The sequence below is a fragment of the Leptodactylus fuscus genome, chromosome 9, assembly GCF_031893055.1.
Source record: "Leptodactylus fuscus isolate aLepFus1 chromosome 9, aLepFus1.hap2, whole genome shotgun sequence".
Classification (NCBI taxonomy): domain Eukaryota; kingdom Metazoa; phylum Chordata; class Amphibia; order Anura; family Leptodactylidae; genus Leptodactylus; species Leptodactylus fuscus.
The window spans coordinates 88,439,861-88,511,949 of NC_134273.1; positions in this window are offsets into that span (position 1 = coordinate 88,439,861).

Sequence of the window (72,089 nt, forward strand, 5' to 3'; positions counted from 1 at the left end):
TATCAGGCTCCACCCCCTGGTGTCAGGCTCCCCCCCTGGTGTCAGGCTCCCCCTTGTGTCTGGCTCCACCCCCTGGTGTCAGGCTCCACCTCCTGATATCAGACTTCACTCCCTCCTTGCACTTTGGTTATATTCACACCTAATATGCTGATGCTTTATTGCTGTGACATCCATAAAATCTCATCTTGTTGCCCTCTTCACTCTGCTACATCTGAATAAGCCCTAATACAATCAGCAGCGATTCCTTGAGCGATTCTCTACAATCTCTTATCTGCTCCTCTAGAAGGGATCCTGCTTCTTCCGATCACTCCCGGAGTTTTCTGCTCATGTTTTCCTGGTATTTTTTCACTCGCTGATTCCGTTTTCTACATTAAGCGATTGCTAATTAGTAATATCATTCTGTTCCTTGAGATTTCTGTTTACACCTAATGAGAAAATCCTTCAAATATTTATGTAACATCAATTCCACAAATGAGACGTCACCTCGCAGCCGTGTGAGCAGGACCAGGCCAGGACTAATCAGGGATAGAAAATGGCAAAGCGAGAGTCAGGAACTCTAGAAAACCATTGGTCAACCTGCAGGATCTCTCCAAGCCTCTGAAACGGAACCTTCCAGAATGATTTGTATCCAAAAATGTTCCTTCCATTTAAAGAGATACAAAATTTGAGGGACTCCAGTCAGTTACTTCCTAAATGTAAAATATGGCAACTTTCTAGACTGATATCATATAAAGCCATAATTCATATCACTACAAGCAGCATTCACATACTGTGAGTTCCTAAAAAACATCATAGGGTGGGAGCAATGGCCTCCATGTTGGCCGCACGTCTCCTGGAATATTCCTAGAATCGAAGTGACAAGAATGAGGCTAAGAGAATTAAATTGTTCACGGATTCTGACCAAGCAGATTGAAACGTGAGATCCCTTTGTGGCTGTCACAATGTAAGGGCTGGTTAACAAGGTAAGTGCTATGTATCAAGGACTCTGCCCCTCCCCCCTGTCATTTACCCTTATTGTCACCGTTTGCATTTGCAGACCTGAGGGACCTTCTCCACCAGCATCGCCAGAATGTCATTTCTTCAAAGGCCGTGCGATGCCTGGAATGAGATTATTTTATATAAGTGATTTGCCTTGACCCAGAGATGAGGCAGTCGGGGATTTAACATTAAACTGCTGTTTACATCTTATTGAGGGGGACGGATGATTTACTGAACACGTCCATATTTAACGAGATGTTAGATGGCGGCTTTTCCGTGCAGTTAAATTATATCTAAACCTGGAGAGGCGCTGGGGACTCGCTCTGTGAGATCCTGCCTGTCATCTGTAATATAACAATGTCACAGTTGGCACATCTGCCTCCTTTGCTAAGCGCGCGGTGAGAGAGGTTTAAAGGATTTGTACGCTGCCATCTTTTTTTGTACTGGCTACATCTAAACTATAAATATAAGAGACTCTCCTATCAGACTTGGCTAAAAAAATCTACCGTTTTGTGTATACAGCTATTATGTCAACCTGTGTGAACTGTGACTACTCTGATCCTTGCAGCCTTACATCACTACCTTACCTTTTACATGTCCTTTGAGCACTTTAGGGGCAACTGTATAAACAAGTCAGTTTTATTTCGTACAGCAAGCTGTATACTTTTTGGAGATCTCTGAGCTGCCCTATCGCTCTACAATCTTGCACAGTCATGTCAGTATTAGAGATGGAAAGGGGTAGGAGGCATGGGGGAGAAGACTGGAGAACTGAAAGAAGGGATATTGAAAAAGAGAGCAGGTTTACAGGGAATGTTCCCTGAGCTCTGAAACTGCAGCTGTGCAAGCAATAAACACCCACTGAGCTCCAAACCTGCAGGTGCACAAGCAGGAAACACCTACTGAGCTCTGAACCTGCAGGTGCACAAGCAGGAAACACCCACTGAGCTCGAAACCTGCACAAGCGGGAAACACCCACTGAGCTCTGAACTTGCAGATGCACAAGCAGGAAACACCCACTGAGCTCTGAATCTGCAGGTGCACAAGCAAGAAACACCCACTAAGCTCCAAACCTGCAACTGCACAAGTAGGAAACACCCACTGAGCTTTGAACCTGCACAAGCGGAAAACACCGACTGAGCTCTGAACTTGCAGATGCACAAGCAGGAAACACCCACTGAGCTCTGAACCTTGCAGCTGCACAAGCAGGAAACACCCACTGAGCTCTGAACTTGCAAATGCACAAGCAGGAAACACCCACTGAGCTTTGAACCTGCACTAGTGGGAAACACCCACTGAGCTCTGAACCTGCAGGTGCACAAACAGGAAACACCTACTGAGCTCTGAACCTGCAACGGCACAAGCAGGAAACACCCACAGAGCTCTGAACCTGCAGATGCACAAGGGGGAAAAGACTGGAGAACTGAGAGAAGGGATATTGAAAAAGAGAGCAGGTTTACAGGGAATGTCCCCTGAGCTCTGAACCTGCAGCTGCACAAGCAGGAAACACCCACTGATCTCTGAACTTGCAGTTGCACAAGCAGAATCTCAGAGGAAACAGATCGAGAAATTATGACAAGCCAACTAAAAGTACAACACAGTGGATTTAATCTCTCATCCCTGTTTGCAAGTTCTAAAAGCTATCACAGTAGGTAGTCATAGAACAGTGATGGCGAACCTATGGCACGCGTGCCAGAGAGGGCACGCAGAGCCCTCCATGCTGGCACGCGTGCGGTCGCCCGGATCGCTCACCAACAGGGAATCCGGTACAGGATTCCCCGTTGATGAGCGATCACTGCCTTCAGTTGTATGTGCAAATGCACATACAGCTGAAAGCTGTCAGGGTAGGCCGCGGATCGCGCGACCGCGGCCTACACTGGCTGCAGAGTTTGACCTCTGCCCCGACGCGGGCGCGATGACGTCATCAGTGCCGCCAGTGACAAGAAGGTGGATGCCGGCGGCTCTTCAGGGGTGAGTATGAGAGTGGCTCACTGTGTATATGATGTTGGGGGGAGCGCTTGTAATACTTGGTGGGGTGTATGATACTGGGGGGGAGTGTATAATACTGGGGGGGCTTATAATACTGGGTGGGGTGTATAATACTGGGGGGAGTGTATAATACTGGGGGGAGTGTATAATACTGAGGGGAGTGTATAATACTGGGGGGAGTGTATAATACTGGGTGGGGTGTATAATACTGGGTGGGGTGTATAATACTGGGGGGGAGTGTATAATACTGGGGGGGCTTATAATACTGGGTGGGGTGTATAATACTGGGGGGAGTGTATAATACTGGGGGGCTTATAATACTGGGTGGGGTGTATAATACTGGGGGGAGTGTATAATACTGGGGGGAGTGTATAATACTGAGGGGGAGTGTATAATACTGAGGGGAGTGTATAATACTGGGGGGAGTGTATAATACTGGGGGGAGTGTATAATACTGGGGGGAGTGTATAATACTGGGGGGAGTGTATAATACTGAGGGGAGTGTATAATACTGGGGGGAGTGTATAATACTGGGGGGAGTGTATAATACTGGGGGGAGTGTATAATACTGAGGGGAGTGTATAATACTGGGGGGAGTGTATAATACTGGGGGGAGTGTATAATACTGGGGGGAGTGTATAATACTGGGGGGGAGTGTATAATACTGGGGGGGCTTATAATACTGGGTGGGGTGTATAATACTGGGGGGAGTGTATAATACTGGGGGGGCTTATAATACTGGGTGGGGTGTATAATACTGGGGGGAGTGTATAATACTGGGGGGAGTGTATAATACTGAGGGGGCTTATAATACTGGGGGGAGTGTATAATACTGGGGGGCTTATAATACTGGGTGGGGTGTATAATACTGGGGGGAGTGTATAATACTGGGGGGAGTGTATAATACTGAGGGGGTTATAATACTGGGGGGAGTGTATAATGCTGGGGGGGCTTATAATACTGGGGTGGCTTATAATACTGGGGGGTGTACTAAAGAGCATATAATACTGGGGGGGGGGCTATTTATAAGCACACAATACTGTGTGTGGATGCCACTGTGGAGCATATAATCCTGTGGGGGGGGGGACACCTACTGCGGAGCATATAACACTGGGGGGCTACTGTGGTACTGTGGAGAATATAATATTGTGTGGTGGGCCCACTGCAGAGCATATAATACTGTCTGGGGTCCCCTCACTATTTATATCACACAGTATCTGTTTTATAGCAGACGTGATATTAGTACAGGATGTAAGAATATTACACGGTAACTATAAAACAGATCCTGTGCGATGTAAATAGTGAAAATTAATGCCGAGACCTTTACATTTCAGTACAACGTTGTTTGTATTATTGAAAGCTCTGTAAAGCCCCACATGACTTTAATTTTTGGTCAGTAACTGTCCGCAATTGTGGATCCGCATAGTATTAAGTCTATATTGTCGTGTTGGCACTCCGCGAAAATTTTGTGGGTTTTGGGTTGCAGTTTGGGCACTCGGTCTCTAAAAGGTTCGCCATCACTGTCATAGAACAATCTGCAGGATCTTGGCTAAGTTTTTGAGGTTTCTCAGTCACTCATCTCCTTCGTGTGTTCTTGTGTCTGTTTTGCGTCACATTTTCTGCAGATTTCCAGCAAGTGAAGCGATTCATCTGTCATCTCATCTGCGCAGACTGTAAATTCTGTTAATGAGAGGAGCCGGGTCGTGTTCGGCTGACACGTAGCGACATAAAACGCTGGCGTTATAGCAGCGGCACCTAAGCTAACGTGTAGTTATGTGTCTGCTGGAAGTAAAGTCTGTAATTAGTGTCTATTAATCAGACAGCGCCGCAGTCTTAAAGGGCCGCACGCTGGAGGGGAGGGGGGTATGTCAGTGCTTAAAGAGGGCAATAAACTGTGATGATGACACCGCCTGGTAATAGGGGGGTCTCCTGTGACCACCGCGCCGACTCTGGCAGACATGATGAGCCAGCCGCTAATTAGAGAACTGTCTATACAAACAAAGGCCGAGCGGTCGCCCCGCGCCTGGATCGCCTCTCACATGATACATCTCACACGCTGCTCCGTGATTCAACATTGTGAATTATCAAACAGTCGGATTTGGAGACGCTTGTATAATTCAGCGCCGTATTACAGCTCGGCTGCCAGAGTCCTGTTCACATGAGATGCAATTAAGCTTTTTGATATGATCTGAAGAAGATCCAGATGTGACTCAGCCGAGCGGAAACTCCGATACACGTGTTCTGTTCACTCCTTGTATGGCTTTGAAGAATTCAGGAAATGTATGCTTGTTAATGAAAGATCAATGGCGGTGGCCTGAGTAGTGCGCCCCAACCACGGCTCATTATGGTGAAGCCAATAGCAGCCATATAATACCGCCATACTGTGTGTGAATAAACCGCCATCATACAATATCTGACAACCACTATCATACGGCGCCTGATAATCGCCATACCTTATAATATTAGATTCGATTATTACCGTACCATATAATACCGCCATACTGTGTGTGAATAAACCGCCATCATACAATATCTGACAACCACTATCATACGGCGCCTGATAATCGCCATACCTTACAATATTAGATTAGATTACTACCACTATATAACATTAGATTACTACCGTACCATATAATATCTGATTACTACCACTACATAACATCTTAATACCGCCACCATATGATATCTGATCACCGCCACCATACATCCCCCCATCTGTACTACTGACAGTCTCCACATCCGTTGTATCAGTCTGGTCTTGGGATTTTGCCCCTTTAGGGCCGTGTTGCCCTCTCAGAAGTGTAAGGTGCCGCGGTATAACAATATTACCGCCTGACTTTGAAGCCGCTGAAGTACAGAATTTTCTCCATGTTGACAGAAGGGAGGAGAGCAGGATTTCTATTTACTGTTGATGTGGCGTGTGGGGGAGATGCTCTGCGGCACTGCGGGACAATGTTGTTTTCGGCTTCTTAAATAGAAAAATAATTCATTATGCTCATTAAATGCCATTCACATCCTGCCAAAACGTCTTACAGGAGGAAATTACCTATACGGGAGGGCATTATACCCGCCTTACAGGAATTTCCAGGCTCCGCACATACAATGTTCCCATATTATAGTGTGACAGCCGCCTCCTGCATGAATAGAGCCTTGTACTCAGTGACAAAGCCGCTCAGCAATGGCAGTGCCGCCCGCCCCACACCTGCAGCCTCTGCCTTCTATACTGCTCCCTATAGGGGGAGAAGCCCGAGGTTATACGGGGTCTGCGTGTATAAGAGGAACGCTAATATGGGACCTCAGGAGCAAAGGAAAGCCACTATTGTATATTATGTGGAAACTATATGGCGGTATTATATTACACTCATGACAAAAATAATCTGGCACCAAGAATGTGGTGAAGGCCGACTATAATGATGGTCTATGGAGGGAACATGGAACAAGTGGGCGCAGGCTCTAGGACCCTGCTGGTGCCTCCAGCTTGGATACGAGATGAGATACAGCAGGACATGGAGGAATACAGATCCTGGACACTTGTAGGTTGGTGACGGCTCAGCTGGTCCTATACATGGTGGATTGGTGATAAATCTGGTGACCGGGCAGGACCAGGCAGTGGTGTAATCTGGTGGAGACAATCCTGGGGGACCCTTGTGTATATGGGGGAGCATTATCCTGCTGGTACCAGTTGTCCGCCCTGCCATGAGACACAACATATGGCAGTGTCAGGGTGTCCTGTACATATCACTGAGCCGGTGGGGGGTATTTTGTGGGCACAACCCAATGCCCCCGCTGCTGGCGGTGCTCGGCACATTGAGGTAACACTATCCCCCTCCCCATACGGGGAGCCTGAAAAGACGAAATCTACATCATAGACTCGCAGGGTTTCAGGCGACTGTTCCCATCAGAAGAAAAATCGGGTCGGGCTGCAGGTCTGACTGGCAAAGAAAACCTGGCAAATGAATGAGTACATTAGGAGCCCCGTTCATGCGCCCACGGTGCTGGAGTGCCGGACTTCACCTCGGCGCCATATCTCTTCCCCGCTAATATCGCCAGTGATAAATAGATTGACTTTCTGCTCCGCAGATCTGTTACTAAGCTCGGCCGGGCAGCGGCTTCATTTTCTCATCCAGTCCATGATCGATCATTCTCCTGACACTGCCGCCATGGATGAGTGCGATTCAGCACCGCGGACAGATCCTCGCCTTCTGCTTCCTAAAAATGTCTGGTGGACAAGAGGAAAATGTTTGTTTTGCTACCTTGTTAGCCAGTGGTTATGAAATATGAAAAAAAAACAAACAAAAAAACTTTTAAAGTCTTCAGTAGGTGATACCTTTTTTAATGGCTAACTCATAATGATGACAGAATATGACGTTTCGAAGCTTCCTCTGAGCTTCTTCTTCAGATATCTGAAGAAGAAAAAGAAGTATGGTCCGCAACACTCCAATATTCAATAAAACTTCATATTTTAATTCATCTTCTTAAAAACGATAGACATGATACGGACAATGTGGCAGCAAGAAAACATATAGGTGCAATAAAAAACGCTAACGCGTTTCGAGGTAAACTGACCTCTTAGTCATAGCGTATTGACTGCGGTTGCAAAACCCAAATAAGTACATCACATGATATCCCATTAACTAGCATCACCTGTAGATAATTCCTAAAAGGGTTGCCACCCTTAATTTCAAGTAAGTATGTATGCCACTATTTTGTTCGGCACAGAGTTGATAAATAAAGTTGTTACAAAAACGCATCCAAATAAGCTCAGAGGAAGCTTCGAAACGTCATATTCTGTCATCATTATGAGTTAGCCATTAAAAAAGGTATCACCTACTGAAGACTTTAAAAGTTTTTTTGTTTTTTTTCATATTTGGTGGACAAGAGGCAGAAACATCAGCGGAGGGGCAGAAGTGATCAACCGTACACTGAGAGGGACAATATATCTGCAGGATACAGAATGTGAATAGGTCCTCGCAAAGCCGCCATCCAGGACTGCCCTGAGGGACTACAGAAATTGTGCAGAGCGCGGTGTACCCTGCGGATGTCACAGAATGTCCTACAAGAAGCCTACGGTAGATAATGTAAGGATATCCTCACCGACCAGCTCTGCAGTGGGTGGGGTTTGGCTAATGTAAGGCTATCCTCACCAATCTCTGCTCCTCATCGCAGTGGGTGGGGTTTGGCTTATGTAAGGCTATCCTCACCTATCTCTGCTCCTCCCTGCAGTGGGTGGGTTTGGCTCATGTAAGGCTATCCTCACCTATCTCTGCTCCTCCCTGCAGTGGGTGGGTTTGGCTCATGTAAGGCTATCCTCACCTATCTCTGCTCCTCATCGCAGTGGGTGGGGTTTGGCTTATGTAAGGCTATCCTCACCTATCTCTGCTCCTCCCTGCAGTGGGTGGGTTTGGCTCATGTAAGGCTATCCTCACCTATCTCTGCTCCTCCCTGCAGTGGGTGGGGTTTGGCTCATGTAAGGCTATCCTCACCTATCTCTGCTCCTCATCGCAGTGGGTGGGTTTGGCTCATGTAAGGCTATCCTCACCTATCTCTGCTCCTCATCGCAGTGGGTGGGGTTTGGCTTATGTAAGGCTATCCTCAGCTATCTCTGCTCCTCCCTGCAGTGGGTGGGTTTGGCTCATGTAAGGCTATCCTCACCTATCTCTGCTCCTCATCGCAGTGGGTGGGGTTTGGCTCATGTAAGGCTATCCTCACCAATCTCTGCTCCTCCCTGCAGTGGGTGGAGCTTGGCTCATGTAAGGCTATCCTCACCTATCTCTGCTCCTCATCGCAGTGGGTGGAGCTTGGCTCATGTAAGGCTATTCTCACCTGTCTCTGCTCCTCCCTGAAGTGGGTGGGGTTTGGATAATATAAGGCTATCCTCAGCTATCTTTGCTCCTCCCTCCAGTGGGTGGGGTTTGGCTCATGTAAGGCTATCCTCACCAAACCAGCTCAGCTCCCCCCTCCAGTGGGTGGGGTTTGGCTTATGTAAGGCTATCCTCACCTATCTCTGCTCCTCCCTGTAGTGGGTGGGGTTTGGCTCATGTAAGGCTATCCTCACCTATCTCTGCTCCTCCCTGCAGTGGGTGGAGTTTGGCTCATGTAAGGCTATCCTCACCTGTCTCTGCTCCTCCCTGAAGTGGGTGGGGTTTGGATAATATAAGGCTATCCTCAGCTATCTTTGCTCCTCCCTCCAGTGGGTGGGGTTTGGCTCATGTAAGGCTATCCTCACCAAACCAGCTCAGCTCCTCCCTCCAGTGGGTGGGGTTTGGCTTATGTAAGGCTATCCTCACCTATCTCTGCTCCTCCCTGTAGTGGGTGGGGTTTGGCTCATGTAAGGCTATCCTCACCTATCTCTGCTCCTCCCTGCAGTGGGTGGAGTTTGGCTCATGTAAGGCTATCCTCACCAATCTCTGCTCCTCCCTCCAGTGGGTGGGGTTTGGCTCATGTAAGGCTATCCTCACCTGTCTCTGCTCCTCCCTGCAGTGGGTGGAGTTTGGCTCATGTAAGGCTATCCTCACCAATCTCTGCTCCTCCCTCCAGTGGGTGGGGTTTGGCTCATGTAAGGCTATCTTTATCTCATCCACCCAATATATGAGATGAGGAGGATATAACACCTGTGTCCAGCGCAGGATCTATAACATATGAGGCGCTGCAGATCTCACTCCTATTTACTCTCTAATCCCCTTCCGTGCAGCATAGCCCCCCGCTCTGTTGTCGCACCCCTCCCCCGCTCATAATGACATCTCTATATGACCGGTATTCGGGGAGTATTTCGGCTGCCGGGGACAGGCTCTGTTTGTGCAGTGGTCAGGCCTGTGGGGATCGCAGAGTCTCTAATAATTACTTTCACTAATTGTTGAGCAGATTGAAATATTATGGACAATTAGGAAAAAAATATTAATGCAGAAGCAATTACTGGTGTGAATAATGAGCGAGAAAGTCATTACATACAAACAGCAGGAGAATAAACAAGAACTACCTGCCATACAGCGGAGGAGGGGGCTCTGACAACCAGAGGTGCTGATCATCTGACAACCCTTATCCCTGACAATGCTCACCACTGGGGAGTTAGTTATCTCCTCTGACAACCTTTACTACTGGTCTGATATCTACAGGTCTGTCTGACCCCTGCTCAATACATGTAGGGTGTATGGCTCTGCAGGAGACCCCCTTATACCCCCCTCGCTTGCACCCTCTGGCAGGTCTAGCACCGGCCCTGTCTTGCTCAGTATAGGGTGTATAGCACTGGAGGAGACCCCCATATATCCCCCTGACTTGCAACGTCTGGTCTCAGTACATGTAGGGTGTATGGCTCTGGAGGAGACCCCCTTATACCCCCCTCACTTGCACCCTCTGGTCTCCGTACATGTAGAGTGTATAGCTGGCTCTGCAGGAGACCCCCTTACACCCCCCTCACTTGCACCCTCTGGTCTCAGTACATGTAGGGTGTATGGCACTGCAGGAGACCCCCTTATATCCCCCTCGCTTGCACCCTCTGGCAGGTCTAGCACCGGCCCTGTCTTGCTCAATATTGGGTGTATGGCTCTGCAGAGACCCCCTTATACCCCCCTCACTTGCACCCTCTGGCATGTCTAGCACTGGCCCTGTCTTGCTCAGTATAGGGTGTATGGCTCTGCAGGAGACCCCCTTACACCCCCCTCACTTGCACCCTCTGGTCTCAGTACATGTAGGGTGTATGGCACTGCAGGAGACCCCCTTATACCCCCCTCACTTGCACCCTCTGGCAGGTCTAGCACCGGCCCTGTCTTGCTCAATATTGGGTGTATGTCTCTGCAGAGACCCCCTTATACCCCCCTCACTTGCACCCTCTGGTAGGTCTAGCACTGGCCCTGTCTTGCTCAATATTGGGTGTATGTCTCTGCAGAGACCCCCTTATACCCCCCTCACTTGCACCCTCTGGTAGGTCTAGCACTGGCCCTGTCTTGCTCAGTATAGGGTGTATGGCTCTGCAGGAGACCCCCTTATACCCCCCTCACTTGCACCCTCTGGTCTCCGTACATGTAGGGTGTATGGCACTGCAGGAGACCCCCTTATACCCCCCTCACTTGCACCCTCTGGTAGGTCTGGCACCGGCCCTGTCTTGCTCAATATTGGGTGTATGTCTCTGCAGAGACCCCCTTATACCCCCCTCACTTGCACCCTCTGGTCTCCGTACATGTATGGTGTATGGCTCTGGAGGAGACCCCCTTATACCCCCCTCGCTTGCACCCTCTGGCAGGTCTGGCACCGGCCCTGTCTTGCTCTTCCTCTGTACATGTAAGGTGTAATTTGCCTTTCATGTAACGCTCGCTGCCGTGTAGAAGAACACGTTCCACTCCGCAGCGAGTGACATGAAATCGCATGTGGCTATTATGGAGGATGGTGCGTTGTATTAGCATGTTTGTCATTCAGCTTTGTGTACAGCATGTAAGTGACTCACGTAGAATCTATCACTCGGAGACGTTGTCTTCTTTTCTTTCCAGTACAATGCTCACATCTTTACCAGTCTACAGCGCCCATTTCATGTCATAAAGCCTTTCATTCCAGTGCACCGATCAAGAGCGCCGCCGCCGCCGCCGTCAGAACCGCGCAGAGAACTCGCAGCAAGAACCGAGCGTCTTATTAATCTATCACACATTGTTACTATTATAGTGCTGACATACACTGCAGCGCTGTACACAGAATCTATTACTCTTCCCGCCCCCAGGGGAGCTCGCAACTTTCCTGGAAAGTGAATTCACTTATCAGAATATGTTGGGATGGCGGGAGAAAATGGGGGTCATGGGAGAAACCTATAGGAAATCATGTGGAGGGGATTATAAGATCTCGCCCCCCTGTGAAATCCCTGCGCCCCTGATTTATGGCGCAAATCTCCAGAGTGCAGATAATGCAGCCTTAAATATATTTGAGGAGTCTGGTGTGGGGTCCCTTTTGGGGTGTGTTGAAAGGGGTCCTGTGAACTATAACGTATAAGGCGCAGGCGCAGACTGGGGGGAATATCTCACATCATAGATCCCGTCTGGTCCAATTTCTCCAAGGCAATACCAAATATTCAGAAACAATCCCAACAAACGTGGGCATGGCCTGACCCAATAAAAAAGAGGGACTTACAAAAACCTCACCAAGATGGCGTCTTGGTTTGGGGTCAGCCGTGGAGTAAGTATGGCGGGTGAAACTTACAAGTCCGTATTCACCAAAACAAATGTTGATAAGTCAATGGGAAGGATATATGGAAACATCTCTGTGCACCTCCATATCCCCCTCCACCCAGACCCCTCCATCTCCCCTCCACCCAGACCCCTCCGTCTCCCCTCCACCCAGACCGCTCCGTCTCCCCCTCTGCTCAGACCCCTCCGTCTCCCCTCCACCCAGACCCCTCCGTCTCCCCCTCCACCCAGACCCCTCCATCTCCCCCTCCTCCCAGACCCCTCCGTCTCCCCTCCACCCAGACCCCTCCGTCTCCCCTCCACCCAGACCCCTCCATCTCCCCTCCACCCAGACCCCTCCATCTCCCCTCCACCCAGACCCCTCCGTCTCCCCTCCACCCAGACCCCTCCGTCTCCCTCTCCACCCAGACCCCTCCGTCTCCCTCTCCACCCAGACCCCTCCATCTCCCCTCCACCCAGACCCCTCCGCCTCTCCCTCCACCCAGACCCCTCCATCTCCCCTTCACCCAGACCCCTCCGTCTCCCCTCCACCCAGACCCCTCCATCTCTCCTCCACCCAGACCCTTCCGTCTCCCCTCCAGCCAGACCCCTCCGCCTCTCCCTCCACCCAGACCCCTCCATCTCCCCTTCACCCAGACCCCTCCGTCTCCCCTCCACCCAGACCCCTCCATCTCTCCTCCACCCAGACCCTTCCGTCTCCCCTCCAGCCAGACCCCTCCGCCTCTCCCTCCACCCAGACCCCTCTGTCTCCCCTCCACCCAGACCCCTCCATCTCCCCCTCCACCCAGACCCCTCCATCTGCCCCTCCACCCAGACCCCTCTGTCTCCCCTCCACCCAGACCCCTCCATCTGCCCCTCCACCCAGACCCCTCTGTCTCCCCTCCACCCAGACCCCTCCATCTGCCCCTCCACCCAGACCACTCTGTCTCCCCTCCACCCAGACCCCTCTGTCTCCCCTCCACCCAGACCCCTCCATCTCTCCTCCACCCAGACCCTTCCGTCTCCCCTCCAGCCAGACCCCTCCGCCTCTCCCTCTACCCAGACCCCTCCGTCTCCCCCTCCACCCAGACCCCTCTGTCTCCCCTCCACCCAGACCCCTCTGTCTCCCCTCCACCCAGACCCTTCCGTCTCCCCCTCCACCCAGACTATTCGATCCCCCTCCCATTTAATGTGATCTCTAAGCCCCCCGCCATTACAATATGAGCCTTATATTAGCACACTACCCCATTGTACTAGTTATAGGGATTATGGAGCGTCCTGTCGGCACTGAGTGATCCCGCTGAGCTCGGCGCCTGTGCACAGGTCGGAGGAGGCGGCAGAACACGGCTCTCACATATTAAGCATCCGTGTTGCGTTATTGAGTGCCATCTGGGAGTGAGATGACATGGAATGATGTGTGTGTATAATATCAGCTATGCAAATGCTCGCCTGTAATAGGTCTCATAACTTCTAATTTTGCCGCAGTGATTACAGATCAATAGTCAGACTCGGCTTCCTCGCCAGATTAATTTCAGCCATTAGTCTTCCTCATCGCTGATTTGTCTGTTCGCGGCGGCGTTTCCCCAGGACGCGGAGACTCCGACACACCTCTCCTCCAAAACAAACAGTTCCAGGAAGCCTCAAATTTCCCCTGAGTGTTTGCTCCCCTTGTTCCTTAAGGGAGGGTCTGTCATGAACCCTCCACCGCCTGGAGAGAATCCACCGAGGTAGGAGAAACTAATGCCAATGGTTCCTGGTCCTGTCCAGGCTGGGGAACAACCAACATGGATTCCATCGTAGCAGACAAGGAGGCGCCGCAATGGAGGGGTTAAAAGAAGGTTCTCCTTGGCCTGTTGGGGGTCCAGTAGGTGGCGCTACCTTGGCTCTGGTGTCCACGACCCTCTTGTGACTGTTAGTATTAGGCCCCACCGCCGGTGTCCACGTCAAACCAGGAAAGATAGGGTTAATCTTACGCTTGAACTGTATTAGTGTGACCAGGCTGCAACAAGGCGGAGGGTGTGTGAGCTATGGCGGACTGAAGGTTGAAGCTGAGACAGCGCCACCTACTGGATCCACGTCACACCCGGCAGAACCCACCGTTACCACTTGCCCACCAGCCCGCCATGGCTAACATACCCAAAGTGGAGGCAGCACCACCTACTGGATCCACGCCAGACAGAACCTACTTTTAACCCGCGATTCTACAATCGACTTTGCCACTCAGCATTCCTGGGCCCCTGAAAGACAAATGTGCTCATATATTTAATGATACTGACACTGTTATATTATTACCAAAACAGCTAGATCTGCCATTCAGGTGTTTGGAAAGCTGGATGACAAACTCTTGTGGACTGTAATGTACCTTGGTCTTCCTACGTACACCCCCTCCCCCTCTTTCATAACAATGGATAGCTAGCTAGATTATTCATCAGGCCTCTAGGAAAGTTGGGTGTGAGCTGAGAGATTTCCGAATGACGGCTTTATCATTTCCATAAATGTCATCTTTGCCGCTCATCACCTTCCTCGGACCACCGGACGTTGCGGGGTTTGTAGAGTATCAATCCTTCTTAGGGTTTTGCACAGCCCCTGGACCCCCAGTTATTATATTCTGGGGTCTCAGTGTAATGTTTAGCAGGAGCACAAAAATTTGGATTCTGGGACCAAACCCCACTGATACTAAAAATGAAGGGGTCACAGGGGGCTTATTCTGCTCTAGGGTCCCTTCATAGCAGCGTCCCATCACCCACTGGGGTCTGCAGGGTCCATGGCGTCATCCTGCAGGTCCTCACACACCCAGGGGACCGGGCTGCTGCTGTGCAGGAGAACAGGGAAGGGGTCACAGGACGAAACCCGCGCGGGGTCATCACCCAACTTAGTCTGAAACTGATAGGACTAATAAGCTGTTACTCAGAGCTGAAAGGCCTCTCGGGGTTAATGGCGAGGATACGACTTTTAGCGGATGTTTTGTTTCTGCACATCCATTTGTGACCCAGGCGCCGAGGTACAGTACAGTATGTATGCGGCTCTAGGAGGGAGGGTCCTTGACAACACAATCGGCGGCTGCGTGTGAATGGCGATGCGGCTGTTTTATGTTTGCTGAAGGATGTTGAAAAAAATCTCCGACAAAAATCTCCAGCGAGCGCACGGAAAACAAAGCGCCATCGGTGTCAACAGGAGCCTCCGCATTGTGAGCGCTCCCATCGTCCTTCACCTTCCTGGTTTATTGCAGCAGAGACGACAGGAAGGTTCTGTGACATTCAGCGAGATGCAAAGAAATAAGAGCGCCATTTACATCAGGCTTGTAAAATGTCCCGACTATAAAGGCCTGACGGGAGCAAAACGGGCATAAAACATGGAGAACGCCAGTGACACCAACTCAAGGAGCTCAGCACATCCTACCGCTATAATATAGGGAGATGAATATATACTGTACCCATATACAATATGGTCAGATATATATGTACAGCCGGTGTAACCTGGGTATATACTGTATATAATATATATGTACAGCCGGTATAACCTGGGTATATACTGTATATAATTATATATGTACAGCCGGTATAACCTAGGTATATAATTATATATGTACAGCCGGTAGAACCTGGGGATATACTGTATATAATTCTATATGTACAGCCGGTATAACCTGGGTATATACTGTATATAATTATATATGTACAGCCGGTATAACCTGGGTATATACTGTATATAATTATATATGTACAGCCGGTATAACCTGGGTATATACTGTATATAATTATATATGTACAGCTGGTATAACCTGGGTATATACTGTATATAATTCTATATGTACAGCCGGTATAACCTGGGTATATACTGTATATAATTATATATGTACAGCCGGTATAACCTGGGTATATACTGTATATAATTCTATATGTACAGCCGGTGTAACCTGGGTATATACTGTATATAATTATATAGGTACAGCTGGTACAACCTGGGTATATACTGTATATAATTATATATGTACAGCCGGTATAACCTGGGTATATACTGTATATAATTATATATGTACAGCCGGTATAACCTGGGTATATACTGTATATAATTATATATGTACAGCTGGTATAACCTGGGTATATACTGTATATAATTATATATGTACAGCCGGTATAACCTAGGTATATACTGTATATAATTATATATGTACAGCCGGTGTAACCTGGGTATATACTGTATATAATTATATAGGTACAGCTGGTATAACCTGGGTATATACTGTATATAATTCTATATGTACAGCCGGTATAACCTGGGTATATACTGTATATAATTATATATGTACAGCTGGTATAACCTGGGTATATACTGTATATAATTATATAGGTACAGCTGGTATAACCTGGGTATATACTGTATATAATTCTATATGTACAGCCGGTATAACCTGGGTATATACTGTATATAATTATATATGTACAGCCGGTATAACCTGGGTATATACTGTATATAATTATATATGTACAGCCGGTATAACCTGGGTATATACTGTATATAATTCTATATGTACAGCCGGTGTAACCTGGGTATATACTGTATATAATTATATATGTACAGCCGGTATAACCTGGGTATATACTGTATATAATTATATATGTACAGCCGGTGTAACCTGGGTATATACTGTATATAATTATATATGTACAGCCGGTGTAACCTGGGTATATACTGTATATAATTATATATGTACAGCCGGTGTAACCTGGGTATATACTGTATATAATTATATATGTACAGCCGCTATAACCTGGGTATATACTGTATATAATTATATATGTACAGCTGGTATAACCTGGGTATATACTGTATATAATATATAGGTACAGCTGGTATAACCTGGGTATATACTGTATATAATTATATATGTACAGCCGGTATAACCTGGGTATCTCCTGTATATAATTATATATGTACAGCCGGTATAACCTGGGTATCTCCTGTATATAATTATATATGTACAGCCGGTGTAACCTGGGTATATACTGTATATAATTATATATGTACAGCCGGTATAACCTGGGTATATACTGTATATAATTCTATATGTACAGCCGGTATAACCTGGGTATATACTGTATATAATTATATATGTACAGCCGGTATAACCTGGGTATATACTGTATATAATTATATATGTACAGCTGGTATAACCTGGGTATATACTGTATATAATTATATATGTACAGCCGGTATAACCTGGGTATATACTGTATATAATTATATATGTACAGCCGGTATAACCTGGGTATATACTGTATATAATTCTATATGTACAGCCGGTATAACCTGGGTATATACTGTATATAATTATATATGTACAGCCGGTGTAACCTGGGTATATACTGTATATAATTATATAGGTACAGCTGGTATAACCTGGGTATATACTGTATATAATTCTATATGTACAGCCGGTATAACCTGGGGTATATACTGTATATAATTCTATATGTACAGCCGGTATAACCTGGGTATATACTGTATATAATTATATATGTACAGCCGGTATAACCTGGGTATATACTGTATATAATTCTATATGTACAGCCGGTATAACCTGGGTATCTCCTGTATATAATTATATATGTACAGCCGGTATAACCTGGGTATATACTGTATATAATTATACATGTACAGCCGGTATAACCTGGGTATATACTGTATATAATTCTATATGTACAGCCGCTATATGTTATATATTGTCTTGTATATAGTGATGTGGACCCTGCTGGTATAACCTGGGTATATATCTCCTCCTTCTGTATTATCCCTCTCTGAGTGTTTCCATCTATCACATACTACTATGAGTCAGTCCTCCATCTTTTTCCCATGGTGCACTGCAGGTGATGATTCTCCATTCGAGCTGTTACGTTGCGATTTCCTCCATTATTTCCAGTGTGTCGGGGTATTATCTAGTTTTCTTGCTTTGTCTATGACAAATGTTTATGCAATTTATTAAAATTGTCTTCTAAAACAAAAGCGACAGTCAAGGGCACAAGACAGAATGGAGTCCTTTGTGCAGGAAGAATGGCGATGGCAGATGTAGAGTCTCTGGAATACTCGGGTGTCTTATGAGCTGCAGAAAGGAGAAGGAGTCGAAATGTAACGCTAAGTTGTCAAGGTCTGGAGCGATTTATCCACCCGAGCATCTCGCAACATTGAGATAATGAGCGCTCGCCATGATGTCATCCCAGTGATCTCATCTCATATCTGAAGGTCTCAAGTATGAAGACAGCTGTCCATGAAGCTTCATGAGATCTTCCACCTGATCTTCACCATGGAGACAAAGACATTGCGAGGGAGAAGATGAGATGTGAGGGAAGATGTTTATCATTGGTTACTAGTTACTCACCTCCCCTGGGCCCCTGACTTATATTCTGGGGGCTGCAGAGCTTAATAGTGACTTGTGCATTGCAAAAGATCTTGAGTCAAACCCATTATGAACTGGTTTTCACGTCTCTAGTAAGGATGAGCGACGTCTCCTTGATCCTCGCGGGTCCTTCTTACTCAGAAGGCTGAGGAATCGGTTAGGAGACCTTACGTCTTTAAGAAATCCCTGAAATAGATTGCACAAGAAAGGCAAGTGTCCATAGGAAGGAGGAGAAATCTTTCCATGCGCTGCCAGTCTGTCTCATGTCTTGACTTTTATAATTGAACCCCACTTATTGCATAAAGGTCTTTATTTTCCCTCTGCATTGTGTTACGTGACGCTGCCGAGTAAATTGAGACTTACTAAATAAATGCTAATAAAAATAATAAGCGGTTAAAGTCGCTGCTTTGAAAGGTTTCTTGCCTCGCGCAGGAACCTGGGATTTTTCATTGTGCTTTTGTTCCTAAGTGCCACGCTGTGACAAGATAGCGCCAATGTAATCCTATTTCCACGAATGGCTGAGAGACGTAAGGCTGTGAACCTGCGCCGGATAATGTATCCTCCATTGTAAACACAAGACGGATTCTACCGCAGCCCGTCCCTAAACTCCTCATGAATATATTGCTTTCTGGAGTGTTCTTGTCTGTGAATGGAACTTACAAGAAGATGAAAGGCCTCCTGTTCCTTCTTCTCAAAGTCAGGAGGTTGAAAGTGGAATTACAAGAAAGCCAAAGGAGCGAGGCTCACATCACATCAGCGCTGGTCTTAAAGTTACGATCAAAAGACGTTGCACTGCCTCCCCATTATTTCTTATCCATTATCTTTGGCTTTTTTGGATACAGCTAAGCCGTAGGTCAATTGGCGCCATGGCACTCATCATGTGCATAAAAGCTGACCCAGGAGAAAAGGTAAAGGTCTCGGAGATAACAAGGCGCGCTGGAGGAAGGTTTCTGGAGAAGAGCGATTTATTTACATAGTTACAGTTGATGCCCCTTCATTCATGAGCAAACAACCCACATTTAGAATTTACCAGATCAATACACTATATACAGGATTCTTCTGTAGCTTGATGGGTCTGAAGGACATCGGCCATTTGGCATCATGAAAGTTAACCTTGGAGATAAAAGAAAGATCTCCAAGTCCAATAAGTCCAAGAATAGATCCCATGGCTGAAAACTGGTAGAACGTTCTGGTGGTTACAGACTATTCAGCGTTGTTACTCTCACTAATACTGAACAGGCGATATCTAGAAGTCCATGAATCCTCCAAGGTGGTCAATGAGATACAGATCAGATAACACGATGGTGCTCACCTTGTGATACCCCCAAACCTCCGGTCCCAGAAAAATCATCCACATAACAATAATAGATAATTGAGCATTTCTCCTTAGATCTCAAGAAGTTCTCAAGTCTCTAAACACAATTACAGTAAAGAACTATATACTGTATATATGGCATCTCATGTACAATAAATTGTAGTCTGACTACGTAAGTCCTGGTTCACATCTGCGTTCAGTATTCTGTTCAGGGAGTTCACTTGGAGACCCCTGGAAATTAATACCGAACGCCGGGGTGGACTCCCCAAATGAAATAATAAACGCAGATGTGAACCAGGTTTTACATGTATGAAAACAGCCCTGGGTCAGGGAATCGCTGATGAACCAATATTTATAAACCATATCAGACAAATATACATGCAGGAAAGCAGGATCAGTAATGTTTCAGTAATGTATCAGTAATGTATCATTGTGTATCAGTAATGTATCATTATGTATCAGTAATGTATCATTATGTATCAGTAATGTAACATTATGTATCAGTAATGTATCAGTAATGTATCAGTAATGTAACATTATGTATCAGTAGTGTATCAGTAATGTATCAGTAATGTAACATTATGTATCAGTAGTGTATCAGTAATGTATCAGTAATGTAACATTATGTATCAGTAGTGTATCAGTAATGTATCAGTAATGTATCATTATGTATCAGTAGTGTATCAGTAATGTATCAGTAATGTATCATTATGTATCAGTAATGTATCAGTAATGTATCATTATGTATCATTATGTATCAGTAATGTATCAGTAATGTAACATTATGTATCAGTAATGTATCAGTAATGTAACATTATGTATCATTATGTATCAGTAATGTATCATTATGTATCAGTAATGTATCATTGTGTATCAGTAATGTATCATTATGTATCAGTAATGTATCAGTAATGTAACATTATGTATCATTATGTATCAGTAATGTATCATTATGTATCAGTAATGTAACATTATGTATCAGTAATGTATCAGTAATGTAACATTATGTATCATTATGTATCAGTAATGTATCATTATGTATCAGTAATGTATCATTGTGTATCAGTAATGTATCATTATGTATCAGTAATGTATCAGTAATGTATCATTATGTATCAGTAATGTATCAGTAATGTAACATTATGTATCAGTAGTGTATCATTATGTATCAGTAATGTATCAGTAATGTATCATTGTGTATCAGTAATGTATCATTGTGTATCAGTAATGTATCATTATGTATCAGTAATGTATCAGTAGTGTATCATTATGTATCAGTAATGTATCAGTAATGTAACATTATGTATCAGTAGTGTATCAGTAATGTATCAGTAATGTATCATTGTGTATCAGTAATGTATCATTATGTATCAGTAATGTATCAGTAATGTATCATTATGTATCAGTAATGTAACATTATGTATCAGTAGTGTATCAGTAATGTATCAGTAATGTATCATTATGTATCAGTAATGTATCAGTAATGTAACATTATGTATCAGTAGTGTATCAGTAATGTATCATTATGTATCAGTAATGTATCAGTAATGTATCATTATGTATCAGTAGTGTATCAGTAATGTAACATTATGTATCATTATGTATCAGTAATGTATCATTGTGTATCAGTAATGTATCAGTAATGTATCATTATGTATCAGTAATGTATCATTATGTATCAGTAATGTATCATTATGTATCAGTAATGTATCATTGTGTATCAGTAATGTATCATTATGTATCAGTAATGTATCAGTAATGTATCAGTAATGTATCATTATGTATCAGTAATGTATCATTATGTATCAGTAATGTATCATTGTGTATCAGTAATGTATCATTATGTATCAGTAATGTATCATTATGTATCAGTAATGTATCAGTAATGTATCAGTAATGTATCATTATGTATCAGTAATGTATCATTATGTATCAGTAATGTATCATTATGTATCAGTAATGTATCATTGTGTATCAGTAATGTATCAGTAATGTATCATTATGTATCAGTAGTGTATCAGTAATGTAACATTATGTATCAGTAATGTATCATTGTGTATCAGTAATGTATCAGTAATGTAACATTATGTATCAGTAGTGTATCAGTAATGTATCATTATGTATCAGTAGTGTATCAGTAGTGTATCAGTAGTGTATCAGTAATGTATCATTGTGTATCAGTAATGTATCAGTAATGTAACATTATGTATCATTATGTATCAGTAATGTATCAGTAATGCATCAGTAATGTATCAGTAATGTATCAGTAATGTATCATTATGTATCAGTAATGTATCAGTAATGTATCATTATGTATCAGTAATGTATCAGTAATGTATCATTATGTATCAGTTTTCCTCCCTCCTCCATAGACAGGTAAGGCATTACTTGGGTGTATTCTTGCTGTGTGTTACATGGCGGTGTCTTGGCCCCGGGCTGGTATTATACTGGAGACACGTTGGGGCTGCCCTTATTTCGGTGGCCTCTGTCGGTGACTTCCCTGTTATCATGCAGGCAGCGCGGTCCTTACATAAACGTCCCACATCATTCACTAGTCACTTTCTGATCTTCAATTTCCAAGAGAATTATTTATGGGCTGGCGATGAAATATTCATGGCGGTGTCCCAGGCCTGTGATTCCCACTAAAGAGAGGCTGAGCGCAGATTTTGCAGGTCTTAGTATTAATATTTAGGTCATAAAGCATTGAGTATATGTGTTTTGTGAGAACCTTTAACATACAGTATTTATTCATGTAGTTAATGTATTGTGATGAGACGTTCCAGGAGGGGCCCGGGAGCCCCGAGGATCATATTAAAGGGCCGTACATCACTCCCTGGTCACATCTACACCAGCTCCATATTTATGGCCTCATATGTGACATTATTATACCCTGTACTCTAATAGGTGGGGCCAGAACAAAACATAAAGTTATAGTCACCGTCCCTCACCTCTCCGGGGCATCCTCGTTGCATCTGCTGGTCCCTTTGGACTCTCTTCTGGCCTCTTCCAGCTCCTAGGTGACATCATGTCCACCATGGTAGCCCAAGAAGCCCAATCACAGGCCTTAGCAGTGACCCCAGGGTGTGTGATATCACCCAGAGGGCCAGAAGAAGACCCTGGGGGTCAACCAGTTTGCTGATCGTTACTGAGGATAAGACCAATCTTCTGACCCCGGGCCACCTAGTAGCGGTATGGGTGGTCTTATTAGTGCATATTCCCAAAGGTGTAACGTGAGGTTTCTGGACCCCAATACAACAAGACCCAACATAACAGATTTTATTTATAATACTTATACAGACAGGAGCAAATTAGCTTACCATGAACCGAATGCAGAACAAAATTCCAAAAAGTTGCAGATTCCACCAAATATGGGATTTTGGTAATCGTCATAGAGTCACTATATGAGGCAGGGGCAGCCATTGGCATAATACTGTGTGCAGGGGCCACTATGGGACATAATACTGTGTGCAGGGGCCACTATGGGACATAATACTGTGTGCAGGGGCCACTATGGGACATAATACTGTGTGCAGGGGCCACTATGGGACATAATACTGTGTGCAGGGGCCACTATGGGACATAATACTGTGTGCAGGGGCCACTATGGGGTATAATACTGTGTGCAGGGGCCACTATGGGACATAATACTGAGTGCAGGGGCCACTATGGGACATAATACTGTGTGCAGGGGCCACTATGGGGTATAATACTAAGTGCAGGGGCCACTATGGGACATAATACTGTGTGCAGGGGCCACTATGGGACATAATACTGTGTGCAGGGGCCACTATGGGACATAATACTGTGTGCAGGGGCCACTATGGGACATAATACTGTGTGCAGGGCCACTATGGGGTATAATACTGTGTGCAGGGGCCACTATGGGACATAATACTGTGTGCAGGGGCCACTATGGGGGATAATACTGTGTACAGGGGCCACTATGGGACATAATACTGTGTGCAGGGGCCACTATGGGACATAATACTGTGTGCAGGGGGCACTATGGGACATTATACTGTGTGCAGGGGCCACTATGGGGTATAATACTAAGTGCAGGGGCCACTATGGGGCATAATACTGTGTGCAGGGGCCACTATGGGACATAATACTGTGTGCAGGGGGCACTATGGGACATTATACTGTGTGCAGGGGCCACTATGGGACATAATACTGTGTGCAGGGGCCACTATGGGGCATAATACTGTGTGCAGGGGCCACTATGGGGTATAATACTAAGTGCAGGGGCCACTATGGGACATAATACTGTGTGCAGGGGCCACTATGGGACATAATACTGTGTGCAGGGGCCACTATGGGACATAATACTGTGTGCAGGGGCCACTATGGGGGATAATACTGTGTGCAGGGGCCACTATGGGGTATAATACTAAGTGCAGGGGCCACTATGGGACATAATACTGTGTGCAGGGGCCACTATGGGACATAATACTGTGTGCAGGGGCCACTATGGGACATAATACTGTGTGCAGGGGCCACTATGGGACATAATACTGTGTGCAGGGACCACTATGGGGGATAATACTGTGTGCAGGGGCCACTATGGGACATAATACTGTGTGCAGGGGCCACTATGGGACATAATACTGTGTGCAGGGGCCACTATGGGACATAATACTGTGTGCAGGGGCCACTATGGGGGATAATACTGTGTACAGGGGCCACTATGGGACATAATACTGTGTGCAGGGGCCACTATGGGACATAATACTGTGTGCAGGGGCCATTATGGGGGATAATACTGTGTGCAGGGGCCACTATGGGGGATAATACTGTGTGCAGGGGGCCACTATTGGGGATAATACTGTGTGCAGGGGTCACTATGGGACATAATACTGTGTGCAGGGGCCACTATGGGACATAATACTGTGTGCAGGGGCCACTATGGGGGATAATACTGTGTGCAGGGCCACTATGGGGTATAATACTGAGTGCAGGGGCCACTATGGGACATAATACTGTGTGCAGGGGCCACTATGGGACATAATACTGTGTGCAGGGGCCACTATGGGGGATAATACTGTGTACAGGGGCCACTATGGGACATAATACTGTGTGCAGGGGCCACTATGGGACATAATACTGTGTGCAGGGGGCACTATGGGACATAATACTGTGTGCAGGGGGCACTATGGGACATTATACTGTGTGCAGGGGCCACTATGGGACATAATACTGTGTGCAGGGGCCACTATGGGGCATAATACTGTGTGCAGGGGCCACTATGGGGTATAATACTAAGTGCAGGGGCCACTATGGGACATAATACTGTGTGCAGGGGCCACTATGGGACATAATACTGTGTGCAGGGGCCACTATGGGGGATAATACTGTGTGCAGGGGCCACTATGGGGTATAATACTAAGTGCAGGGGCCACTATGGGACATAATACTGTGTGCAGGGGCCACTATGGGACATAATACTGTGTGCAGGGGCCACTATGGGACATAATACTGTGTGCAGGGACCACTATGGGGGATAATACTGTGTGCAGGGGCCACTATGGGACATAATACTGTGTGCAGGGGCCACTATGGGACATAATACTGTGTGCAGGGGCCACTATGGGACATAATACTGTGTGCAGGGGCCACTATGGGGGATAATACTGTGTACAGGGGCCACTATGGGACATAATACTGTGTGCAGGGGGCACTATGGGACATAATACTGTGTGCAGGGGGCACTATGGGACATTATACTGTGTGCAGGGGCCACTATGGGACATAATACTGTGTGCAGGGGGCACTATGGGACATAATACTGTGTGCAGGGGCCACTATGGGACATAATACTGTGTGCAGGGGCCACTATGGGGGATAATACTGTGTACAGGGGCCACTATGGGACATAATACTGTGTGCAGGGGCCACTATGGGGCATAATACTGTGTGCAGGGGCCACTATGGGGTATAATACTAAGTGCAGGGGCCACTATGGGACATAATACTGTGTGTAGGGGCCACTATGGGGCATAATACTGTGTGCAGGGGCCACTATGGGGCATAATACTGTGTGCAGGGGCCACTATGGGGTATAATACTAAGTGCAGGGGCCACTATGGGACATAATACTGTGTGTAGGGGCCACTATGGGGCATAATACTGTGTGCAGGGGCCACTATGGGACATAATACTGTGTGCAGGGGCCACTATGGGGGATAATACTGTGTGCAGGGGCCACTATGGGGTATAATACTAAGTGCAGGGGCCACTATGGGACATAATACTGTGTGCAGGGGCCACTATGGGACATAATACTGTGTGCAGGGGCCACTATGGGACATAATACTGTGTGCAGGGGCCACTATGGGGGATAATACTGTGTGCAGGGGCCACTATGGGACATAATACTGTGTGCAGGGGCCACTATGGGGGATAATACTGTGTGCAGGGGGCCACTATTGGGGATAATACTGTGTGCAGGGGTCACTATGGGACATAATACTGTGTGCAGGGGCCACTATGGGACATAATACTGTGTGCAGGGGCCACTATGGGACATAATACTGTGTGCAGGGGCCACTATGGGGTATAATACTGAGTGCAGGGGCCACTATGGGACATAATACTGTGTGCAGGGGCCACTATGGGGTATAATACTGAGTGCAGGGGCCACTATGGGACATAATAGTGCATGGGGGGAGGGATGTCGGTCGGGGTCTTATATTGATGATGTATATATTGCTATATTGATGATGTCATGTTCATCAGTCACATGGTACAGCAGCAGCTTGGGGCCTCTCCAGTCAATTGGGCTGCGCTGCGATTCCCCTCACAACCTTTGGCGATGGTATAGAAAGCCGCCATGTTTTTGTAATCGTGGACAAACCCTTTCCGTAATTGTAAGAGCGTTTTGCTGCAGCCGGAGTGTCAGACACAGCAGATGTTCTCGTGTTTTACAGTCGCCATTTGACACCTGATCCTCCTAATAAAGACGCCGTCCTGCTGATAAAAGTGCCGCGCCGTCCCCTTCATCCTCCGCAGACTCCATTGAGTGTTAATGTTCGGCAGGATTGCGGCTGCCGCGTTACGAGCCTCCTGCACAATGTAGCAGATAATTGGCCGCTGGTTAATGCCGCCAGACAGTACAAGAGCGACGTCGTTGTGCAGAGTGTTAGATCTTAGGATCCTGGTGAATAATGCATAGCCAACACGAATCCTTACTTGTAGGTAAAAGCGAGACACAGCCAGGAGGACGTCACTGTCACCGGCCAGTCCCTGCACCAAACCAGAGAGGAGCGGGCCTAGTCTGACACCGCCAGGAGCGCCGAAAATCAGAGGATTGGGCGTCACGTCTAGGCTGTCAGGATGTGACAGAAGAATAAAGAATAGTGGGAGGGGCAGAATCTGCAGCAGCACAGAGGATTTCAGGAAAGGAGCGTGCTCATCTTATAGAGGAGGTCACAGGTTCAGAGTTACATAGCGGAAGGAGCAGTACAGAGTATTTCAGGAGAGGAGTGTGCTGATCTTATATAGGAGGTCATAGTTTCAGAGTTACATAGTGGAGGAGCAGGATCCCCAGCAGCACAGAGGATTTCAGGAAAGGAGCGTGCTCATCTTATAGAGGAGGTCACAGGTTCAGAGTTACATAGTGGAGGAGCAGGATCCCCAGCAGCACAGAGGATTTCAGGAGAGGTGCTCAGTGACCACCCCAGTCATGTGCTGATAGGAGGTTACATATATGTGATCCAGTGTTACGTTTCGTCTCCATAAAGCGCAGTTCACATACCCTCAGGTTTCCTAATGAGACCAATAACAAGGAGCCAGTCAGCAGAATCCTGGAGGAGGCCCCGCGCACCTTCGCCCTCCGTCCTGCTGTCGCCCGGGCAGGATCTCTTGTCCTTCATGTTATTACATTTGATTCCATGAGCTGATTGTTGTGCGGGATGTGTGACCCGCGCTGCCAGGCTGTGCCGCCATAAGCCGCGTCTGCTGTGGGGTCATAAAGAAGCTGCTGTGACAAATGAGGCAGATTGTGAAAGAGAAAAGGACTGAAATAAAGCGCGGCCCGTAATGTATAGCGGAGAGACGGCGCCACTTACATCTAACAGAGAAGAGCGCCAAAGCTTTTATATCGCAGCCATTCCTAAACGAGGCGGCGCGGAGACGAGCGCTGGGCTCATTATAATACCGCAAAATGAGAGCGTGCAACAGAAATCTGCCAGCCTGACATTATATACCGTATAGAAGCCAAGCTCATTGTATATGGGGGGCCGAACCCTCCACTGGAGCAATACAGCAGATACAATGACGAGCATTGGGGGGGGGGGGGGGATTGTTACAATTGTATCCAGGCTAGAAGAAGTGAAAGTTATCATAAACACAAATCTGAAGATTGTTACAATGTATCAGTGCAGGTAAACAATCAGAATCCCGGCAGTTTATTATATCTGGTATCAGCAGCTTCTCATTGACTTTCTACCTGCAGAAATGGCACTAATGGGACTTATAATGGGGGGCTAATGGGGGGCTACAGATAGAGCTGAAGGTTCAAAGGTCTACTATGGGGTTTGGTATTTTAGGAGCCTTGTCAGAGGTCTGATCAGTTAGGGGTCTGCTCTGATGTTTTATCCTTTATAGGTCTGGTCTGGGGGTCTGATCATTTAGGGGTCTGGTCTAGGATCTGATTATTTCTGGGTTTGCTCGGGGTCTGATCACTTTGCTCCTGCTCTCCGGTCTGACACTGGACCGTCCATTACACGGTTCCCATGTCAGTAAGGGTCAGCTCACACTTGTTGGCCTCGCTGCATTTTTCTTTTTATCTGACTTGTGGGGACATTTAGAAGTTTGGGGTCTGGTCTTCACTTATTGCACATGTAATATTTGCCGCCTGACACCTTACAGACAAAATTTTGAACCAAACCAAAGACAAGCCAACTATATAGATGGGTATATAAGGTCAGATTGGGCTGGTTCTCCATATATATGATCAGATTGGGCCAATTCACCATATACGATCAGATTGGGCTGATTCACTATAGATATGATCAGATTAGGCTGATTCTCCGTATATATGATCAGATTGGGCCTATTCTCTGTATATGATCAGATTGGGCTGATTCTCCGTATATATGATCAGATTGGGCTGGTTCTCTGTATATATGATCAGATTGGGCTGATTCTCCGTATATATGATCAGATTGGGCCGATTCTCTGTATATGATCAGATTGGGCTGATTCTCCGTTTATATGATCAGATTGGGCTGATTCTCCGTATATATGATCAGATTGGGCCGATTCTCCGTATATATGATCAGATTGGGCTGATTCTCTGTATATGATCAGATTGGGCTGATTCTCCGTATATATGATCAGATTGGGTCGATTCTCCGTATATATGATCAGATTGGGCTGATTCTCTGTATATATGATCAGATTGGGCCGATTCTCTGTATATGATCAGATTGGGCTGATTCTCCGTATATGATCAGATTGGGCTGGTTCTCTGTATATATGATCAGATTGGGCTGATTCACCATATACAATCAGATTGGTCTTATTCACCATATATGATCAGATTGGGCTGATTCACCATATACAATCAGATTGGTCTGATTCACCATATACAATCAGATTGGGCTGATTCTCCGTATATATGATCAGATTGGTCTGATTCGCCAGTTCCTTGGGTTGCTCTCGGCCTGCATTGTGGCTGTAAGTCGTGGGATTGGCGCAGCCTCCATTGTGCGGGTCCTTGGTCTTTTCCCCGTTGTAGGACCCATCTATAGTCTATCGATGACGTCAGATCAGCGGCAGCGCAGTAAATGGTCTCCAATGTATGAGAGGGAACAATGAGTCGTCCTTGAAGATTGGCTGATGACAGAGAGGATTTCTAGAAGGTGCGCACGCCGAGCTTCAGGACTAAGTGTAGAAGAATGCTGTGCGCGGTGACGTCTTGGCGCCATTGTATCGTCTTCAGGACTAAGTGTAGAAGAATGCTGTGCATGGTGACGTCTTGGCGCTATTGTATCGTCTTCAGGACTAAGTGTAGAAGAATGCTGTGCATGGTGACGTCTTGGCGCTATTGTATCGTCTTCAGGACTAAGTGTAGAAGAATGCTGTGCGCGGTGACGTCTTGGCGCCATTGTATCGTCTTCAGGACTAAGTGTAGAAGAATGCTGTGCGCGGTGACGTCTTGGCGCCATTGTATCGTCTTCAGGACTAAGTGTAGAAGAATGTTGTGCGCGGTGACGTCTTGGCGCCATTGTATCGTCTTCAGGACTAAGTGTAGAAGAATGTTGTGCGCGGTGACGTCTTGGCGCCATTGTATCGTCTTCAGGACTAAGTGTAGAAGAATGTTGTGCGCGGTGACGTCTTGGCGCCATTGTATCGTCTTCAGGACTAAGTGTAGAAGAATGTTGTGCGCGGTGACGTCTTGGCGCCATTGTATCGTCTTCAGGACTAAGTGTAGAAGAATGCTGTGCGCGGTGACGTCTTGGCGCCATTGTATCGTCTTCAGGACTAAGTGTAGAAGAATGCTGTGCGCGGTGACGTCTTGGCGCCATTGTATCGTCTTCAGGACTAAGTGTAGAAGAATGCTGTGCGCGGTGACGTCTTGGCGCCATTGTATCGTCTTCAGGACTAAGTGTAGAAGAATGTTGTGCGCGGTGACGTCTTGGCGCCACTGTATCGTCTTCAGGACTAAGTGTAGAAGAATGCTGTGCGCGGTGACGTCTTGGCGCCATTGTATCGTCTTCAGGACTAAGTGTAGAAGAATGCTGTGCGCGGTGACGTCTTGGCGCCATTGTATCGTCTTCAGGACTAAGTGTAGAAGAATGCTGTGCGCGGTGACGTCTTGGCGCCATTGTATCGTCTTCAGGACTAAGTGTAGAAGAATGCTGTGCGCGGTGACGTCTTGGCGCCATTGTATCGTCTTCAGGACTAAGTGTAGAAGAATGTTGTGCGCGGTGACGTCTTGGCGCCACTGTATCGTCTTCAGGACTAAGTGTAGAAGAATGCTGTGCGCGGTGACGTCTTGGCGCCATTGTATCGTCTTCAGGACTAAGTGTAGAAGAATGCTGTGCGCGGTGACGTCTTGGCGCCATTGTATCGTCTTCAGGACTAAGTGTAGAAGAATGTTGTGCGCGGTGACGTCTTGGCGCCACTGTATCGTCTTCAGGACTAAGTGTAGAAGAATGCTGTGCGCGGTGACGTCTTGGCGCCATTGTATCGTCTTCAGGACTAAGTGTAGAAGAATGTTGTGCGCGGTGACGTCTTGGCGCCATTGTATCGTCTTCAGGACTAAGTGTAGAAGAATGCTGTGCGCGGTGACGTCTTGGCGCCATTGTATCGTCTTCAGGACTAAGTGTAGAAGAATGCTGTGCGCGGTGACGTCTTGGCGCCATTGTATCGTCTTCAGGACTAAGTGTAGAAGAATGCTGTGCGCGGTGACGTCTTGGCGCCATTGTATCGTCTTCTATTCCTCCACATCTCCTATAAAGCATCTTGTTCCTTAGCAACCGACAGAGAGAAGAAGAAGAAGAAAACCGTTTCCACAAATCAGCGCTCGGGTTCTTCACCCGCTGCCCGCTCTATCAGGAGGCCAATCAAACCTCCAGTCTCTCCAATTTATTCCTCTATTTAAAGAGCCGCAGCTTTATTGAAATGAGTTGGCGCCGGGGCCGGCCGCACTTTATCTCGTGTCGGGAGAGAGACGTGAAGGTGCAGATGAGTTCTCACTCCATAAAGGGCGGCATTTCACAAAACCATCAGATGATATGTTAACTAGGTCAGCTCTCCGGGAATATCTGAGAGAGACGAGAGAAGGAGAAGGCAGCAAGAGAGGGGGCCGGGAGTATATCAGGGGCTGCCAGCAGCACAGAGTATGTCAGGAGAGGAGTGTGCGGACCTTATAGGAAGGTCACAGGGTGAGAGTGAAGAGCAGGGTCACAGCAGCACAGAGTATGTCAGGAGAGGAGTGTGCGGACCTTATAGACGAGGTCACAGAGTTACATAGTGGAGGAGCAGGGTCACTAGCAGCACAGAGTATGTCAGGAGAGGAGTGCGCTGATCTTATAGGAGGTCACAGGGTGAGAGTTACATAGTGGGAGGAGCAGAATCCCCAGCAGTACAGAGGATTTCAGGAGAGGAGTGTGCGGATCTTATAGACGAGGTCACAGAGTTACATAGTGGAGGAGCAGGGTCACAGCAGCACAGAGTATGTCAGGAGAGGGGTGTGCAGATCTTATAGATGAGGTCACAGAATGACATAGTGGAGGAGCAGGGTCACTAGCAGCACAGAGTATGTCAGGAGAGGAGTGTGCGGACCTTATAGGGAGGTCACAGAGTTACATAGTGGAGGATCAGGGTCACAGCAGCACAGAGTATGTCAGGAGAGGAGTGTGCAGACCTTATAGGGAGGTCACAGAGTTACATAGTGGAGGAGCAGGGTCACAGCAGCACAGAGTATGTCAGGAGAGGAGTGTGCAGACCTTATAGGGAGGTCACAGAGTTACATAGTGGAGGAGCAGGGTCACAGCAGCACAGAGTATGTCAGGAGAGGAGTGTGCGGATCTTATAGAGGAGGTCACAGGGTGAGAGTTACATAGTGGAGGAGCAGGGTCCCCAGCAGCACAGAGTATAACAGGAGAGGAGTGTGCTGATCTTATAGACGAGGTCACAGAGTTACATAGTGGAGGAGCAGGGTCACAGCAGCACAGAGTATGTCAGGAGAGGAGTGTGCGGATCTTATAGGGAGGTCACAGAGTTACATAGTGGAGGAGCAGGGTCACAGCAGCACAGAGTATGTCAGGAGAGGAGTGTGCGGATCTTATAGGGAGGTCACAGGGTGAGAGTTACATAGTAGGACTTGCAGGACTTTGTCCGTGCAAAGAAAACGGGTTTCACGGCATAGAGGCTGCACATGGACACCGGCGTCTTGCTTTAAAACTCATTGAAATGAATGGGTGTCTAAACTGACCACCGGCAAGCCGTCATCAAGATGTTTTTCCTGGAATTTTGATGGAATCACCGCAAACAGGAAGTGGTGCAAGTATGAACGCCCCATTAGTGACTTATTTGTTCCTGAATTTCATTTGCTAAATCTTCAGTTGACGGTTGGTAGTCCTCAGGGACCTGGACAACGCTATCCAGACTGATACACTGTCCCTGCACTGATACATTGTAACAGTTGTTATGCTGATACAGTCAGCTCACACACCCTCGGTTGTCAGATCAGGGTCGGCCTTCAGCCCCGGTTGCAAACACCAATATCCACATTCCCTGACAGAAAGCAGAGATCTTGATAACAGTGCGACAGTGAAACGCAAAGTCTACGAGAAAGCTGCAGAACTTTTCCTGACACAATGATTAAGCTTCATTTACATAAACCCCTTCAGCTAGAATTGACAATGAGTAATTCCGTGGATTAAATGAGACGAGAGATGGCACAGACGGGGAGAAGCCGCGACAAGAGGAGGTGATGCCCCCGGTCCCTCCTGGAAGCCGCCGACAACAAGCCCAGCAGAAGACAATGAGACCTTGGGATTGTATATTAGTCATTTCCCTCCCCCGCTCGCTCCCATTAACACCAGCTCAGGCTCAGAGGCTCCGGCAGCGAGTTTACGCCGCCGTCTGTACAGATTTGCGCAGAGCGTTTTCTTGACTATTTGAAAGTTTGTAGAAATTAAATCTGACTCTAGAGATTAATTTAGAAGCAACTTTTGCGCGGCTCTGACTGTACTTCTCAGTGTAATTAACTGGTTTCCCTATCAGGGCTTTTACTTTTTAATTAAACGGAGGAAGTGGCGGTTTTTCATGTCAGACGATCGGCTGTCAATTGTAAGAGAAATGCAGTCCAAGGAAATAAGCGGAAAATCCGAGGAAAGGGTGAGACGGCGCCAGCTCACCGCCCAATGAGGAATGGAGGTGCTGCGAGCCTCGCGCCTCATGACATCATCAGCTATGACATCATCCCATTCCTCAATAGTTACTACGTGCACAGTACAGGCTGCCAATAACACTTACTGAGGATCTGCAAAGCTTTGGCATTGGCTGTGATCTCCCTCCCGCTCTGAGAAGATCTGAAACTTACATTCCCATCGGTTATCCTGCAAAACTCTGAACAAGATCTAGTGTGCTGGTTATGGCAGCCTGTATTCTGCACACATAAGCTTTTAGGCATTTGATCTCTCTGTCTCTGCCGTGTCCTGTTTACAGATCAATCAAGGATTAGGAAATGCAGATACAACTGTGTTCTCTGGCACAAGCAGAATATAGGCTGCCACAAACAGCGGCCCGTACTCTACTGACGGTTCATAGGAACCATGGGATCGCCCGTCACCTTCTTGCTGCTGTCCGAGAGATCCAATAATCAGCCATGGACGTGAAAACCTATAAACAGAATATAGTTTGTTGTTTATGGCAGCCTGTATTCTGCGGCACAGCAGACTTAGGTGTTTGCTCTCTCGGTTGTTGCCCTGTTCAGTGGATAGATCTCGTAGTACACAGACAGTGCACGCAGACTTTTTGCAGAAGATTTGCAGAATACAGGTTGCTGCTTCCTAATCCTTGTCTTGCTCGATTATTGGATAACTGAAAAAAAATCGCTGTCCCATCAGGAGAATACAGGCTGCTGCATGCAGTGAAAAGTGATGCCTCCTAATCCAGAAAGATCATGTTGGAAAAATGGAATTACCCTCTGCCGTATAATATCTGTACCATCAGCAGAACACAGACTGCCATAAATAACAAGGTGCATCCTTCTGTGGTTTTTACAGATTTGTAGCGTCAGGGAAGTCATATAACAAACATCTTGTATCTGCTGCCCCACCTGCGGGATACAGGCTGCAGGGTGATATCTCTCCACCCTCCATGTTATAGAAAGGCAATGCTGTGGTGGGGACAGGAGGAGTCTGCTGAGCCATAAGGCAATGCTATGGTGGGGACAGGAGGAGTCTGCTGAGCCATAAGGCAATGCTATGGTGGGGACAGGAGGAGTCTGCTGAGCCATAAGGCAATGCCATGGTGGGGACAGGAGGAGTCTGCTGAGCCATAAGGCAATGCCATGGTGGGGACAGGAGGAATCTGCTGAGCCATAAGGCAATGCCATGGTGGGGACAGGAGGAGTCTGCTGAGCCATAAGGCAATGCTATGGTGGGGACAGGAGGAGTCTGCTGAGCCACAAGGCAATGCTATGGTGGGGACAGGAGGAGTCTGCTGAGCCATAAGGCAATGCTATGGTGGGGACAGGAGGAGTCTGTGAGCCATAAGGCAATGCCATGGTGGGGACAGGAGGAGTCTGCTGAGCCATAAGGCAATGCCATGGTGGGGACAGGAGGAGTCTGCTGAGCCATAAGGCAATGCTATGGTGAAGACAGGAGGAGTCTGCTGAGCCATAAGGCAATGCCATGGTGGGGACAGGAGGAGTCTGCTGAGCCACAAGGCAATGCTATGGTGGGGACAGGAGGAGTCTGCTGAGCCATAAGGCAATGCTATGGTGGGGACAGGAGGAGTCTGTGAGCCATAAGGCAATGCCATGGTGGGGACAGGAGGAGTCTGTGAGCCATAAGGCAATGCCATGGTGGGGACAGGAGGAGTCTGTGAGCCATAAGGCAATGCCATGGTGGGGACAGGAGGAGTCTGCTGAGCCATAAGGCAATGCCATGGTGGGGACAGGAGGAGTCTGCTGAGCCATAAGGCAATGCCATGGTGGGGACAGGAGGAGTCTGCTGAGCCATAAGGCAATGCTATGGTGGGGACAGGAGGAGTCTGTGAGCTATAAAGCAATGCCATGGTGGGGACAGGAGGAGTCTGTGAGCCATAAGGCAATGCCATGGTGGGGACAGGAGGAGTCTGCTGAGCCATAAGGCAATGCCATGGTGGGGACAGGAGGAGTCTGCTGAGCCATAAGGCAATGTCATGGTGGGGACAGGAGGAGTCTGCTGAGCCATAAGGCAATGTCATGGTGGGGACAGGAGGAGTCTGCTGAGCCATAAGGCAATGCCATGGTGGGGACAGGAGGAGTCTGCTGAGCCATAAGGCAATGCCATGGTGGGGACAGGAGGAGTCTGCTGAGCCATAAGGCAATGTCATGGGGAAAGGAGGAGTCTGTGAGCCATAAGGCAATGTCATGGGGAAAGGAGGAGTCTGCTGAGCCATAAGGCAATGCCATGGTGGGGACAGGAGGAGTCTGCTGAGCCATAAGGCAATGTCATGGTGGGGACAGGAGGAGTCTGTGAGCCATAAGGCAATGCCATGGTGGGGACAGGAGGAGTCTGCTGAGCCATAAGGCAATGCCATGGTGGGGACAGGAGGAGTCTGCTGAGCCATAAGGCAATGCCATGGTGGGGACAGGAGGAGTCTGTGAGCCATAAGCAGAATACAGGCCACCATACACCGCCATCTGGTGAAGGACACACCTTGGGCGGGTGCCCTATAAGCGTTTGTCTATGATATCTCTGTACAATATGGCGGTAATTATCTTCCTTATGCATAATTTCTGATTCTGCTTCATCTGACATAACTCCCATCTCCTGCTGTGACATTTTTCTTACAAAGGTTGTCAGGTACGATAAAGATTTTAATGAGCGTTGTGTTAAAAATGATTGATATCGCCGGGAGACTCGGAGTCAGATCAGTAACAGGTGAAATTACTTAAAGCTGGATTCTTTATTGGCTCATTTACTCCGGTGCGGTAAGACGTGTCTATCATCTTCCAGATTCCTTATCCTGCTCCTCTAATATGGTCCAATGGCGGTTATCTCCTGCACACGGCCACGCGCTCCTCCTGCACAATCCGCACTCTCTCCACCTCATTATTTTAAGATTTTTTTCTCCCGCCATGAAGCGTCTTCTAGCAGATGTTTTTTGGTCTTTCTAATGAGCCTCATATAAATCCTGAGCCTCGTGTGGGTGCAAACCATCGATGGAAGACGCCGACACTTCACCTGCACTGCAGAATAGGAGACACCCAAGGGCGCTCATCTCCTAAGGAGCCTTCAAGAGGAGTGATCCTTTATTAAACGGACCAAAGCTCCGCTCACAGGACATTCCTATAGGCACCTCCATATTAGCAAACTAAAGAAAAGAGAACGCTGGCGCCCCCTTCTCTCCGACAGCAGATTGCACCTTGTTCTGGAATGAACCTTGTTCCGATTTACAGCCTCACCGGCAGCCTTCATCTGCTTATTCCTGGCTTCTTCCTCAATCCTGCTCTTCCTCCTGTGACAGAACTCAAACAACATCAATGCACAATGCTATGGTAATATCATATCAGGATGTAATACTGCCATATAGTGCATGCATATAATTATTGCAACCATGTCATATTGGTGAGAGTCCAGCACCGGGCACACCTACTGACCAGCGGCTTGTGCATTCAAGAGGGACGTGGGCTTCCACCTGGCACAATACCGTGCAGATTCCATGGCTCCGGCATCTAATCGGTGGGGGTGACGAGTGTTGAACCCCCACCAAACTGATATTGGTGACTTATCCTAAGGATAAACCATCAATGTTTGGAATTGGACAACCCTTCAAAAAATAACTCTACTATACACTGCATATAAAGGAATAATACCGCCATACAGTACATGTATAATACAACCGTAAACAAAGAAAACTGTGCCAATGAGCAGCCAGTCTGACCCTTCTAAACCTCCGATAATTTGGTTGTATTTGAGCACAGGATGGGGGGCCAAGGTTCCCAATTTCAGGCTATTACATTGCACTTATATTTGGCTTGCAGGGACGTCACTGACGTGTGGGAACGTTGCGAGGACCTCACTGAAACTTAGCACAAAATGTGAAGTCCAGGCCAAGTCCTCAGTCTGATTCACATCACATTCCCTGATTTGGAAGTAATGGAAAAAAAAAGTTGTGTTTGCTGAAGCTTTGTGTGCGAGCGGAGGAGCAGCGGGGGGCCGGTAATTACCAGGGCTGGAACATTTATACCGTAATGTGCTGTGTACATAATCAGCATCATAACAAATTACAAGAAGCACAAGATCATCGTCTGTGTACACTCTGCACCGAGCGACGCCACTCGTAAATCCTCCCATAGACAACTCTGCGAGCCCGGGAGGGGGAAGGACTGCGCCAAAGTCTGGAGAGATAAAAAGTGCAAAGCAGGAGACTGAAGGAGAAAACGGAGAAGACGTCTGAGAAATCAGAGACCATTAATGAGGTGACCGGAACTTACCAGACACACCGCCAATCCTGTAACCAGCAACGGTCTATAGGGAACGCTACGTGGGGGGAGGGAACGTCTGACTGTGACACGTACAACACACAACTCGCCAAGGAACAGATGGACCAATAAGAAGACAAAACATAATACAGGTCACTGAGCAGACGACAACCACAACTCATCAACACGGAACGTATATAACCATCACCTAGTATACAGAAAAATCCTACTGCTATAGGGTACTAGCTATAGTATTATATATATAGGAGCAGTATTATAGTAGTTATATTCTTGTACATAGGAGGTAGTATTATAGTAGTTATATTCTTGTACATAGGAGGTAGTATTATAGTAGTTATATTCTTGTACATAGGAGTAGTATTATAGTAGTTATATTCTTGTATATAGGGGGCAGTATTATAGTAGTTATATTCTTGTATATAGGAGTAGTATTATAGTAGTTATATTCTTGTACATAGAAGTAGTATTATAGTAGTTATATTCTTGTACATAGGAGGTAGTATTATAGTAGTTATATTCTTGTACATAGGAGTAGTATTATAGTAGTTATATTCTTGTATATAGGAGCAGTATTATAGTAGTTATATTCTTGTACATAGGAGTAGTATTATAGTAGTTATATTCTTGTATATAGGAGCAGAATTATAGTAGTTATATTCTTGTACATAGGAGTAGTATTATAGTAGTTATATTCTTGTACATAGGAGTAGTATTATAGTAGTTATATTCTTGTACATAGGAGTAGTATTATAGTAGTTATATTCTTGTACATAGGAGTAGTATTATAGTAGTTATATTCTTGTACATAGGAGGTAGTATTATAGTAGTTATATTCTTGTACATAGGAGGTAGTATTATAGTAGTTATATTCTTGTATATAGGAGCAGTATTATAGTAGTTATATTCTTGTACATAGGAGGTAGTATTATAGTAGTTATATTCTTGTACATAGGAGCAGTATTATAGTAGTTATATTCTTGTACATAGGAGTAGTATTATAGTAGTTATATTCTTGTACATAGGAGTAGTATTATAGTAGTTATATTCTTGTACATAGGAGTAGTATTATAGTAGTTATATTCTTGTATATAGGAGCAGTATTATAGTAGTTATATTCTTGTACATAGGAGGTAGTATTATAGTAGTTATATTCTTGTACATAGGAGCAGTATTATAGTAGTTATATTCTTGTACATAGGAGTAGTATTATAGTAGTTATATTCTTGTACATAGGAGTAGTATTATAGTAGTTATATTCTTGTACATAGGAGTAGTACTATAGTAGTTATATTCTTGTACATAGGAGGTAGTATTATAGTAGTTATATTCTTGTACATAGGAGTAGTATTATAGTAGCTATATTCTTGTACATAGGAGTAGTATTATAGTAGTTATATTCTTGTACATAGGAGTAGTATTATAGTAGTTATATTCTTGTACATAGGAGTAGTATTATAGTAGTTATATTCTTGTACATAGGAGTAGTATTATAGTAGTTATATTCTTGTACATAGGAGTAGTATTATAGTAGTTATATTCTTGTACATAGGAGTAGTATTATAGTAGTTATATTCTTGTACATAGGAGTAGTATTATAGTAGTTATATTCTTGTACATAGGAGTAGTATTATAGTAGTTATATTCTTGTACATAGGAGTAGTATTATAGTAGTTATATTCTTGTACATAGGAGTAGTATTATAGTAGTTATATTCTTGTACATAGGAGTAGTATTATAGTAGCTATATTCTTGTACATAGGAGTAGTACTATAGTAGTTATATTCTTGTACATAGGAGGTAGTATTATAGTAGTTATATTCTTGTACATAGGAGGTAGTATTATAGTAGTTATATTCTTGTATATAGGAGCAGTATTATAGTAGTTATATTCTTGTACATAGGAGTAGTATTATAGTAGTTATATTCTTGTACATAGGAGCAGTATTATAGTAGTTATATTCTTGTACATAGGAGTAGTATTATAGTAGTTATATTCTTGTACATAGGAGGTAGTATTATAGTAGTTATATTCTTGTACATAGGAGTAGTATTATAGTAGTTATATTCTTGTACATAGGAGGTAGTATTATAGTAGTTATATTCTTGTACATAGGAGTAGTATTATAGTAGTTATATTCTTGTACATAGGAGTAGTATTATAGTAGTTATATTCTTGTACATAGGAGGTAGTATTATAGTAGTTATATTCTTGTACATAGGAGCAGTATTATAGTAGTTATATTCTTGTACATAGGAGGTAGTATTATAGTAGCTATATTCTTGTACATAGGAGCAGTATTATAGTAGTTATATTCTTGTACATAGGAGTAGTATTATAGTAGTTATATTCTTGTACATAGGAGCAGTATTATAGTAGTTATATTCTTGTACATAGGAGGTAGTATTATAGTAGTTATATTCTTGTACATAGGAGTAGTATTATAGTAGTTATATTCTTGTACATAGGAGGTAGTATTATAGTAGTTATATTCTTGTATATAGGAGTAGTATTATAGTAGTTATATTCTTGTATATAGGAGTAGTATTATAGTAGTTATATTCTTGTACATAGGAGTAGTATTATAGTAGTTATATTCTTGTACATAGGAGGTAGTATTATAGTAGTTATATTCTTGTACATAGGAGTAGTATTATAGTAGTTATATTCTTGTACATAGGAGGTAGTATTATAGTAGTTATATTCTTGTATATAGGAGCAGTATTATAGTAGTTATATTCGTGTACATAGGAGTAGTATTATAGTAGTTATATTCTTGTACATAGGAGGTAGTATTATAGTAGTTATATTCTTGTATATAGGAGCAGTATTATAGTAGTTATATTCTTGTACATAGGAGTAGTATTATAGTAGTTATATTCTTGTACATAGGAGTAGTATTATAGTAGTTATATTCTTGTACATAGGAGCAGTATTATAGTAGTTATATTCTTGTACATAGGAGCAGTATTATAGTAGTTATATTCTTGTACATAGGAGTAGTATTATAGTAGTTATATTCTTGTATATAGGAGCAGTATTATAGTAGTTATATTCTTGTATATAGGAGCAGTATTATAGTAGTTATATTCTTGTACATAGGAGGTAGTATTATAGTAGTTATATTCTTGTATATAGGAGCAGTATTATAGTAGTTATATTCTTGTACATAGGAGTAGTATTATAGTAGTTATATTCTTGTACATAGGAGTAGTATTATAGTAGTTATATTCTTGTACATAGGAGCAGTATTATAGTAGTTATATTCTTGTACATAGGAGCAGTATTATAGTAGTTATATTCTTGTACATAGGAGTAGTATTATAGTAGTTATATTCTTGTATATAGGAGGTAGTATTATAGTAGTTATATTCTTGTATATAGGAGGTAGTATTATAGTAGTTATATTCCTGTACATAGGAGTAGTATTATAGTAGTTATATTCTTGTACATAGGAGGTAATATTATAGTAGTTATATTCTTGTACATAGGGGCAGTACTATAATAATGAAATATTTATAGAGTCAATCAATATGTCATTTTGTACATTTTTACGCAGATACGATGAAGTGACTTTTGCAGTAAATTATTTAACCCTTCTATTGACACGTTGCAGTAAACAAGTTCTATTAATGTAAAGTTGTATTTTCTATTAGTCCAGATGCTTCTTGCATTGATTTTTATTCCCCCGTGTCCTGATATTTCTCCTTTATTCTCCGGTCCTCTCTGTATTTATGGTGACGTCTCTTTGAATAATTCGGAGTCTTATTGACATTTATGTAAGATCTTTTCTGGAAATGTATTGAGCTTGAATAGAGAACTATCTGTACAATGTGAATAGTGATAAAATGCTAAATATAGACTTTTTCTTATATGGAGATGAAGTCTACGAGTGCGGCACAATAATGTAAAATGGTAACATGTAAATGTTCTCTTGTATAATGCCGGCTGTTGTATAGAGGGCTGAGAATACAGGAGACTTGGTGAACATTAATGCTGCCATTCTATAGAACCGGGAGAGGGGCCGGAGGCCTAACCTGGAGCCCCCGGGTCCTAGTGCAGAGCCTGTCCTAGGGGCCCCATATACCTTGTGCTATCTGTAATGTCTTCTTATGTGGTAGGGGGCTGTACACTCCCTTAGGCACTTGGACGCGGACCCTTTATACATAGGCATTAGATAGGGGTGGGGGCAGTAGCAGCAGCAAGTGTTAATGTCACAAGTTCCATAACCAGGAGGGGGCGCTATTTAATTTCTCCCCCCGCACCCTCCTCTGTAATAGTTTGCAGCCTTCTATAATTGAGGCCAACCATCCGCCCTCCAGAAACATCTCTATTTGCACATTGCTGACTCCGGTTATTACAATCACATTGTCCAAAAAAAATTATTCTCATTTGTTGAGATAAAAGTGAAAAAGTCAATTAAAATGTTGGATGCAGTTTGTGGCTGAACACAGAGAATATTTATCAGCTGCTCTGAAGCCAATGTGCGGCTGGAAATCCTACCGGGACGTACAAAATATCCAGACAAAGATGTGATGCTCTGTTATTGGGGCCGGCGTCGGGGTCACAACACACAAAGCCCATCAGAACTTATATTAACCCAGCGGGAGGCGGAATTATCCCTGCGAGGCCGGATTAGTCTCTTGTTCTTGGTATAATCGGCTTTCTCCTTCTTGGGTGCGGGCACAGCTGGAGCGGCTGTATCAGGAGACGGCGCTGGCACAGATTGTGCACCTGGATATAACATGGCGCTGCCGAGGTTATCAGAGTCTTACAGAATTTATTGTATCGCACCTCAGGAGACGGGAAATCCAAATGTTGTGTAAGAGAGAGTCACCCGATAAGACCAGCACCGGCTCCTTAGATTATCAGGAGATTCGGCTTCTGTTACACTCACAATATAATTATATAGGAAGTGACGGTGCCAGGAACTAACCCCCCCCCCCAATATATCAGGGGTCCATAGACCCCATATAAATGATCAGAAGTAGAGCAAAGGTGCGAGATCTTATTAGATACCTTACTAGTCAATAGAGGGCAGAGCCCTGGAATATTATCATACAATCGCTACAACCTAACAATTGGTGATAGATTTATAGGAGTGGATACTTTGTTGCTGACTGATCGGATTCTCTTAGAGGTCTCTATTAAGTACAATGGGAAGAAGTCCTGAATATTGTGCAGTAAGACTGAGCCGTTCTAACTGACCCGCATGCTGCACACAGTCATGTGTACAAGGCCCTAGTGTATAGCGCTGTCCAGCAGTAAGGAAGGAATGAGGAAGGAACTTGCCGTGTTCTGAAACGCGTAGCCTTGCTATGCCTGTACATCTGTATCAGATCCCTGTGGTTACTATGTAACTATTTTATGGATAAAGAATAAAAGTTACATTTTATCTACACATCGCCTGGTTAACGCTGGATTCCTCCTTTTTTTCGTTTTTGAGTGTTCCCAGCTAGCTGAAGTCCGCCTGCACCCGTGCTTCCCAGGGAGATGATCTGATCACAATATAGGGGTAAGCTGGATGCTACTTTGTGTCTTTTGTAGTTATTCATAACATCTCAAAGACATGAAGATGCCAAAAGCCCTGCACCAGGGACCAGGGAAGGTGAGTAACGCTATAGATCGTTATTAGGCTGCAACACCAGACCACCAGGGAATGGGATTTTCTTTCTTAATGTTACACCTGCCCTGTCACTTACCTCTCCTTGGCTCCGGTGCACTCCCTGTTGATATCAGCCATCTTCAATGGAAGAGACGTCACTTGAGCCGGGGCTTGTGTCGCAACACATAATGCAAGCCCGACCCATGTGATATCTGGGATGTCACACAAGTAGGTCTGAAGCCTGCCGGAGCCAGGAGAGGCAAGTAACAGTGGTTTTTATGTTAACCTCACCTCCCCTGGGCCTCCGATCATTATACTCGGGGATGCAAAATACTTTACACAGCACTGCCTTACACGAAGGAGCTACTTGTGCTGGCCCCGCCTCCTTGTATTAACTCCACCTACTTCCACTGAGCATGCCTATAAAATGGCTCCACATTTACATTGTTTCCAGGGCCACCTTCTGATCCCATCTGTCCCTGACTGGATATAATGTAGCACAATCCAAGTGTCTTCACCTCCTACAGAAAACTGATCGGATTGTATCCAAACTAGTCTGACCTTCAGATAAGTGTCCTCTGGTCAGGTATATTATCTCCCCATCTATATGCCCATGTTCTATCCCCGTCCACTCCGCATGGCGCCCGCATCCCTCCACCGCTTGGGGATTTTTTTGCTATTCTTCCCATTCCTCTTGTTTAGACAGTGAATTGTGCGACTGTAACAAATGAATTCTGTTTCCCGCTGACTTTCTTACTCGAAATGAAAGGACACTTAAATGACAATCAGGAATTGATTAGTGACGGGCGAAGCTTCATTTTCTAGTACAGACAGTCTCAGTTTTCTGGAATTGGCTGCTGAGCCCTGGCACACACCGGAGCACGTCCCTGCCCAGCGACCTCCCACAAAGCTCTGACTTATTTGACTTTTGCTTATATCGGCTTCTATGAAGTGACAATAGAGGTTCTGCCGCCTGGAGATTGATCTCCTCTAAGAAGCAATGGCAAGGACCCTAAGGAGAGAAGGGACCCAGCCTGGTCCTAGGTGGTATTTGGCGGTGACTTGTACAAGACTCTGCAAACATTCTATAATGTTGCCGAGAGCGAGAGCCTTCTATAATGGGGGTCCAGCTAATGCCCATTAACTACAATAGTCAGTCTATTACTTCCTAGGACGTAGAGATCCATAATTCACAAGGCAAAGCAGTGACTTACAGGAGCCGATCCTGCACAACGTCATCCACACAATATTAATGCTGGATGGGAGCGCTGGCAGCAAAAGACAAATGTATTTCACACTTGTGTCCTGTACAGAGATTTCTCATTCCGCATCAGATGAGATTCAGCGAGGGAGTCACAGCCACCAAATCTATTAGGGACATGAAATGTTGTTAGACATGCTGCATGATCTGATCTGACCGGAAAATAAAATAGGTCAGATTTATAATGAATGTAATAAAATGAGCATTGTCATAGGGGACACTTCAAAGCCACTAACTCGGAGCGCCGGCGATCATCAGGGACAGACTTAATTAGTCAAGATAATCATTAATTATTCTCTGCAAGTCAAGACCCAAATATATCTCCAAATGGAAGAAGTGCAGGAAACTAATAGGATTCTATAGTAATAATGTAAGTGGATTAGCAAGGCCTGCAAAAAGAAAGTGACCCCCCCTAGAGACCTGATAACATACATATAGCGGGTCCATAAACTATGTCTCTATATGTTAGTTATATACAATAACAAGAAAAGAATAAATAGCAGAATAACCCCAATGTACAAGAAAAAACATTCTATAATAATCCCTATGTACTATAATACTGCCCCCTATGTACAAGAATATAACTACTATAATACTACCTCCTATGTACAAGAATATAACTACTATAATACTGCTCCTATGTACAAGAATATAACTACTATAATACTACTCCTATGTACAAGAATATAACTACTATAATACTACTCCTATGTACAAGAATATAAGTACTATAATACTACTCCTATGTACAAGAATATAACTACTATAATACTACCTCCTATGTACAAGAATATAACTACTATAATACTGCTCCTATGTATAAGAATATAACTACTATAATACTACTCCTATGTACAAGAATATAACTACTATAATACTGCTCCTATGTACAATAATATAACTACTATAATACTACCTCCTATGTACAAGAATATAACTACTATAATACTGCCACTATGTACAAGAATATAACTACTATAATACTGCTCCTATGTACAAGAATATAACTACTATAATACTACTCCTATGTACAAGAATATAACTACTATAATACTACTCCTATGTACAAGAATATAACTACTATAATACTGCCCCCTATGTACAAGAATATAACTACTATAATACTACTCCTATGTACAAGAATATAACTACTATAATACTACTCCTATGTACAAGAATATAACTACTATAATACTACTCCTATGTACAAGAATATAACTACTATAATACTGCCCCTATGTACAAGAATATAACTACTATAATACTGCCCCTATGTATAAGAATATAACTACTATAATACTACTCCTATGTACAAGAATATAACTACTATAATACTACTCCTATGTACAAGAATATAACTACTATAATACTACTCCTATGTACAAGAATATAACTACTATAATACTACTCCTATGTACAAGAATATAACTACTATAATACTACTCCTATGTACAAGAATATAACTACTATAATACTGCCCCCTATGTACAAGAATATAACTACTATAATACTACCTACTATGTACAGGAATATAACTACTATAATACTGCCCCCTATGTACAAGAATATAACTACTATAATACTACTCCTATGTACAAGAATATAACTACTATAATACTACTCCTATGTACAAGAATATAACTACTATAATACTGCCCCCTATGTACAAGAATATAACTACTATAATACTACCTACTATGTACAGGAATATAACTACTATAATACTGCTCCTATGTACAAGAATATAACTACTATAATACTACCTCCTATGTACAAGAATATAACTACTATAATACTACTCCTATGTACAAGAATATAACTACTATAATACTACCTCCTATGTACAAGAATATAACTACTATAATACTACTCCTATGTACAAGAATATAACTACTATAATACTGCCCCTATGTACAAGAATATAACTACTATAATACTGCCCCTATGTATAAGAATATAACTACTATAATACTACTCCTATGTACAAGAATATAACTACTATAATACTACTCCTATGTACAAGAATATAACTACTATAATACTACTCCTATGTACAAGAATATAACTACTATAATACTACTCCTATGTACAAGAATATAACTACTATAATACTACTCCTATGTACAAGAATATAACTACTATATTACTGCTCCTATGTACAATAATATAACTACTATAATACTACCTCCTATGTACAAGAATATAACTACTATAATACTGCCCCTATGTACAAGAATATAACTACTATAATACTGCTCCTATGTACAAGAATATAACTACTATAATACTACCTCCTATGTACAAGAATATAACTACTATAATACTACTCCTATGTACAAGAATATAACTACTATAATACTACTCCTATGTACAAGAATATAACTACTATAATACTGCCCCCTATGTACAAGAATATAACTACTATAATACTACTGTCATCCCGTGACAACCCCTCCCCCTGTCAAAACATGTGCATGACACAATTGGCCTACACAGGTAAATTGGGGAATGCACATCAGTCTCTATAGCTCATATGTCCTCCTGCCGGGATAACCCATCTGCGTTCTGGTGTTGGTTCCCTCGGCGGTACTGAATGGTAAAGTTGTAGGTTTGAAGGGCTGGCATCTGGCAGAAAATCCGGTCGATCCATGTTGGCGTCTCTCTGAGCTTGGCTTCGGGTCACTGCTCCCACAAAGTGGCACTGTAGATTTCCAACATCGTTGCCTAACAGAACATCGGCCGGCAGCCCGCTCATCACACCAATTGTGCATCGTTTTGGTCCATAACCATAGTCGAGTTCCACGGTAGCTTTAGGAATACGTCTTTGAGTACCCCCTGCCAACTTGATAGAAATGCCAGGGCCCTCCTCTAGGGCCTCGGGTCGCACAACTCGGGGGTCCGCTACCGTTAGGAAAGCTCCCGAGTCCCGGAATCCAACAACTGTTCGGCCATCCAGTAGGACCTCCTGCAAGTGCTTCCTCTGAAGGTTTGCGGGATGTGTGGCGGAAGGCTGAATCCCATAGACCCCTGGAGGTGGAACAGATGGGTCATTCATGGAGTCATCTGGAAATGGGGCCAAACTGTCTGTCCTAGGGGTGGTTCCCAGGTAGTGAATAGGCCGGGATGCCACGGTGGCCCGTGCCCCCATGTTAGCAGGGCAACTAGCTTGCAAATGTCCAGGCCGCCCGCACCCAAAACATCTGCGCTCTAGCATTCTTCCAGTGGGTCGTTGTCTAGGGACAGGGTTGTTCATAGCTGGAGGCCGATGGGCTGGGGCAGGGGTAGAGGGGGAATTGTAATCCTGAGGCCGGGCACGAAAGGTGGGTGGCTGGCTGAAGGGTGTCTGGCGGACTGTGGTAGTTTTCCGCTCCTCTGCAAACAACCTCTTCCACTGCGGCTTGATGGTCAGGCCCTCATCTGCAAGGGAAGCAGCTTGCTCCACTGTGGCTGGGTTCCGTTCCAGCACCCACTCACGGATCTCAGCGGGGCACTGGGAAAAGAACTGTTCCTTAAGTATGACTTGGAGGATCTTATCGACTGTGACAGCCTCCTCTCCTTCTAGCCAGCGCTTGCATGCTTGCTTCAACTTGTGGGCGAACATGTGGAAGGAGCTTCCCCCATTGTAAGACAAAGAGCGGAACTGAACTCGGTAGGTCTCTGGAGTGACTGCATAATACTTCTGCACCGCTCTTTTAATGGCCTCATAGTCCTGCTGATCACTAGGGTCCATGGCTCTGAGAGCTTCCGCAGCCCCATCTCGTAGGTGCCCCACCAGATACCGGACCCAATCCTTCTCTGGGACTTCCATCAGGTGGCACTGGTGTTCGAAGTCCTGAAAATATCCATCAACATCCCCAGCCGCTTCATCAAAGGTCTTGAAGTGTTTATGGGAGACATATGGTGGTTCTCTCACTGTTGGGCTGGGGGTCGGCGTTTGATTATAATTCCTCGTAGTTATCTCAGCCATTCGCCTTTCATGCGCCATTCTTTCCTTTTCATGCGCCATTCTCTGTTCCTCCTTCTCCGTTTCCTGAGCCCTCTGTAATGCTCTACTCCTTTGCTCTGCAGTTGCTCCTAGCCCCAGCACTGCCAATTCCTCCTCATACAAAACAACCCATCTGCTCTTTTGGGTCTGTACCTGCCACTCCCGTATCTCTCCAGTCTCCTGGGGGCAGCCCTCCTCATGGTCGCTTTGCAGGGTCATCTCCTCCAGTGCCTCGATCAGTTGATCTTTCGTTCTTCCCTGGTAACTCAGGTTTAGTTCCCGGGCCCTTACTTGTAGACTTGCCATAGTCCAGTTCCTGTATTCTGAGGTTGTGGCTCCATTAATCGCTGGGCTGCTGTAGTCCATCTCGCTGTCCGCTGTTGATCCCACCGCTGCCAACCAGTTGTCACGGAGCAAAGGTATACGTCTTCCTCCGGATGGTCTTTTGAATCAACAGGGACGCAAGAGGTCGGGAGACAACAGCAATTTATTGTAATCCACAAAGTTAGTAGCCGGCGGCGGTCACATCAACCGTAATAACAATAAGTCCACAGAAGTCACAATCCAATGATAGCTTTGGTTCCTTGGTCCTGTAACTAAATTCTGGCTCTCTGCAGAGCTGTGCACAGGCCGGCTAACACATACTAACTCCAGCTACAACTATATACTAAGACTGTTACACCTATATCTGTGGGTGGGAAGGGCTGAGTCACAGATCCTTCCCCCCTCACCTATACCAAGGAGAGCAGACTCCCTGTCTACTATGGACAATGCACCATCCAACATCTTCTTGGAGACACCGATCAGATTATCTCCACCCATTGTCCTCACTGGTCCTCACTAGTTAGAGGTATTTGCATACAATGTGCTAACACACTAGACCCTAATCAGCCAACTACACACTGATGTATATAACAGGTTAGAGAATACATTCCACATGAAATATATATTACACATTGCCTATAGTATAGACTCTAACCATCCCGTGACAACTACCTACTATGTACAGGAATATAACTACTATAATACTGCCCCCTATGTACAAGAATATAACTACTATAATACTACTCCTATGTACAAGAATATAACTACTATAATACTACTCCTATGTACAAGAATATAACTACTATAATACTGCCCCCTATGTACAAGAATATAACTACTATAATACTACTCCTATGTACAGGAATATAACTACTATAATACTGCTCCTATGTACAAGAATATAACTACTATAATACTACCTCCTATGTACAAGAATATAACTACTATAATACTACTCCTATGTACAAGAATATAACTACTATAATACTACCTCCTATGTACAAGAATATAACTACTATAATACTACCTCCTATGTACAAGAATATAACTACTATAATACTGCTCCTATGTAGAAGAATATAACTACTATAATACTACTCCTATGTACAAGAATATAACTACTATAATACTGCTCCTATGTACAAGAATATAACTACTATAATACTACCTCCTATGTACAAGAATATAACTACTATAATACTACTCCTATGTACAAGAATATAACTACTATAATACTACTCCTATGTACATGAATATAACTACTATAATACTACTCCTATGTACAAGAATATAACTACTATAATACTACTCCTCTATACAAGAATATAACTACTATAATACTATCTCCTATGTACAAGAATATAACTACTATAATACTACTCCTATATACAAGAATATAACTACTATAATACTATCTCCTATGTACAAGAATATAACTACTATAATACTATCTCCTATGTACAAGAATATAACTACTATAATACTACTCCTCTATACAAGAATATAACTACTATAATACTACCTCCTATGTACAAGAATATAACTACTATAATACTACACCTATGTACAAGAATATAACTACTATAATACTACTCCTATGTACAAGAATATAACTACTATAATACTACTCCTATGTACAAGAATATAACTACTATAATACTACTCCTATGTACAAGAATATAACTACTATAATACTACTCCTATGTACAAGAATATAACTACTATAATACTACTCCTATATACAAGAATATAACTACTATAATACACTCCTATGTACAAGAATATAACTACTATAATACTACTCCTATGTACAAGAATATAACTACTATAATACTACTCCTATGTACAAGAATATAACTACTATAATACTACTCCTATATACAAGAATATAACTACTATAATACTACTCCTATGTACAAGAATATAACTACTATAATACTACCTCCTATGTACAAGAATATAACTACTATAATACTACTCCTATGTACAAGAATATAACTACTATAATACTACTCCTCTGTACAAGAATATAACTACTATAATACTACTCCTATGTACAAGAATATAACTACTATAATACTACCTCCTATGTACAAGAATATAACTACTATAATACTACTACTATGTACAAGAATATAACTACTATAATACTACTCCTATATACAAGAATATAACTACTATAATACTGCTCCTATGTACAAGAATATAACTACTATAATACTACCTCCTATATACAAGAATATAACTACTATAATACTATCTCCTATGTACAAGAATATAACTACTATAATACTGCCCCTATATATATAACAATATAACTACATGTGATGGTCCCCGTATTCCTCAGACTCTGCTCTCTGTTATCTGCCTCCTCGTGCACTTTGCGCTGTTTCTGTTTTCTTGCTCCGCTGTTTGTCAGCTTCCGCCCTCCGGGCTGCTCGTGTCTTACAATCTGTGTGCTTGGGTTGGGATTCTGTGGATCTGTTCCCATTCTGGAGTTTTTAATTAGTTCCCCAGTGTCAGTGTTTGCAGAAGGTGTGGGTGTCAGGATGGCGGCCCTGGGGAGCTGAGACGTGCCGGCAGGTGGGAGAGAGACCCTGCAGCAATGGGTTATAGTCATTATTTAATGTAATCATAATCAGCCTCTTTGCAGTCAGACCCCCCTCTCCTCCGCTCCCCTCTCCCCTCCCCTCTCCCCCGCTCCCCTCTCCTCCCTCTCCGCTCCCCTCTCCCCTCCCCTGTTGCATGTCGGAGGGCAGAGCTGTTGGACTTCATCAATAATCCCAGGTCCATTATTCTGTGGCCCTAAGTGCAGGGATATCAATATTCATGTTGTGTATATGCGGAGTTGTCATTACTATGCTAATTATTTATTACTGTAGTAATAAAGATGAGGGATCGGCTACACGGAGACATCATGGAGTCGGCGTACATGGTGGACCTGACACCGAGCAGGGCGCTGGCTGCAGATATTACCAGTCTTAGCGGTGTAATGATGAGACTCTTGCCTATGGGAGTGAGGACGGGCTGTTCGCAGTAACAGAACATTGCGTACTTCTCGCTTATTACACTTTCTCATTTCCATGTATATGATAGATAAACGCTCGGCGCCGGCGACATTCCTGTCTCTGTCATAACAAAAATTAAACATTTCGTATTCTGTCTGCTGAGCACAAGTAAGACTCTCTGAGACAGATTGTAAGGAGAAGGTGTCACATAAGGTATGTGTAGAAATCTGCTTTATTTCATGGTGCACTGACCTGCAGGGGGCGCTGCTGCAGTAGGGGGTAGCTGGGAGACACATCATTATATGTTGGGTGTTGTCCTATGCAGGGAAGGTCTTTAGTGCCCCCCTCTTATAGATGAATCGTCATACAGTGTACATATAATAGCTCTGCCATATAGTGCATTATGTGACGTTCAGAGCAGGGTGGAGCCTATATATCAGTTCCATACAGGGGCCAAACATTCCTTCTATTTAGTAGCTTATATAACAATTGCTGCCACCACCATACACTGCACATATATACCAGCACCACATAATACTGCCATACGGTGCTGAAATAATAGCAGCAAATACCAGCTCCACAATGTCCTGTCTACAGAATACTGATGTACAATTCATGGCAAGATTCATGGTGGCCACAGACTACAAGTACCAAGACACCTGTGACGCCCCCGTCAACAGGAGCTGCTGATTGCACCTGCACCTATGGTCAGCCGTGACCTTAAAGGGGAATTCCTAGGAGATATCACTAAGGCTGTATTCACACTGAGTAACGCTGGCGTTTTTTGTGCTTATTTTTGCACATAGCGCCGTGTTAACGCCGCGCTATTTTGCGGTGGCGTTGACCGGCGTTAACGCGGCGTATACGCGGCGTTAACGCGGCACTATGTGCAAAAATAAGCACAAAAAATGCCAGCGTTACTCAGTGTGAATGCAGCCTAAGATGCCATCACCTTATAACTAGTCGGGGACAACCTAATGAACACTCACCAATCCTGAGAGTGAATGGGCTCCGGGACAGCGCTGTGCGCACTTTATGGATTCTACCCACACAAATATTAAAGAGAACGATTATTCAAAGTACTGCTATCCCTTCTTTCCCAGTACTGTTGTAGTATCAGTCACTGTGATAAATCTGGTGTAGTATCCCTTCATTCCCAGTACTGTTGTAGTATCAGTCACTGTGATAAATCTGGTGTAGTATCCGTTCATTCCCAGTACTACAATCCCTTCATTCCCAGTACTGTTGTAGTATCAGTCACTGTGATAAATCTGGTGTAGTATCCGTTCATTCCCAGTACTACAATCCCTTCATTCCCAGTACTGTTGTAGTATCAGTCACTGTGATAAATCTGGTGTAGTTTCCATTCATTCCCAGTTACCCATTACCTAGGGCTGGCACCAGAGGGCACTATAGGATTTTGTGCAGACAATCACCCTCACCATCTCTGTAACCTTACAGTAGTATTAATGCTGCAGATCTCTTATAATGAGGGATCAGCTGCCTGCCGTCTGTCATCCATGCGGTGTATACGGTGCCAGTCGCCAGCGCCGCTCATGCAGCAATCCAATTAGTGTCAATTAAGAGGGTGACTGCCTGAACTAAATGCCACCGACTCCCAGTTTGCCCCTTCTTGCTGGTCCTGGCTGAATGTGAGGCCCGGACGTCACCGCACAGGGCAGCGCCACATATCCCGCGCAGATCATCATTGACTTTCATCACTAAAGGTCACAGTTAATTGGTTTCATTCGTTATCTGCAGGAAGCGCAGAGAAGAGATTGTTTCTTAGCTTGTTCTATGGAGGTGACACATCCTGTGCACTTGTTAGAATATCACAGCATCTTCAGGGGGTCAGGGGTGTCAGTGCCAGCTCACAAACCACAATTTGCTGCCCATCGGTGGCCCAAGTGAGGGTGGTAACACTGATGTCAGTGGAAGGATGACACAAGGATCACTACAATGAGCCCATAGCTCCGCCATCTCTGCTGAGAGTCATACGTGATACTATGTTGCAGAAATTTTGTATGAAAGTTACATGACCTAAGGTTTCCCTGTAGGATGGAGCTGTCATTCAGGGTCTTTGTAGAGCTTAGTGACAACCACTGATAAGTAGAAAAACCAAAAGGAACAAGTCATAGAGTGAAGTTGACCTAACGTATCCCTGTAGGATGGAGATGCCTTTCAAGGTCTATGATAAATCGAGTGACAACCTGATAGGTGCTGGCTCCCATGCATGAGAACCAAAAGGAAGTTTTGTCTCTCACTTCACACATCCCATGGTGCACTGCTGCAGTCTTTTTTGATACTATGGCCTTAATTTATGGTGCAATGTGGTGCATCTCTGGTGCAGTGTGGCACATCTAGCTTGGGCTAAAATATTTTTTGACATGCTAGACATATGGGTGCTGATCATCAAAAAAGGAACATTGCTAAAATGTACCTCCAAGTGCCAAAATTGAGCCAAATAGACTGTCTCAAAGTAAACCAACTTTAAGGTGGTATAAACTAAATAGTGTTAAAATACTCCAGAATCATCCAGTATCAGTCACTGTGATAAATGTGGTGTAGTATCAGTCACTGTGATAAATGTGGTGTAGTATCAGTCACTGTGATAAACCTGGTGCAGTATCTGTCACTGTGATAAATCTGGTGTAGTATCAGTCACTGTGATAAATCTGGTGTAGTATCAGTTACTGTGATATATGTAGTGTAGTATCAGTCACTGTGATAAATCTGGTGTAGTATCAGCCACTGTGATAAATCTGGTGCAGTATCAGTCACTGTAATATATCTGGTATAGTATCAGTCACTGTGATAAACCTGGTGTAGTATCAGTCACTGTGATAAATCTGGTGTATCGGTCACTCTGATATATCTGGTGTAGTATCAGTCACTGTGATAAATCTGGTGCAGTATCAGTCACTGTGATATATCTGGTGTAGTATCAGTCACTGGGATAAATCTGGTGTAGTATCAGTCACTGTAATAAATCTAGAGAAGTATCAGTCACTGTGATACATCTAGTGTAGTATCAGTCACTGTGATGAATCTGGTGTAGTATCAGTCACTGTGATAAATCTGGTGTAGTATCAGTCACTGTGATAAATCTGGTCTAGTATCAGTGACTGTGATAAATCTGGTGTAGTGTCAGTCACTGTGATAAATCTAGTGCTGATGCCCATGTAGGAAAACCAAAAGGAAAAGTCTGCAAAGTGTGAAGACTCCTCGCCTGCCGTGTCCCATGGTGCACTGTTCCGGCAGCACAGATACTACACCCTATACATTCCCAGCCTACAAAATGCGCCGGCGTTACGAGGAAGCATGGAAGAGATTTGCATAAATTAATGTAATTACAGAATTAGTATAAAGCAGGCGGCCTAGAACGCGCCAGTCTTCTAATAAAGCGGCTCCTTGCGGGATTTGCTAATCAGTAAAATTAAAACCGCCTTTGTTAAGGAGCTGGTTGAACGTGCGAGAAGGAGACAGTTTTGGTGATTGATAACCCCCTCGGATGAGCGAGTCAGGACGGAGGGGCAGGATCGTGTTAGATTCATTAACGCATCTATTAATCAGAGGAGTAATTCGAGAACGATCGCACATCTGCAGCCGCAGGAAACCTGAAGATACTTGTGTCCTCCGCGACCGCAACCGCAGCACTTAAAGGAGAACTCCACCCGCCACATAATAATACACAGCTGACACTGCAGCTTTGTTAGAGCGGGGCCGATCCTGACTGTGATCACTATATAAGTGACATCCATGGTGGTGAGGCCCCTGTGCTGAGGACCCTTTGCTGAGGTCCCTGTGCTGAGGCCCTGTGCTGAGGCCCCTGTGCTGAGGCCCCTGTGCTGAAGCCCTGTGCTGAGGCCCTTGTGCTGAAGCCCTGTGCTGAGGCCCCTGTGCTGAGGCCCCTGTGCTGAGGACCCTGTGCTGAGGCCCCTGTGCTGAGGACCCTGTGCTGAAGCCCTGTGCTGAGGCCCCTGTGCTGAGGCCCCTGTGCTGAGGCCCCTGTGCTGAGGACCCTGTGCTGAGGACCCTGTGCTGAGGCCCTTGTGCTGAAGCCCTGTGCTGAGGCCCCTGTGCTGAGGCCCTTGTGCTGAAGCCCTGTGCTGAGGCCCCTGTGCTGAGGCCCCTGTGCTGAGGCCCCTGTGCTGAGGACCCTGTGCTGAGGACCCTGTGCTGAGGCCCCTGTGCTGAGGCCCCGGGTTCCCCTCTGAATTATCTCTGTAGCCTCTTTTGGCTGTGACTGCCGCATGTTCTGCAGTCCTGCATTTCTATTTTAGGAGTCCGAGCTCTGTCTCTGACTCGCTCCTCTGTCAGGTGGGTGCTCAGCACACAGGGGCACATGCCCAAACTCCCAAGGGGCACCAACACATCTTCTATATTCCTAGAATCAGCTACTTCCCTGTATAAGCAGCCGACTCCACTAACTTGAGAGTCTGCAGATCTGGTCATGTGACCACAGGTCCTCCAGAAATATATCACAGCATTATAAACCACATGGCAAAGTCTTTAGTTGGAAGCTCGATGCGGAGCCCCAATAAATAAATAAATAAACCCACTCCCCCACCACCACCACCACCACCAACTCCCCCCCCCCCCCCCCCCAGGAAATGGGGAACTGAAGACCTTCTGATCTCCTCGTTACCTAAGGACCTACTGAAGAAGAAGATCTTGTGCTACGTCAGTGCCTTGAAGGCTTGTCGCTCCATAAGGAGGTGTCGCGGGGCCGGGCGCAGTTTTCGCTTCCGTTCTCCGCATTGTTTTGTGGTTACTTTTATATTATTCTTCTATTTTCGTCGATCGCACAAGGTCACCGCGTCTTGGATTTACGTAATTCGCGGAGATTCATTCATTGCACTTCTTTTTGTTAAAATTTCACAACAGTTAATGACTTTTATCAGACTGACATTGACAAGACAAAAGACTTCCAAAAATACATCAAAATACATCTCATGTCGGAGCCGTGAAAGCGGAACAAATCTCACCGCTGACATCAGACCATCGCCAGAAATTTTTTCACTGTTCCTGCAAATTGGGGCCGTGGAGAGAGGTTACAGGGGGCCTGGAGAGGGCTTACAGGGGGCCTGATGAAGGCTTAAAGGGGGCCTGGTGAGGGCTTACAGGGGGCCTGGAGAGGGCTTACAGGGGGCCTGGAGAGGGCTTACAGGGGGCCTGGTGAAGGCTTATGGGGGCCTGGTGAAGGCTTACAGGGGGTGTGGTGAGGGCTTATAGGGGGCCTGGTGAGGGCTTACAGGGGGCCTGGAGAGGGCTTACATGGGGGCCTGGAGAGGGCTTACAGGGGGCCTGGTGAAGGCTTACAGGGGCCCTGGAGAGGGCTTACAGGGGGCCTGGTGAGGGCTTATAGGGGGCCTGGTGAGGGCTTATAGGGGGCCTGGTGAGGGCTTACAGGGGGCCTGGTGAGGGCTTACAGGGGGCCTGGAGAGGGCTTACAGGGGGCCTGGAGAGGGCTTACAGGGGGCCTGGTGAGGGCTTACAGGGGGCCTGGAGAGGGCTTACAGAAGGCCTGGTGAGGGCTTACAGGGGGCCTGGAGAGGGCTTACAGGGGGCCTGGTGAGGGCTTACAGAAGGCCTGGTGAGGGCTTACAGGGGGCCTGGAGAGGGCTTACAGGGGGCCTGGAGAGGGCTTACAGAAGGCCTGGTGAGGGCTTACAGGGGGCCTGGAGAGGGCTTACAGAAGGCCTGGTGAGGGCTTACAGGGGGCCTGGAGAGGGCTTACAGGGGGCCTGGTGAGGGCTTACAGGGGGCCTGGAGAGGGCTTACAGGGGGCCTGGAGAGGGCTTACAGGGGGCCTGGAGAGGGCTTACAGGGGGCCTGGAGAGGGCTTACAGGGGGCCTGGTGAGGGCTTATAGGGGGCCCGGTGAGAGCTTACAGGGGGCCTGCAGAGGGCTTACAGGGGGCCTGGTGAGGGCTTACAGGGCGCTTGGAGAGGGCTTACAGGGTGCCTGGTGAAGGCTTAAAGGGGGCCTGGAGAGGGCTTACAGGGGCCATGGAGAGGGCTTACAGGGGGTCTGGAGAGGGCTTACAGGGGGCCTGGTGAGGGTTTACAGGGGGCTGGTGAAGGATTGCAGGGGGCGTGGAGAGGGCTTACAGGGACCATGGAGAGGGCTTACAGGGGGTCTGGAGAGGGCTTACATAGGACCTGGTGAGGGTTTACAGGGGAAGTGGCCAGGATTTACAGGGGGCCTGGTGAGGGCTTACAGGGGACGCGGTGAGGGCTTGGGCTTACAGGGGCCTGATGAGGGCTTACAGGGGGCCTGGTGAGGGCTTACAGGGGTCGTGGAGAGGGCTTACAGGGGGCCTGGTGAAGGATTGCAGGGGATGTGGTGAGGGCTTACAGGGTGCCTGGTGAGGGCTTACAGGGGGCACAGTGAGGGCTTACAGGGGTCGTGGAGAGGGCTTACAGGGGGCCTGGTAAGGGCTTACAGGGGGCCTGGCGAGGGCTTACAGGGGGTGGGACCATCAGCTCATTATCATTTTTGCCATAAACCTGGTGTAAATGATGCTGGGGATCTAGATCATCTATGAGCGGGCACCGATATCCCTCCTGGTGCGTGGCCCATATATTAGGAGGCGCACCCCCCTCCACTGATGAGGTGATGAAGACTGCAGTAGATAAGGCCAGTCTCCATATATCTCTCCTATGAGGCAATGCTTGCTGCACAGACCCCCTATACATGAGGTTTCGGGCTGCCACACTGTCCCCTCCTACGATCTAATGACAGCAGTTCCAGGACAATGGGATATTTTGCAGACCCCTAAATAGTTGAGAGGGAGCGGAGAGATCCCTGGCGACCCGTCGGCGCCTCCTTCCATTGGTTACAGGGGAGCGGCGGAGTGATGGATCATTTTTTGAGGATTCATTTCAGATAAATAATTGGTCTGTTACTTTGTTTCGCAGCGAGTTGCATAAAATGTTAATGGTCTGTTAAGAGCAACATTTGTTTTAGTTGATGGTGTTTTAGGAACTCTGTCACACCATGAATTACGGCTGCTCAGCCTCATAATTGGATTATTAAAATATTGCGCCCGGCCCGTTATTAATCACCCGCCGAACATTTTGTATTAAATTGCCCAATATTAGACATGGCCATTATGGACGGTTCATCATCATCATCCTACAGGTAAGCGCTCGGCGAAGAGATGGAACTCCGGTATTACCAGCAGATAAAAGATCTCTGTCTCCATTTATATTCAGAAAATCTCAATAAAGAACATTTACAACTCAGAGGAGGGAGAAGCTGATTTCTTACTTATACTGGACTTCTATTCTGTTCATTAGCACTCAGCTTTTTCAGGCTCCTGAATGGCTAGTCGGCTGATATCTCACTTCTTTACCCATGAATAATTAAAGTATTCAGGATACCAGGAAAGTTTAGTGGAAAGTGCAATGTGCAATCTCTTGCCACCAGTCACATGGTACAACAAAGGTTCAGTCCCATAGAAGTGAACAAGGCTGAGCTGCAATACTAAGCATGCTCACTATATGATATATGGCACTGCGCTGGGTGTTCAACCAGCTGATCTGTGGGGGTCCCCGGTGTCAGAGCTCTGCCCATCACATAGTGATGACCTATCCTAAGCAAAGATCATCAATCTATAAGTCCTGGTATACTGCTTTACTGTTAGCGCCACACCTGTCCATGGGACATATCTGGTATTGCAGCTCACCCAGGGGGTCCAGGAGCTTCATGTTGCACCTCTGCAGATCAGAGTCACCTAAATGAGACCCCCTTAGTCTTGGCTCTTCCTGAAGCTCCATCTCTGTGATGTGGCCAAATGTATGAAATATCCAAAGTGCTGATGAGGCTCAGCGAGGGCATGAACCGTACAGCCGGGCTTCTTGGCATCTTCTTCTCTTCAGATTTCATTCTTATGTAATTCGTCTCTTTAATATTCATTCATTTAGACAGACGTGCCCGGTGCGGATCTGCACAGAATATTAACCCTTCCTTGTCCTTAGCTATTCAACACAAGGTCCTAATTCCTGATGAACGTTCTCCAACCATTGACCGATGAGGGTGCCAAAAGATGCCCAATGTGTCTGACCCTACGACTGCCATTAGAGCTGCCCCGACAGAGGGAACATTGGTGAAGACACAACTTTTTTGTCTCCTCTTGGGTTCAGTTAAGGATAAACTATCAAGACCGTCCATCGCTCGGCACCTTCTGGGCCTCAAACAGGGTCACCTGGTGTCATCTATAATTCATTATCCTCCATATGACTAGTTTTGGCGCCAGTGGACGACTACTACTACCACTACCACCCACTATAGCCCTCCCCACCCTGATCCACCAAGACCATCAAATTCCCCCAGGAAAGACGCTCTGTCTCGCTGAATTATTCAGGGTATGGATGGTATAAGAGCTTCTCGTTCCTCCCAACCAACAAATGTAAAAACAATGTGTTAAATATTCATGTGCAACACATTGCGGTGAGGTCCTTGGCAGGATGTGAACACCCTAGGAGGATGCATTAGGCAGACACGGAGGCACAGGGGGGTTTCCTCAATGATCCTCAGACCAAGACTATACAGTCATTCCAAGTGGTGAGCCAGGACATAGACAGGACCAAAGAGAAGCCACGGCTATCAGTGTCCTACATTGAACAGGTGATGGGGATATAGTATAACCTGAGTGACAACCAATGCGGCCATCTTTATAACTTTCATACAAGTTGTCAGCCAGTTTACCTGGAGCCCTGTACTGTACACATACCAAGTCATGACGGTATCAGTGGTGGTGGTCCAGGGCAATGAAGGGGTTACTGTCAATATCCCTGGAGGTCTGAGGAGTTAGTGCCAGCAATCCTCGCGATCTAAGGCACTGGAGGTGTTAGTGACAGTATCCCTGGTGGTCCAGGGCAATGAATGAATTACTGCTAGTATCCATGGTGGTGTAGGACAATGAAGGGCTTAATGACTGCATTCCTGGTGGCATAGGCCAATTAAGGGGTCAATTACTGCATTCCTGGAGATCTAAGACAAGGAGGGTGTTAATGTCAGGTTGGACTACCTATAGGATCCTCTGGAGGGTCTAGGTTCTGGAGACCCATAACAAAAATCCAGTGGACGGTTCCATGTTCCGTTTCTTCTAGGGGCCCAATGTCACTTATCTCAGCATTCTCTCTAGGAGACCTTCCAACTGTTACCTTTCAAAGCTGAATCTCATTGCTCCAAGGACAATGGTAAGACCAATGGCCATGTAAAGGCTTCATCTTGGCTATGACCCACAGGTTCACTCCGCATTGGATGACATCACGATGGAAGTTGGATACAACTTGGCGGCAACAAAGTATTCAAAAAGTTTCATCGCATTTGTTCCCTGCAGCTCCAGGCGAGATAATGAATGGTTTCAGTTTTGCAAACGTTGCACATTTTGGGCATTTGATGTCCTTCTAGGGTTTCCTCTGACCTAATAAAACTTTTATGGTCCTATTTTTTTGGTTTCTATATTTTCCACTTGTGTTTTGCATGAAAATAACAAAAAGATTGGATGGACATTTGGTCGTGTCACACCGAGAGACTCTCTGTAGTCACCTGTAATTCTGCAGAGTATTCACTCTCAATACAAAACTTCTTCATTTTTCCTCTTAAGCGAGGGGCAGGAAAAGATCCATTTTTAGGACTAATAATAGAAAAAAAAACTTTCCTGGTCCTAATTAAAGACTTTCTAATAGAATCCAGCAGAGTTTTTGCATCAAAGACACTTTTAAGAACACTTTGCGATTCCTCGGCTTTTATAGAACAATCATCTCTTCGCGGTTTATTCTCCAGATACTTCAGATGTTTCTCCCGATGAGACTTTAGACTTTAATAATGTGACTTGGAGATGATTATAGAAATAGATAACCCTCCTCTGTAGTCTGTAATAATCTACCACACCAGTGATGATGGCGGCATTGTGCTGTACATGTGATCAGTAACAATGCAGAACACTCTGGACAACACCAACAAGTACCCCCGTGTAAAGCCAATGGTGGTGGTCCGGCTACTGGGGGGCCACATGGATCAGAGGTTCTGGCCAGGAGCTAGTAACAGGTACGTTCTGAGAGATGATCCATATTGGGTGAGTGTCCTTAGGAGACATGGTGGTCGGTGGTGGTCACTTAGTATCAAGTATTGGGTCATTGAATAAACTCTCAGCCTTAGGCCATTGGTTAAACCTTTAGATTTAGGTAACTTGTGGTCAATTGAACATTCATTGATTTGTCTTTGTGGCATATCCAGTGACCTAATTCATGGTGGGCTTGGGTCATAAAGGTGATGGACGCAGCAATGAAAGGTAAGTAAGCTTCGCTAGGGTATTTTTCTGATACTTGGAAATGGAGTTGATAAAAATAACCAACTGGTAAAGTAACTAGTGCCAACTACCGCTCCTCAACCTCCTGGCCAATGCAATGGGTAGCTCCCTTTTCCTTGGAAGATGCATGGGGCAACACTGTCAGGGTCAATTACACTAGCTGAACCCCACCATCCACTCACTGGATTCTGGGATACTGTTGCACGCCGTCCCTATGTTGGGTTACCCTCCAGGCTCCTCATGGCTCTCTTGTCCACCTTCTCCCCTGTAGGTTTCCTCACTAGCATGGGTACTGAGTCTTGATCATCTGAGCCAATGTTTTATGATCCCAACTTTCCATCAGCCTTGGACTCCCGCACTTGCCATCCATGTTGATACATCCAGCACTCTCTGGCGTTCCAGGGATTAGTAGCACTCAGATGGCTTGGTTTTTGCTGCATGGCCAGATGGGACTAATGATTAGCAAAACTCGTGAGATTCGTTTTAGAAACACTTACAAGGTTTGCCCATCAGTTTAGTGTCTTCATTCCGAACCAGAAATGTTATTACTAATGTGGACTATTATCTTATTGCAATGCTCATCTTTAGTAACATTACATCAGGCAGGCAATGCCCTCTCTTGTGCACTGCAAAAAATTGTGCCTATTGTCCAATGCAAATTGAGACAAGATTTGAGCCCTTCCTCGAGTTGCCCTTAGTAACTGAGATCCATTGAGACTACAATTATAGGCGCTGCCTGCAGTGGGACATCCGTACATGTCAGTCTATGGGGCTTCGTTACGCCGCTTTTATCTAGGAACACAAATTGCAACAAATTATTCCAGCGTGGTGAGTCTCCGTGCCACGCTGTCACATCAGGCCCCGGACAATGCTCGGTCAGCATCCGTGAATTTTCCATTTAACCTCTATTATATGCAAAGGAAATCCGCCAAAGCCGAGTGTCCGCCTGGTGAGCCATTGTCTTCTGGGAAACAGCAGCTGGAGCGGCTGCAACAAAAACTCAGCGTGTTTAATCCTGCCGTACCTGTTACTTAGTTAATGATGTTCAGAAATACCTTAACCTGTCATTTAGCTTTTACAATAAAGACTCCCTCCTTACAATAATTAGCTAAACACTTCATTAAAAACCAAAATGACAAGCGCCTGCTGTGACCGCGAGGATGGCGCCCGCCGCTCAGGCGCTGCTTAACCCCAGAGTGCCAAGTATGATGGAACAGAGTGAATGGACACTGGGAACATGGAGGGGTAAAGGAGACAGAAGTCCTGGGGGACAAGGACATTAGATGACCCTTGGAGGATGGACCCCTAAATACGAAGCAGGAAATATGTACAGACCCCCCAGACTAGACCATTGAAAGCAATACAGCCCCCCAGACTAGACCTTCTAAATCAATACAGACCCCCAGACTAGACCCTCCAAATCAATACAGACCCCCCCAGATTAGAACCTCCAAATCAATACAGACCCCCCAGACTAGACCCTCCAAATCAATACAGACCCCCCCCCCCAGACTAGATATTGAAAGCAATACAGACCCCCCCAGATTAGAACCTCCAAATCAATACAAACCCCCCAGACTAGACCCTCCAAATCAATACAGACCCCCAGACATGACCTCTGAAATGCCCTATATAGATAAAGAACGTAGACTTGACCCAATAAATACAGACCCCAGGTCCAAACTCCTAAAAGTTTACACACTTGAAGCATTTCCCCTGGTCATGTGACTCTATCCGTGCAGGTCCTTCTACAATAACTGGTCCTTCCCACATTTGGGCTTTCAGGGATCACTGCAGCACAATCCATAGCAGTCAGTAATGCCGCCCAATACTCCGCACTGAGATTACCTGTTACACTTACACTCGTGGCTAATTCCTCTTTGCTGAATAAATCCCATATAAGCCAGAAATACAGATTTACTGTCTATTAGAGAAGCTAAAAGAGATTTCTGCAACTGCAGGAGGAGGAGGAGGAGGAGGAAGAGGAATTACACTGCGGCGTCTTCCTGCTGACTCCAGGTTATAAGAATCAGATGAACCAGAATCGCAACTTAGTAACATATTATCTGTATACAAGAATGTAACTGAGTGACCGGACTATGGAGAACATTGTGATATAGAATAGGAAACTGTGTATTATCTGTACTGTGACATCACTGTGTGTATTATCTCTGTACTGTGACATCACTGTGTGTATTATCCTGTACTGTGACATCACTGTGTGTATTATCCTGTACTGTGACATCACTGTGTGTATTATCCTGTACTGTGACATCACTGTGTGTATTATCCCTGTACTGTGACATCACTGTGTGTATTATCCCTGTACTGTGACATCACTGTGTGTATTATCCTGTACTGTGACATCACTGTGTGTATTATCTCTGTACTGTGACATCACTGTGTGTATTATCTCTGTACTGTGACATCACTGTGTGTATTATCCTGTACTGTGATATCACTGTGTGTATTATCTCTGTACTGTGACATCACTGTGTGTATTATCCTGTACTGTGACATCACTGTGTGTATTATCTCTGTACTGTGACATCACTGTGTGTATTATCCCTGTACAGTGACATCACTGTGTGTATTATCCCTGTACTGTGACATCACTGTGTGTATTATCCCTGTACTGTGACATCACTGTGTGTATTATCTCTGTACTGTGACATCACTGTGTGTATTATCCTGTACTGTGACATCACTGTGTGTATTATCCTGTACTGTGACATCACTGTGTGTATTATCCTGTACTGTGACATCACTGTGTGTATTATCTCTGTACTGTGACATCACTGTGTGTATTATCTCTGTACTGTGACATCACTGTGTGTATTATCCCTGTACTGTGACATCACTGTGTGTATTATCCCTGTACAGTGACATCACTGTGTGTATTATCTCTGTACTGTGACATCACTGTGTGTATTATCCCTGTACTGTGACATCACTGTGTGTATTATCCCTGTACAGTGACATCACTGTGTGTATTATCTCTGTACTGTGACATCACTGTGTGTATTATCCCTGTACTGTGACATCACTGTGTGTATTATCCTGTACTGTGACATCACTGTGTGTATTATCCTGTACTGTGACATCACTGTGTGTATTATCCTGTACTGTGACATCACTGTGTGTATTATCTCTGTACTGTGACATCACTGTGTGTATTATCCCTGTACTGTGACATCACTGTGTGTATTATCCTGTACTGTGACATCACTGTGTGTATTACCCTGTACTGTGACATCACTGTGTGTATTATCCTGTACTGTGACATCACTGTGTGTATTATCCCTGTACAGTGACATCACTGTGTGTATTATCTCTGTACTGTGACATCACTGTGTGTATTACCCTGTACTGTGACATCACTGTGTGTATTATCCCTGTACAGTGACATCACTGTGTGTATTATCCCTGTACAGTGACATCACTGTGTGTATTATCTCTGTACTGTGACATCACTGTGTGTATTATCCCTGTACTGTGACATCACTGTGTGTATTATCCTGTACTGTGACATCACTGTGTGTATTATCCTGTACTGTGACATCACTGTGTGTATTATCCTGTACTGTGACATTACTGTGTGTATTATCTCTGTACTGTGACATCACTGTGTGTATTATCTCTGTACTGTGACATCACTGTGTGTATTATCCCTGTACAGTGACATCACTGTGTGTATTATCTCTGTACTGTGACATCACTGTGTGTATTACCCTGTACTGTGACATCACTGTGTGTATTATCCCTGTACAGTGACATCACTGTGTGTATTATCCCTGTACAGTGACATCACTGTGTGTATTATCCCTGTACTGTGACATCACTGTGTGTATTATCCCTGTACTGTGACATCACTGTGTGTATTATCCTGTACTGTGACATCACTGTGTGTATTATCCTGTACTGTGACATCACTGTGTGTATTATCTCTGTACTGTGACATCACTATGTGTATTATCCCTGTACTGTGACATCACTGTGTGTATTATCCTGTACTGTGACATCACTGTGTGTATTACCCTGTACTGTGACATCACTGTGTGTATTATCCTGTACTGTGACATCACTGTGTGTATTATCTCTGTACTGTGACATCACTGTGTGTATTACCCTGTACTGTGACATCACTGTGTGTATTATCCCTGTACTGTGACATCACTGTGTGTATTATCCTGTACTGTGACATCACTGTGTGAATTACCCTGTACTGTGACATCACTGTGTGTATTATCCCTGTACTGTGACATCACTGTGTGTATTATCCTGTACTGTGACATCATTGTGTGTATTATCCCTGTACTGTGACATCACTGTGTGTATTATCCTGTACTGTGACATCACTGTGTGTATTATCCTGTACTGTGACATCACTGTGTGTATTATCTCTGTACTGTGACATCACTGTGTGTATTATCTCTGTACTGTGACATCACTGTGTGTATTATCTCTGTACTGTGACATCACTGTGTGTATTATCCCTGTACTGTGACATCACTGTGTGTATTATCCTGTACTGTGACATCACTGTGTGTATTATCCTGTACTGTGACATCACTGTGTGTATTATCTCTGTACTGTGACATCACTGTGTGTATTATCTCTGTACTGTGACATCACTGTGTGTATTATCCTGTACTGTGACATCACTGTGTGTATTATCCTGTACTGTGACATCACTGTGTGTATTATCCTGTGCTGTGACATCACTGTGTGTATTATCCTGTGCTGTGACATCACTGTGTGTATTATCCCTGTACTGTGACATCACTGTGTGTATTATCCCTGTACTGTGACATCACTGTGTGTATTATCCCTGTACTGTGACATCACTGTGTGTATTATCCCTGTACTGTGACATCACTGTGTGTATTATCTCTGTACTGTGACATCACTGTGTGTATTATCCCTGTACTGTGACATCACTGTGTGTATTATCCCTGTACTGTGACATCACTGTGTGTATTATCTCTGTACTGTGACATCACTGTGTGTATTATCCTGTACTGTGACATCACTGTGTGTATTATCCTGTACTGTGACATCACTGTGTGTATTATCCCTGTACTGTGACATCACTGTGTGTATTATCCCTGTACTGTGACATCACTGTGTGTATTATCCTGTACTGTGACATCACTGTGTGTATTATCCCTGTACTGTGACATCACTGTGTGTATTATCTCTGTACTGTGACATCACTGTGTGTATTATCCTGTACTGTGACATCACTGTGTGTATTATCCTGTACTGTGACATCACTGTGTGTATTATCCCTGTACTGTGACATCACTGTGTGTATTATCTCTGTACTGTGACATCACTGTGTGTATTATCCCTGTACTGTGACATCACTGTGTGTATTATCCTGTACTGTGACATCACTGTGTGTATTATCTCTGTACTGTGACATCACTGTGTGTATTATCCCTGTACTGTGACATCACTGTGTGTATTATCTCTGTACTGTGACATCACTGTGTGTATTATCCCTGTACTGTGACATCACTGTGTGTATTATCTCTGTACTGTGACATCACTGTGTGTATTATCCTGTACTGTGACATCATTGTGTGTATTATCCCTGTACTGTGACATCACTGTGTGTATTATCCTGTACTGTGACATCACTGTGTGTATTATCCTGTACTGTGACATCACTGTGTGTATTATCTCTGTACTGTGACATCACTGTGTGTATTATCTCTGTACTGTGACATCACTGTGTGTATTATCTCTGTACTGTGACATCACTGTGTGTATTATCCCTGTACTGTGACATCACTGTGTGTATTATCCTGTACTGTGACATCACTGTGTGTATTATCCTGTACTGTGACATCACTGTGTGTATTATCTCTGTACTGTGACATCACTGTGTGTATTATCTCTGTACTGTGACATCACTGTGTGTATTATCTCTGTACTGTGACATCACTGTGTGTATTATCTCTGTACTGTGACATCACTGTGTGTATTATCCTGTACTGTGACATCACTGTGTGTATTATCCCTGTACTGTGACATCACTGTGTGTATTATCTCTGTACTGTGACATCACTGTGTGTATTATCTCTGTACTGTGACATCACTGTGTGTATTATCCTGTACTGTGACATCACTGTGTGTATTATCCTGTACTGTGACATCACTGTGTGTATTATCCTGTGCTGTGACATCACTGTGTGTATTATCCTGTACTGTGACATCACTGTGTGTATTATCCCTGTACTGTGACATCACTGTGTGTATTATCCCTGTACTGTGACATCACTGTGTGTATTATCCCTGTACTGTGACATCACTGTGTGTATTATCCCTGTACTGTGACATCACTGTGTGTATTATCCCTGTACTGTGACATCACTGTGTGTATTATCTCTGTACTGTGACATCACTGTGTGTATTATCCTGTACTGTGACATCACTGTGTGTATTATCCTGTACTGTGACATCACTGTGTGTATTATCCCTGTACTGTGACATCACTGTGTGTATTATCCTGTACTGTGACATCACTGTGTGTATTATCTCTGTACTGTGACATCACTGTGTGTATTATCCCTGTACTGTGACATCACTGTGTGTATTATCCCTGTACTGTGACATCACTGTGTGTATTATCCCTGTACTGTGACATCACTGTGTGTATTATCTCTGTACTGTGACATCACTGTGTGTATTATCCCTGTACTGTGACATCACTGTGTGTATTATCCCTGTACTGTGACATCACTGTGTGTATTATCTCTGTACTGTGACATCACTGTGTGTATTATCCTGTACTGTGACATCACTGTGTGTATTATCCTGTACTGTGACATCACTGTGTGTATTATCCCTGTACTGTGACATCACTGTGTGTATTATCCTGTACTGTGACATCACTGTGTGTATTATCTCTGTACTGTGACATCACTGTGTGTATTATCCCTGTACTGTGACATCACTGTGTGTATTATCCCTGTACTGTGACATCACTGTGTGTATTATCTCTGTACTGTGACATCACTGTGTGTATTATCCTGTACTGTGACATCACTGTGTGTATTATCCTGTACTGTGACATCACTGTGTGTATTATCCCTGTACTGTGACATCACTGTGTGTATTATCCCTGTACTGTGACATCACTGTGTGTATTATCTCTGTACTGTGACATCACTGTGTGTATTATCTCTGTACTGTGACATCACTGTGTGTATTATCTCTGTACTGTGACATCACTGTGTGTATTATCCCTGTACTGTGACATCACTGTGTGTATTATCTCTGTACTGTGACATCACTGTGTGTATTATCCTGTACTGTGACATCACTGTGTGTACTCCTGTTCCCCCTTCCTCACTATAATGGTGTGATGTCACATATACATATATACACTACTATACACCGCACATGAACAATTACTAAATTTGATGTAATAAATGTTTTGCCTCTATCTTTTTCTCTTCGTCTTGCCCCAGTAATTCGCCGTACAATAACAGGCGGAGCTTCTACACTGTTGCGAGTTGTGTGACATTTCCATCAGATTGTCGCTTGTCTCTGGTATTGGATATGTCATCACCCTGATGTTATATATTACTGCGCCCCATTATACGCCTCACTTTCACTCGCACTTTGTACGAATTTGTCGCCATTTTCCGCCACTCTTTATAATACTTTCTTATTTTTGCCTTTCTTCACAGAGAAATGAGGGATCAATAAAGGAGACGGCGGAAACTTTCCTGAGCCGAAGCGTCCGAGGAAATAATTACAGAGAACATTCCGCAAACATCTGATTAACCTGACGGCGGGCGCCGGCTCCGCGCGCCTCGCAAACCCCTCTCTGGACAATATTTGGACACCTAATAATTAGACATCATTGCGGAGTGCGGAGAGATTACAGGGCTGGAGCCGCAGGGTCGCCGGGGAAGTTTGGGCAGAGGTGCAGAGGAGAGCGGGGAAGACTCTCTATAAATGGTGGCAATTAAAGGGGCCGTGAGGGAGCGCAGCGGACATGACACCAGACAGCAAAAGTCGCCAGAAATTCAGCTGGGGGTGATTGTGTTCCTGCACATACGGGACGATCAGAGGCGAAACTACCACCATGACATCCATAGAGGCTTCTATAGGGCCCTCAATCTCAGGGGCCCATCCCCAAGCGGCTGGTGCTTATATTTTAAAGCTACAGATCTAGTCGCTTCCAGCCAAGTAATAGATACAATTGTATCCAGATTGGGAAGTGAATGTGTCCACAGCACAAATCTCTATCATGTCCTGATACATTGTTAAAGGTTGTCACAAATTCATTATATCAGTCCGGAGTCCGAGATGTTTCACTCTCAGAACATTTTCTAGATCTGATACAATTGCAACAAACCCTCAGCAGTGAGCAGCAGTTACTCAGGACGGTATAACGGTATATATCCTCTATATAGCTATAGTCCCATTCACTGACAGCCAGCAGAGATCTGGACAAGGTTTAGGATTCACACAAAGTCCATCAGAAAGTCACAGGACGGATTAAAGGGATATTAGTGTGATATCTTGAACTGACAGAATTAACCCTTTAAAGGGATTTTCCGGGCAAAAAAATAATGTTTTAAGAAAGGCCGGTTAGTGCTATTAATGGGTTAATAAGTGAATCCATTACGCAAACACCTTTAGCAGTCTTTTGAGAGATTTATGGGTCTCTCTGTGATCTCTGGCATCCTCTGCATTTGTTTACCTGGTGCAGCTTCCTGGGATTTTATCCTACAACTACCATGGGCCACTCAGACCTGACTCACACTACATCCCTCACTCACTCCCTCCCCCTCCCTCTCTCACATCCCTCCCCCTCCCTCACTCACTCCCTCCCCCTCCCTCTCTCACATCCCTCCCCCTCCCTCACTCACTCACTCACTCCCTCCCCCTCCCTCTCTCACATCCCTCCCCCTCCCTCACTCACTCCCTCCCCCTCCCTCTCTCACATCCCTCCCCCTCCCTCACTCACTCCCTCCCCCTCCCTCTCTCACATCCCTCCCCCTACCTCACTCACTACTGCCCCTTCCTAACTCAACCCTCCACTCCATCACACTTACCTGTCTTCCAGTCCGGACCTTCTGGGCACGGAACGTCACTTCTTCTGGGCGGGTGGCCGGTATCTCCTCTCCTTGACGTCTGCCAACTGCCCACACCTGCTCAATAGACCCGGAGTCTCCAGCATGCACAGCAAACGGAACATCACCGGAAAATGTACCTGGGGCGGTCACACAACTGCCCTGGCGATCTAGGTAAATATAGTTCTTTGGTAAGTAATTTATAAGGGGGGGAGGGGGGGCGTTTAACTTAGAATAGAAATATCAATTTATTCCAGTAAACCCCTTTAATCTTTATTTGATTGTATGTGATTGCAGGTTTTGAGGTGTCGTTGGTGGGCGCTGCGGCCCCCCATGTCTGTCTGTGCGGCCCCATGTCCTCCATCTTTTTTGCAGTAGGTTGTGTTTGTGCTGCAGATTTTGTTCTGTCGCTGTCGTTGTGCTTAGAGGACGATTTACGACCCGATACCTCATTGGGGTTACATTACTTATCCTGTATTATACTCCAGAGCTGCGCTC